General features: G+C 43.1%; 1 protein-coding gene and 2 long non-coding RNA genes across 4 annotated transcripts; 2 read left to right on the top strand and 1 right to left on the bottom strand.

The window, feature by feature from the left end:
• The first annotated feature begins 13,899 nt into the window (after positions 1 to 13,899).
• On the top strand, positions 13,900 to 39,525 carry LOC135976020 (uncharacterized). Of its 2 annotated transcripts, none has more exons than XR_010593262.1 (4): positions 13,900 to 14,135; positions 27,864 to 28,011; positions 28,879 to 29,003; positions 37,485 to 39,525. It is a non-coding gene; the product is annotated as an uncharacterized LOC135976020 (long non-coding RNA). The 2 variants fall into 2 exon arrangements; XR_010593259.1 differs by having other exon boundaries at positions 13,905 to 14,147.
• Positions 21,546 to 56,523, bottom strand: CREBL2 (cAMP responsive element binding protein like 2). Its single transcript, XM_005290088.4, has 4 exons — positions 56,273 to 56,523; positions 32,751 to 32,948; positions 31,382 to 31,529; positions 21,546 to 22,900 (listed from the first exon to the last, which is right to left on the bottom strand). Exons 1-4 carry the CDS (start codon positions 56,285 to 56,287, stop codon positions 22,896 to 22,898), a joined length of 366 nt encoding a protein of 121 aa, XP_005290145.1. The 5' UTR covers positions 56,288 to 56,523; the 3' UTR covers positions 21,546 to 22,895.
• On the top strand, positions 55,782 to 68,243 carry LOC135976021 (uncharacterized). Its single transcript, XR_010593265.1, has 3 exons — positions 55,782 to 55,983; positions 64,306 to 64,445; positions 64,933 to 68,243. It is a non-coding gene; the product is annotated as an uncharacterized LOC135976021 (long non-coding RNA).
• The last annotated feature ends 3,846 nt before the right edge of the window (positions 68,244 to 72,089 follow it).

Here is a 72,089-nt window from a genome sequence, read left to right as displayed (position 1 = left end):
GTACTGCAACCTAAATGTAAACTCCTCACAGCAGGGACGATGGCATTTTTGTTTTGTACAACACTACACACCCCATTAATAATAATAATTCATATGCTATCAACATAGATATGTTATCCTGTAGCAATCATTGGTAAAACTGTTTGAAGCAAAGGCTAGCGGCGCTCCACAAAGACTCTCAGACAGGGTTCGAATCCTTATGAACTATATGCTCTTTCAAAAGCCTAAAGCAAAAGTGGCCAAAGGATTTTGGACTGGGGACTCACATAATGATCGTGAATTGAAATTCTGGATTGCAACTGTCTCAGGGGCTGATTTACAACTCTAGCTTATTGACTCATCTTACTGCACCAGGCTATCGGAGACCTTATTTGTGTGCTTGTTGGAAGGCCTATCCTACACTGCTTCTTGGGCCCTATTTAACTTTTCAGAGGTTTCAGGCAACAAAATAGGCATCCAATCTCCATATGTGATGACAGAGAAAAGCACTACAGACCTTTTGAAAAACTGGGGTTTGTGAAATATCTTAAGAGTCTGTTTTAGAGGCTGTCATCTGGTTTGGCAGACTGGGCAACTTTGGAAGAGCAGCATTCAGACTAATATGGCCCTTTTACAGCGAGATTATCTACAAAACCGCCGGCATCTATCTTCGCTGCATTCCAGGCTTTGGGAATCAGAGTTCAGACTTCCCGCTACCAACCAGCATCACGGTAGCTGTCCAGCAATTCCTCTGTGCACTGGTATGGGGAGCTCAAAGTGCAACGTAGAGAACAATACTGCTCCAACATACACCCCACGGCTTCAGTTAGCTAGGAATTTTGGTTAGCTGGATTTTGGTGAATTGTTTTTTTTTTCAGTGTTATACATTAACCATCAAAAATTCTGTTCAAATAATATTTCAACAAAACCGTGCCACCCAGGACTTCAGGTTTCTCACTATGCTGCATTGCAGGGTCACTCAGATCTTAATAGTAGCAAGAGGATAGAACTCAGATCCTCCTATTCCAAAATCTCAGGCCTCTACCATAAGATTTAAAAAGGACAATCTCTCTTGGATGCAAGCTCTTTGGGTCAAGGACTGTCTTTTTGTTGTGTGTTTGTAACACATCTAGTACAATGGGGTCCTGATCCATGACGGGATTCTAGGCAATATTGCAATACAAATAATAGCTCTTAGCAAGATAAGACCGATGACACACATTTGAGAAGCTCTGCTTCCATCCAGCAGAGAGTGGTGGTAAACATTCATACTAGCCACAGATTACAATATTTAAAGGGATCCCACCATAGTATGGGGGAACACCTCTTTGCAAGTATTTCTGCATGCGTCACATACTTCCTATATTTCTCTTCCTCTTTTTATTGCTTTTTAATTCTATGAAAACAGAATTGTTTTCCTTAGGAACATTTTACATGTTTCATGCACCCCTAGAAATCCTATTGACTTCAGTGTTAAACATTTGTATGTGCAAGTGTAACCCACACACCTTCTGGGTGTGGTGTTCTGTCCCATCTAGTGGCACTGAGACCATCTACAGAGAGAGATTAATGAGTTTGCGCTACAGCCTTAGCTAACAGCTAGTTGGCTTTTAGCTCATACTGTAGAGGCTCATGCACTAAGAAGTCCCCGGTTCAATCCTGCCCGCTGATAACTGGGGTCTGTCAGCGTTACACAAGGAATATTCCTAGGAATTGAGGATCTGATCCTATTTCCATTGACATCAATGGCAAAACTCCCATTGACTTTAATTGCAGCAGGCCTTCAAAATGAGGGAAGATAAATAAAATATACATATTGGCTCATAAAGAGAAGTTGTTCTAAGTAGGTTGTTCCTCCATGAGACATCAACATTTGTTTGTTTTTGTGTGTCAGACGTAGTTACCCCAAAACCTGGAAATTCAGACTTAAGGGTTTCCATGGTGGCTACTCAGGTCTGGTCAATTCCACAGTGTTATTATAACATTGATTTGCTGGCTTAAAATCCCTTGGTTTGTTCTTTCAAACAGTAGTTTGATTAAAGGCATCGGTCTGAATGGAAGCATTATGACTCTTCCATTGAGATCATACCATCTCCATCAATGGAAGGCCATGAGGCAATATTACTCAACTCTCATTGGGTCTCGCTGCAATGAAACTGTTAACAGTTCTTCCATTGAGGTCAAATGAATGGAAGTACATGAGACAGCCCCATTATCTGTGGCACATTGATGAGACAGACTATAACAGTGGCTCTATCTGTTAACGCATACCAAACAAATCCTTAATCTGTGGATTCCCAATGCTGAGACATTCCAGTGTATTGTGTTAATGCACAGAGTGTTGTGGATCTGGGTATGGAGAATAATTCTCAAAGCATTACAAATCTTGAAGGACAATAGTAACTGCACTAACCACAGGCAGGGACTGTTTTTTTTTCCCAACTTGCTCTATTGCTTTGAATGATGGGGGGAATCCACCTCCAAGCACTAAAACCACAGGATGAACTAACCGTCTCCTAGATATAATTTTAAAAATCAAAATGCTTTTCAAGCTACAGAAGCTCACTAATGGGTCTGAAAGGATAACATTCTTCATTTTTAATTGTTTCTGTTATAAACTAAAATACAGTTGGATGTATTCCCCCCCCCACACACACACACACACAAATTGTAAAACTAAACTGAAAAGGCAAGGAAAATATCTATTACCACTATTATTTCACAGTTTGGAATACCACATCACCATTTTGAAACTGAGGGCAGATCTAAACTTAAAACTTCTGCTGCTATAACAATGATGGTTAGGGATTGATTTTTTATTTTAATTTTATTTTATGTTATTTTACAGTACCATGCCACTAAAACCCCTAGCATAGACTCAGTTTATACCAGCATAAAAGTGCTTTGGCTGGTATAGATTATTTCACTCAAGAAATCGGTATAAGCTATAGTTGCAAAAAGTACTTTTTTGCTGGTGACACTAGGAAGGTTTGTCTGTATAGCTATGTGTCTACTGCTATATTGGCAAACCTTTTCTTAAAGTCCTTAAAGGAATAGCTTCAGCTACTTTAGGGCCCAAATTTGGGTTCCATTAAAAAAACTATAAGTAACCCAACAGTCCTTGAGTTCATAGATATCAAGTAAATTCTTCAATCACCCAAGGCCAGACACCTCCCAAAGCCACCTCCCCCATAAATGAAAAGAACAGTTGTGTGCCTTTTATTGTGCCCTGCGTTTTCTTGTACCGTTAGCTTTCTATTCAATAGCTTTTTTTAAATCCTAGATTGCAAGCTCCTTATGTCATGCCTGACTTCAATGGAACTGTTAACAGTTCTTCTATCAAGGTGGTGTGAATATACGTGTAACATGATTTATTTGTATCATCAACTTTAATAGAAAGTACAGTAAAAAACTCCACACTCCCACTGTGAGCTTTACTTTACTGCTCCAACTTACAGGCTAGCTGTAAGAAGCTAGCCTTAGAACTAAAGTATACTGTGTTTGTGCATAGGAGATGCAAGGGCCATTCTGAGCAGGCTTCTCCTACAGTCCCGGGGGGCATTCTGTCTGCCTCAGCACTCTGTAGGCAGAATGCCTCCAGCCACCCCTGGTTTGGTGCTAGCAGTGTAAAAGCCAAAATATAGCCCATAATATTCTTCTGTGATATGCTACAGCAATATTACTAAACCTTTAAGTGTCATGTTTTCTGTAACAGTCACCGTGTATTTTAGAAAGAAGAACAGGAGTACTTGTGGTACCTTAGAGACTAACAAATTTATTTGAGCATAAGCTTTCGTGGGCTACAGCCCACTTCTTCGGATGCATAGAATGGAACATATAGTAAGAAATATATATACATACAGCCAACATGAAAACGTGGAAGTAGCCATACCAACTGTAAGAGGCTAATTAATTAAGATGAGGTATTATCAGCAGGAGGGGGAAAAAACTTTTTTGTAGTGGTAATCAAGATGGCCCGTTTTAGACAGTTGACAAGAAGGTGGGAAGATACTTAACATGGGGAAATAGATTCAATATATGTAATGACACAGCCACTCCCAGTCTCTATTCAAACCCAAGTTAATGGTATCTAGTTTGCATATTAATTCAAGCTCAGCAGTTTCTCGTTGGAGTCTGTTTTTGAAGCTTTTCTGTTGCAAAATTGCCACCTTTAAGTCTGTTACTGAATGACCAGAGAGGTTGAAGTGTTCTCCTACTGGTTTTTGAATGTTATGATTCCTGATGTCAGATTTGTGTCCATTTATTCTTTTGCGTAGAGACTGTCCGGTTTGGCCAATGTACATGGGAGAGAGGCATTGCTGGCACATGATGGCATATATCACATTAATTTGGGTTCGAATAGAGACTGGGAGTGGCTGGGTCATTACACATATTGAATCTATTTCCCCATGTTAAGTATCCTCCCACCTTCTTGTCAACTGTCTAAAACGGGCCATCTTGATTATCACTACAAAAGTTTTTTTCTCCTGCTGATAATACCTCATCTTAATTAATTAGCCTCTTACAGTTGGTATGGCTACTTCCACCTCTTCACGTTCTCTGTATGTATATATATTTCTTACTATGTGTTCCATTCTATGCATCTGAAGAAGTGGGCTGTAGCCCACGAAAGCTTATGCTCAAATAAATTTGTTAGTCTCTAAGGTGCCACAAGTACTCCTGTTCTTTTTGCGGATACCGACTAACACAGCTGCTACTCTGAAACCGTGTATTTAGAGTTTACCTGAAAAGCTTCTAGTGAAAAGGATAAACTCATAACTAGAGACTGACAAAGGTGACTTCACATTACCAGGCAAGTACAATTTTTTCAGTATTTGTGTGTGTTTGTTTGTTTTACTTTTTTCTATCAGTTTAACATTCCTGAAAGATGATGGCTTGACAGCACTGGAGACTATTTCAACTGCAACTCTCACCTTGCCACAGCTCAAACATGGGTTACAAAGTGTGACAAAGACCCGAGAAGAGAGAGACAAACAAATCATTCAGCAGGAAAAAGAAGAACAGGAGTACTTGTGGCACCTTAGAGACTAACAAATTTATTAGAGCATAAGCTTTCGTGGACTACAGCCCACTTCTTCGGATGCATATATATATGTGCATCCGAAGAAGTGGGCTGTAGTCCACGAAAGCTTATGCTCTAATAAATTTGTTAGTCTCTAAGGTGCCACAAGTACTCCTGTTCTTCTTTTTGCGGACACAGACTAACACGGCTGCTACTCTGAAACCTGTCATTCAGCAGGAAGTGTAAAATGCTGCTGGATTCACTCCATTAATGTAAATAGCTCTTTCTGCAACCTCCATTTTTATGATTCTTTATTTTGATGTAAATAATTTTCAGCAATAAATGAGGGGGCATTAAATTCACTTGGGGTGGAAGGAACTTTGGGACTAAAATGAGCAACCTCCCTCAAAACAGGTAACTTTGAGAGGTGTGATTTAGAGCATAAATTGGGTACTACTCAGGTGGCAGCAGTAAACACTGCCTCACAAACATCTCTCAGCTCTGTTGTGAGGGAGCACCTATGGAGGTGAAAGAACAGTTTAGTCTCTGTGGTCCATTCATTCTTTGGTCTTAAATGAAAGGGCAAATTAGGTAGTGCCAATCACAAAGGTGTTTTTCTTTAAGTTGCGGACACCTGTTCACTAAGAACTCCTCCATTACCAATGAGTTTCATATATGTCATTAGGCAGCCAACATATTGGAACAACTTTTTGTCACTATTAGGAGAAGTCGAAAAGATTCCATCAAAACTGTTTTTGAACAGAAAATTGGGTTTTCAATTAAACAACATTGTTTTGGGGAAAGTGTCTGCCTGCAACAGAAAATTTAGATTTTTCATAGAAAAAACAAACACCCAAAACCAGGGAGAGCAGGTGAGCCTGGCCAATACGGAGTGGGAGCCGGAGTTAAGCAAACTACAACTCCAATGGGTACTGCAACAGCATTTCCAAATAGAAATATTTTGGTTTCGATCAAATTTTTTTCATTTTGCAAATTTCTGCTGGGGGAGGGGGAAATATTTTTCAACCAGCTGTAGTCACTATAAATCCAAGGTGGATTGTAACCAGTAACTGGAGCTAAAGGGTTCCATGTCTTCTATTAGCAATATCCTGAGCCTTTCAATCTTCTCTATTTGGCCAACTTAATTTTAGAATAAGTTGGCCTTAATTCAGGAGCTGATTTTTAGAGGCATTGAGCTCCTGCCATTGACTCCCAGCTGAAGTTGTGAATGATTGACTCTTCTGAATATCTTGCCCTTTATCTCTTAAACAATAAAAACCATATTTGTGGTATATAAAATCCAGGTCTATATGTTTAATGGGAGGACTATTATCCTGTCAAGTCATTCTGTGAGTTAACGTCTTTATGAATTAGCTTTTTTCAACCTACCAAAGGCTGTGGAATAGACCATTATAAATTACATCATTGTTATTTGAATTGCCTTGCAGTAAACATAACTCGTCACCTTCTAGTGAGCTGTCTAACTAAGAGTCAAGGACCGAGTTTTCATTAGCTTATAGCTATTGCATATCAAGTTTTGTTTTCAAGTAACCTCGCTCCGTGGGTCAAATTCAAAGATGATGTAAGCTGTTGTAACTCCATTCGTTTCAATGATGTGGCAACTGTTTACACCATCTCTGAATTTGGTCCTGTATTTGCAGCAAAAGAAATTACAACACCACTTAATTTAATTTTCCTTCGTCTTGGACATGGTTGGACACTTGCTTCATTAGTTTGTGAAGCACGCCCATGGGTTTGCTGCATTGCTTCAATGGGGAGAAGGGTCTCGTCAGGGATTTCTCTTTTTTAGTTCTATGTATCTATGGGCAGCAATATACAGCATAGGCCAAATTCAGATCTGGCATATGCAGGTGCAACTACACTAATTTCAAAGGAGCTGCACTTGCTTATATCAGGTTTTAATTATGCTCAATATATTAGCTGTCTGCAGCGCTACATGTACATCGATGAGTCCCCCACCCCACCCCACCCCACCCCACCCAATCAGTCTGACTAGCATGGGAGGATAAAGACTAAATGGTACCTGGATTCAGCAAGATTTCAACTTCTCATCTTCTGCCATGACACTTCCTCCCATGTCACCTCTCTGTGCCTCCGTTTTCCCATCTGTAGCATGGGAATGATGCTATTTACTCTCCTTAGTCAGGTGTTTTAAGATCCATGCATAAAAAGTGCTGTATAATACTTAGCCCTAAGTATTACTTTTATTCCAATTCCCCAACACCTTATATTAAGGGTCCATTTACAAATAGTTTATAAAGGGTTAATAAATGATTAATTGATGTTTTAATAAACGGTTAGTCAATTGTTACAGAGGTCAACAGATCAACAAATGTTTGTATCTATCTATAATACATAACTTTTCATGCCTTTAATATGCTATGATATTCATTAATTATTAATCTTTTATAAACTATTCATAAACGCACCCTTGATACAAAGTGTGAATGACTCAGGATTTCTTACTGACTCACCATAGTATCAGGCACCCCTTCGACATAGGGATTCTGCCTTAATCTGTCCTCTGCCCATCTGCAACAGCTGCTGCCACATTACAGAACTGGCTTTTCATTATCTATTTATGAGGATTTCTTAAATCAAACGCTAACCAAAAAAAGAGATGGGCTGTTATTGATGGGATACTCCTGGTGTGTGTCTTTCAGGCAGGGCCGGTGCAACCATTTAGGCAAACTAGGCGGCCGCCTAGGACGCCTAGTGGTTGGGGGCGCCTAAAAGCCCACTCAGGCGAGGAGGTGGAGTGGAGGTGAGCTGGGGCGGGGGGGCGCAGGGAGGGTCACCCGCATTAACGGGGAGGGGGGGCTGCACAGGGGAACTGCTCCCCACCCCAGATCACCTCCACTCTGCCTCCTCCGCTGAGCACACAGCCCCCGCTCTAAGCCTCCTCCAATTGGCACCGCAAGCCTGCGAAGGGAGGAGACTTAGAGCGGCGCTGGCGTGCTCAGCGGAGGAGGCGGAGCCGAGGTGAGCTGGGGCAGGCTCCCCAGGCAGGGTTAGCTGCCATGGGGGGGAGGTTCCCCAGGCGGGGTTAGCTTCCGTGGGGGGGAGTCTCCCCTGGCGGGGTTAGATGCCTTGGGGGGGGGTCTCCCCGGACGGGGTTAGCTGCCGCAGAGGGGGCGGCTCCCCGGCTGCCTTGGGGGAGGGTGTCTCCCCGGGCGGGGTTAGCTTCCGTGGGGGGGGTCTCCCCAGGCGGGGTTAGTTGCCATGGAGGGGCGGAGTTAGCTGGGGAGGGGGCGCAAGGTTGAAGTTTCGCCTAAGGCACGAAATTTCCTTGCACCGGCCCTGCTTTCAGGCCTGAATCCACAAAGGTACTTGGGCACCTAAATCCTGTTTTTAGGCATCATGGCGATCCACAAAACACTTCCTCAGCTGCCACCTGTCCTGCAACTGGACAATTTTGCTCTTCTATAAGACCTTCTCAGTCCACATGGCCTAAGCCACATCCTCTTCTGTTTTGGACTTACAGGTCTAGTGACCAGCCTCTCCACCAATTTAAGACTGCTTCATGTCATTTTCAATGATGGGAGAGGGATAGTTCAGTAGTTTGTGCATTGCCCTGCTAAACCCAGGGTTGTGAGTTCAATCCCTGAGGGGGCCATTTAGGGAACGGGGGTAAAAAAAAAACTGTGTGGGGATTTGTTCTGCTTTGAGTAGCGGGTTGGACTAGATGATCTCCTGAGGTCCCTTCCACCCTTGATATTCTATGATTGGCAGGTGGATGGATCTAGACAAGTTTTTCCATCTCTAAGTTCTACAGTTTCACCTATCTTGTGCTTACTTTATCTCTTACCTATAAAACTTACTTACATCCTCATTAACCTGTGATGAATCTTTAGTCAAGTTTAAATCGAAGCTTAAAACTCATCTTTCTTTGCTCTATCATCTAGGATATCAGGGCTGTATAGGAAGAGGGCAGAAGATAGTCGTAACAGACACATAAGCCAGTACATTACAGGGTTACCTCTACATTATCTCAATACCAGTAAGAGATGACGAGTGGGGAGGTGAGGTCTTTTCTATATCTGTGTGATAAATGACTTTTAACTCTGGTATAAGAAAAAAGAGCACAGCTTGGTGCAGTTTTAGCCCAATGGTAAGTTGATAACCACAAGAAGGGCTAGTGGTGGATCTATGGAGAGAACCTCCACCCTGCTATTGTAATCAACATCACAATGGTACGGCTGTGAGTGTTGTAGTAAACTAGTCCCAACACTCCAAGCACCAGGCTCTTGGGTTCCTGTGAAACACTCACATGCTTTGAATAAGCAACATGACTTTTTTGTTTAAACAAGGCTGGTAGATTTTTTTTAAAGTGTGTAATTGTAGCCCACTGGTGTGTTACAGGGCCCACTCTGTGCCTGAGCTGCAGTATATAGGATTTGTTACAGCCCCTAACTATGGTGCTTTAGCAGCTCATGTTTTAGGCTCTGGAGGGCCCTAGTTCAAACCCCAGTGTGTCAGACAAGATAGCAGCCATCACATAAACACCAAAGATACAAGACAAACAGATTAAGAGTAGTTCCAAAATCAACCAGAGGGGCTGTCGAGCAGAGTGTGTACCAAGCTAACCGTGCCCCCTGGGTTTTTCAGGCCCAGTACTTGAGGTAACCTTTCTAGTCCATCCTTATCTCATGTGACTTTTTCAGCTTTTGCTGTCAGTGGCTACAGCTGGGGCAGGAGAAAAGGGCTGTGCCCTTACCCATTGTGGTGGGGCTCGGGCTGTCAGTCCCTGCCTCCGTTATTTTTAGTAAGAGTTGCAGATGGGTCATAGGCGCCAGTAAATTTTTGTTTGTTGTTCACGACCTGTCCGTGACTTTTACTAAAAATAACCATGACAAAATCTTAACCTTAATAATTATTTATCTGCAGTGGAACAGCTTCAACAGGAAAGACTGAGGGAGCCACACAACAGAATTTCCCATAGCTCAGTAGTTAGAGCACTCTGCTGGGAGCTGGCAACCCCTGTTCACAATCCTTTCTTTCCCTAAGGCAAAGGGGGGAATTGAACTGGGGTATTCTACATCCTGAGCAGGTGTTCTAACCACTGGGTTAAAAGTTACAAGGCGGGCACTGCAGCCGCCTGAGGCCATTTTGTATGGCGTGAGGCAGGCACCTAACTCAGCTTCACAAGAAAGGACTTAGACACCTAAGCCGCCTGGCTCTGGTCACAAGCAGAGATAGGCACCTCTCATTGGCTAACTTAGGCAAGGAGCCAACCAGCATGCTGGGTTCGTGGATCACACTGTAAGGCACCCTATCGCTCCCCTTTCATTGTCTAGGGAGCTTAGGGGCCTAACTCAGGATTTGTGGACCCCAGAGTTTTTGCAGTGATTTTCCATTGCAGTTAGACATTGTAGTGCTTTAGTCCCTTTGTGGATTCTGGTGTCTTTGGGAAGGGGCAGGAGGAGCAGGCCCTTGGAGTCCTCTGATCCGCAAAACTCCAGAGAAATGGGAAGACCTGGCCAGCAGCAGCATTTAACAAAAATCCATGCTACATCAGCCTCCACTGGCACAGCCAAACATTGAGTATTGTTTCCCATAGTTCATTGTAATGGATTTTCTTTCTTCGCAGCACTATATAATAGGAATTGATTAGCACTGTAATACCAGGATTGTTCACAACACAGGGTAATCATCTCTTCTTAAATAAGAAATATTTCCCTTTAGCTGAGAGGCTTATATAACTACAAAGATTCATGTAGCGTAACAATTAAAACGAAAGGTTTATGAGCTTAGGCCCATATTTTTAAAGGTATTTAGGCATTGCTCCACTCAGTTTCATTTTCAAAAGAAAGTTAGGCATATAGGTAGAAGTGGATTATTGTTTTGTGGGGCCCTGGACCAGAGTAAGTGTGGACCCCTCCCCACCCCTTCTGCCTGCAGTTGTCCCACACCCAGCGCTCCTGCTGGGGAGCAGGGCAAGTCCCTGCACCCCAACCCCACTCCCTGGCAGAAGTGCTGGGTGGGTGGAGCAGGTCAGGGGTGCAGGGGCACCCATTTTTCCAGGGCCCCCCAATTGGCCAGGGCCCCTGGGCACAGGCCCCATTGGCCCAGTGGCTAAACTGCCACTGCATATAGGAGCCAAAATCCCATTGGGATTTAAGGTCCTACGTGCCTATCCCTTTTGAAAATGAAATTTAGGCTCCTAAATCAGTTAGGCATTGCAATGCTAAGCACAGAAATGCCTAAATATCTTTAAAACTCTGGGCTATTTTCATTAGGCATTAATCAATGCCCTCAAACAGCAAAATGCCCATTATACCACAATAAGATTCTTACACCATAAGCCATGAACCAATCTAATTTCTTGCTTTGATAGGGTTATTGGCCAAGGGGGAAAGTAGTGGATGTGATATATTTTGATTTTAGTAAGGCCTTTACTGTCCCACATGAAATTCTCATATGCAAACTAGGGAAATGCAGACTAGATGAAATTACAATAAAGTAGGTGCACAGCTGGTTGAATTGGTCTGAAATCAACACGATAAAATTCCATAAAGACTAGTGCAAAGTACTACAGTTCGGAAGGAAAAATCAAATGCACAACCAGAAAATGGGGAATAACTGGCTGGGGAATAGTACAGCAGAAAAATATCTGGGGGTTATAGTGGATTACAAATTGAATATGAGCCAACAATGTGATGCAGTTCCAAAAAAGGATAAGGTCATTCTGAGGTGTATTAACAGAAACGTATATAAGATACAAGAGGTAATGTTCTGCTCTACTCAGCACTGATGAGGCCTCAGCTGGAGTAATGTGTCCAGTTTCAGACACCACACTAACAAACATGGACAAATTGGGAAGAGTGCAAAGGCAAACAACAAAAATTATAAAAAGATTTAGAAAACATGACTTCTGAGGAAAGATTAAAAAATCGTGGCATGTTTAATCTTGAGAAAAGATTGAGGGGGGGAGGGACCTGATAACAGTCTTCAAATATGTTAAGGGCTGTCATTAAAGAGGACTGTGATGAATTGTTCTCCATGTCTACTGAAGGTAGGACAATCAGCTTAATCCACAACAAGGGAGATTTAGGTTAGATATTAGGAAAACCTTTCTAACTATAATGCTAGTTAAGCACTGGAACAGGTTACCAAGGGAGGTTGTGGAGTTCCCATCATTGGAGGTTTTTAAGAACAGGTTGGACAAACATCTGTCAGGGATGGTCTAGCTCAGGGTTTCTCAACCCATGATTCATTGCCAGAATGTTTCAAAGGGTCGCGTGGCAGCTCCTATGGCTCCTGTCCCATGGGGCTGGCTGGGTTCACCTCTCTGCTCCAAGCACTGCAACCTCTGGGATCCCAGCACCACACAGGTTTGACCCAATCTTCATGACAGGAGTCCAAAATAAGCCAAATTTGAGTGAGTGGCACTGGAACCCCATGAGCTAGGTCACAACTCCACTCACGCAAATTTGGTCCAGTCATGGGGGAGGGGCCAAATCTGAGCAGTGCTGCAACCCCAGAGGGTGCAACGCCCCGAGCAGAGAGCCAAGCCCAGCCAGCTCCACAGCATAGGAGCTGCAGGAGCCACCACTGTGGGTGAGTGCCAAAGGGGCAGGATCCAACTGAAACCACCCCAGGGCAGGACCTGGTAGGGCAAGCAGGGCAGCCGCCCAGGGCACAAAGCCGCAGGGGTAGCTCGGGCCAGCCCCACATGGCAGGGCTTAGGGAGGGAACACCATCCCCACCACCTGACTCACCTCAACGGGCCACCCAGCCAGGCAACCAAAATATCTAGGCGGGCATGTGACCCCATGTGCTTTTCTCCCTCATGTGTCACCTCTGGTAGGGGGTGCACATATGCTTACTCGTCCCAGGTGCTAAAAAGTCGAGTTACAGCTCTGCCCCAGGGCCTCCACCCCCAGATTATTTACTGGGTCGCGACAGGCCATAAACATTTACAAATGGGTCCTGAGCCCCAAAAGATAGAAAACCACTGCTCTAGGTATACTTGGTTCTACTTCAGCGCAGGGGGCTGGACTAGATGACCTTTCGAGGTCCCTTCCCTTTCTATGGTTCTATAATAAATTTAAGTACCTGAGAGGATGTACGTTTTTGAAATAAAGCAGACTATCACAGCTTATCCATAACTCTCGAGTGTAGTGAGCACACTGCAAGGGATTTATTATCACTTGTCAAGTCCTAAAGTTACCTCCAATTCCACACAAATTTGATGTCTCCTCACTTTTATTGTTGAAAATTGTTTAAATCACAAATAATCATGTTGGTGAGGTGACAGAAGATTCATTTACACCAAAGGAATAGTTCCCACAGCATTTGACAGTGTCCTGCATGATTCATTTCTTTGTGGCCCTCCTATTTGGTCTTTGTCACATGTTCTGCCCCACACTTGGGCCTTGGTAGGTAGTGGCTGATTATCCAATGGGCCAACGGGGCCCGTGCCCAGGGGCCCTGGCCAATTGGGGGGCCCCAGCAGAAATCCACCACAGAGCAGCGAAAGCCCGGAACCCTGGCAGAACCAACGGGGCGGACAGGGCAGCCCCAATGCTCTGACCCGGGACCCTGGTAGAAGTGCTGGGCAGGGTGGGATGGGAGAAGCCCCAGTGCCCGACCCCAGCAGAAGTGCCGAGCGAAATAGGGCAGGTGGGCAAAGCCCCCGCGCCCCAATCCCAGTCCCCAGCAGAAGCACCTGGCGGGAGAAGCCCCAGCACCCCGACCCTGGTCCCCCACAGAAGCGTAGCGCAGCAGGGGAATCCCCAGCACCCGGACTCCGCTGCGGCCCTAGGACTGGAAGAGCTCTTATTCCCTGCCGTGGCCTCAGGGCTGGAGGGGCTCTCACTTCCCGCTATGGCCCTGGGACTGTGGCAGGGCTTCTCCAGTCTCGGGGTCACAGGAGGGGGCAGAAAAGAGCAAATGGGGTGTGGGCCGCAGTTGGGGGGATGGAATGGGGCAGGACCATGGATGGAACATGGGCGGGGCCACGGGGGAAGGATCAGAATGAGGTGGGGCTGTGGACAGGGCTGCAGGCAGAAGGGGAGGAACAGAAGCAGGACCGCAGGCAGAAGGGGTGGAGAGGGGCCCCCACTTGCTCTGACCCAGGGCCCCAGGAAACCTTAATCCACCTCTGTTGGTAGGTTGAGAGGTAAGGTTTTGTCTACAGTGTAAAATAAAACAGTCACTCAATGGTGGTTAGCAATGGTTTCAGCTGAAGTTGATGAATGCAGCACATACAGCACAGGATAGACCTTCAGCCGCATTTCATTTAATGCTGTTAAATCCTGCTCCAACAAGATAAATGAATGACATCAGTTGGTAGTAAATGATTATCTAGTGGTTCATTTCCTGTTTATGACCTGAACATTTTTTATAAATGAGGTTTTTCCTTTTCAAGATAATGGATGTTTTTTACTCTGAGGAAGACGCACAAGTTTTATCTTTCCGATGTTAAAAATGTATTCAATTAATCTAGCAGTATTTAGTATTTAATAACATATGTTGGGAGAATTAGAAGGTTTTCTTTTGTGAGACCCTTGAAAGACAGCAAGGAATATAGTTTCTTGATCACAGATATCCCTTTCACTGATCCAGTGAAATCCATTTTGATTTGGCTGAGTTGCAAGGGCTTAAAAGATGTACTTTGTGTACTGGCTTTTGTGGTATGACGTACAGTAGAAACTCAGAGTTATGAACACCACAGTTACAAACTGACTGGTCAACCACACACCTTATTTGGAACCAGAAGAATACAATCAGGCTGCAGAGATGAGAAAAAAATAAAAAATAAAAATAAATTTAAAAAAGGTAAATACTGTACAGCACAGTACTGTGATAAACGTAAATTACGAAAAAAATAAAGTTTAAAAAAAATTAACAAGATAAGAAAACTTTCTCTGCTTGTCTCATTTAAATTAAGATATTAAAAGCAGCAGTTTTCTTCTGCTGTAAAGTTTCAAAGCTATATTTAGTCAATGTTCAGTTGTAAACTTTTGAACAAACAACCAGAACGTTTTTTTCAAAACTACAAACATTTCGGAGTTCCTAACAGCCCCCATTCCCGAGGTGTTTGTAACTCTGAGGTTCTACTGTACTAATGATCCCACACCGTTCCATTTGGCTTCAAATGGCTGGGTAAGAAAGCTGAGTGATCTCCTAGCTGGCAAACAAAGCAACAGTGATGTAAACAAAGCAAGGTCACATAAGATCAAACACACCTATTATGACACAACAGTTCATCTACCGAAAGCACTAACTTAGGGCTTGTCTTCACTACCCGCCCGGATCGGCAGGTAGAAATCGATCTCTCGGGGATCGATATATCGCGTCTCGTCAGGACGCGATAATCGATCCCCGAATTGACGCGCGTACTCCACCAGCGCAGGTAGGAGTAAGCGCCGTTGATGGGGGAGCCACGGCGGTCTATTTGCCGCCGTCCTCACAGCGGGGTAAGTCAGATCAGATATGTTGAATTCAGCTACGCTATTCCCATAGCTGAATTTGCGTATCTGAAATCGATCTCCTCTCCCCCACCCCCTGTAGTGTAGACATAGCCTTAGAGGCGAAAGCTTCTATATCCTATTATGAAGCCTCCAATCCATCTCATCCCCCAGGTCTGGTTTTATATAATTTCCAGAACGGGTAACTTTTTGTTACCATGGCACATTCACTGGATTTTCTCCAAGTTCCCCATGACAAACAGAAAGCCCTCTATATTTTTCATGGATATCTTAAATTAAACACAGGGGGTATAACATGTCATATGGAAAGGGGCAATAAAGAAAGAAACAAGAAAAAAAATTGAAAGTCAGTTTGAAGTAACATGTAATCATCAAAAGAACTATGACACCATTTAACTTGGGAAATCCTAACAACCAGTCGCAGGCAGTCACAGAGGGCCCTCAGTATCTTGCAGGATAGCCCTCCAAACATATGCAGGGTCCCAATTCTGCAAACACATGCATATACAAGCCTTCACATTTTGCAGCATCAGAGCCCGTGTGAGGAGATTTTATGAACACGAGTCACACTTGCGATTTTAGCTTATACACCATGCAGGACCAGATCCTCATCTGGTGTAAATCGGCATGCCAATATACACCAGCTGAGAATGGTTCAAACCATCGGGGGAAAAGAACTGTGTATGATATGAATGGAAGAGATTGCAACAATTAAGCCAAAACCTTCTATATTTATATCCCAGTTCAACCAAAAAATGCAACTAGCTACAGCATGAATGTAAGGTTTCAGAGTAGCAGCCGTGTTAGTCTGTATCCGCAAAAAGAAGAACAGGAGTACTTGTGGCACCTTAGAGACTAACAAATTTATTAGAGCATAAGCTTTCGTGGACTACAGCCCACTTCTTCTATGCATCCGAAGAAGTGGGCTGTAGTCCACGAAAGCTTATGCTCTAATAAATTTGTTAGTCTCTAAGGTGCCACAAGTCCTCCTGTTCTTCTTTTTAGCATGAATGTAAGGGTTCTAAGGTGAATTGGTTAGAACTGTACATGAGAATCCAAACACTAACCCAACTCAAATACTGGGCATTAACTATTACTATTTTAAGAAACAGCTTCTTCTGTAAAGATATGTAAGGTATTTCTTTAAAGTGCAATTTTAAGAAATAAAAAGATCTTTCCTTTTGCTCAGCATTTTATTTTATAATAAATATACAGTGCTCTACCGGGGCGGGAGGTCTGGGGGGTGGGAATCACCCCATACACCAGCATTATATTTCTGTAATTGAAAGAAAAATCCACTGTGGTTTCCTATTTTAAAATAGCAGAAGCTCTAATGCAACTCACCTGTTAATTTCACATTCACAGAAGATGAATATTCATACTCGATCATGAGTATGGTTGTCTTCCATTATCTATAAATCTTTGATTTGATTTTAAGAGGACACTGCAAGGTCAAACTGGATCCAAAATGTAGATTTTGTAACAAATCTTTTACAAAGTCTGAGGCCAAAAAAAGAGTTTAATGGAATTTTTTTATTTTTTAAAATTCAGATGATAGTTCAAATTCCTTAAAATTCAATGCCAACAATGCAAACTACGCAGCATTGTGTCAGCGAACAGGAACATGAAATGAAATTGAATAGAAAAAGCATGAAACTAAAAAGGATGTTTTCATTGTTCAAGCTAAGAGAAAAAAAATAAAAAAGGAAACTAACAAAAGTGAATAGTAAATTAGAATTTTAATTTTTTTCTGCACATAAATTAGATGAATAAAACTACCAGAGTGATCGTTTTAATCTATAGTGTTGATTAACACAGGTAAGGATATTTTTATGATTATTTTTTAAAATAGGAGGCTAGATCACTCTCTCCCAAAAAGAATCTCTCTGGGTAGGCAGGGTGATAGTGGGGGAGGAGCAGGCAGGCAGAGAGACTGAAAACTCAGAGGTTAACGTTGCAGTAACATCTCAAGCTTTTGGAGGGGATGTGGGAGGGGAGAAGAGGAAGAGTGGAGGTGGGGAGATGCAGAGTAAGACTGCAGGGAATAAGACTTCTAAACTCCAGGCTCTTTCAGACAGAACTATGGTCCCTAGCCTGTACTCTAGCCTGTCACCTTCTCTGCCAGCCTGATTTCTGCCCAAGCCATGCTGTTCTTGGCTGGGTCCTCCTGTGGTTGAAAGGTAGCAACCATAAAAGTAATTGATGGATCTTGGGACTGTATTAACTACCTACTGGCATGGGTGGCAGGTATAGTAGGCCAGGTGAGGCGAAGCCTCCCCAAAGAGCCAGGTCATGGGTCCACCCTGAGCCCCCCTTCCCTCCCCACTTCCCACTCTTCCCCTGTGGCCCCGCCCACACTGCTCCTCTTCCCACCCTCCCTCAGCCTCTCCCCCGAAGCTGGCGGCGCCTAGAGCGGGTAGGCTGAGGTGGCTGGGGCTGGAGGGCCAGGACTCAGGGCGGCTGGTGCTTGGGCCAGCCAGTGGGCCAGGGTTTCTCTGGCCATGGTGGGGGGCTTGGGACTCTGGCAGGAAAGGGGTGTGGAATGGGAGGGGCCTCAGGCAGAAGGGGTGGGGCCAGGGGCTAGCCTCCCCAAACGGGGGAGTTCACACGCCGCCCATGCCTACTGGATCTCCATAACTGACCGAGCACAACAGGCCTGATCCCCAGCTCTGTCCCCAGCATTTCAGTGGGGAGCCTCAGAAAGGGTCATCCACGGAGTCCGAGGGAAAGATAGCCTGTGTGGAAGTAAAGGCATAGGGCAGGAGCACCCTCCATGCTTTCATTGGCTACAGAAATTCCAGAGGGAATAATCCTGTGTATAATTTGCAACCTGTCAGAACCCCTTTATAATAAGAGACAAAGATGTTTGAAGTAAAGTATATGCCACATAATATGAGGGAGGGGGAGAGAAAAATCCGGTCTTACAATGAATATTTTCTATATATTGGTTAGTGGTGTTGTTTCAGGTTGCAGTTTGTGACAGCAAGGCTCTGCCTCTCTGACAATGGCAAAGATATTAATAATTAGCTCTTTACATTTTGATTTGTACAACTTATTTCATGCAACCAGCATGATGCAGAGAAAAACTGGGATGAATTCACCACTCACTAGAGTCCATTCATCACTCTGCGTACAAACTTTTTTCATTAATGTGTTTACAAAACTGTCAGTGTTCATTCAGTAAGAGGAGTGAATGTCAGAGGGATTAAACAAACCACTTATCTCCTACTCCCGCTACCACTCAGCTCTTTGTTATTTGTCCAGGTGGGTAGGAAACTTCAGATCTATTACAATACCACTCCTGTAGTGGCTAAGGGAATGATTGTGTTGGTTTTAATCAATGACAACATTAACTGGCATACTTTAAACAAACACAAAACAATGGAAGTCCAAAAACCTTCAGTTTATTCACTACTATTAAAAGGCTAATTACTATTTTATTCAAGAGATGACAGATCAGACCGAAAGAACAAGCTGTGTGAAATGGAGGAAGTGATAAAGATATTACAGTGCAAAGATGTATTTTGGAAAGCACAAGCGACTCTCTAAAACCTCACAATTTGAGAGGAAAATACTCGTTTTAGGAGTATAGCTTGTCCCAGATGTGTACCATCCATTTCCACCCCTTTTCTGTTTTAAAGTATCTGGAAACGATTCTGATCTCAAACCAAATTAATATTGTAATTGTTTACACTTGGGTGAAGTTACTCTTGTTTACACTGAGGCACAGTTTAGACTAGCAGATAGAGCACTAGACCCTCCTGGAATATAACATTTTGGCAGTTATCACCAGATGGTGCTGTTACACAGAATCTTACAAGATCATCTTCCAGTGTGAGAGTAAATGTTCAGTCTTGGGAAGATGTGTGTGATGTTAGTTTTGTTATGCAAGGTTCTGGCTAGAGGGAGCTGTGAGAGCAGCCTGAGCATTTTCCCTCTCCCTTGGGCTCTGCTTGAAGTCAATATTTGAAGCAAAGTTGCTTCCTGGAAACTGGGCCATGGTTTTGGCTGAAATTCCTGAAAAAGGGGACTGCTCTCCATGCTGTTTGTGACCATCACTGCTCCAGGACTGGAGTATATATGTATATAAAACATGTTACACTTAAGGCTTATCTACACAGACACACTCAAGAGACCTGAATTCTGTTCCTGGCTCTTCCACAAGCCTGCTGGGTGACATTGGGCAAGTTACTTTCCTCACTGTGCTTCACTTTCCTCTCTCTGTAAAATGGGTTGATACTGCCCTCCTTTGTAAAGTGTTTTGAGCTGTATAGATGTAAAGCACTATGTAAGAGCTAAGTATTATTTATATTACTGCTGACAAGACAGGTGAATTAGGCCCTTTCGACCAAATACTTCTCACACAAGTGCATTTTCCTTTGGCTTCAACAGGAGTTTTACCGATATAGATCAGACCATTTAGCATTCTGTCTTAGTGCACGTCTTCACTAGCAATGTTAAAGCACTGCCGCGGCAGCGCTCCCAGCGCTGGGGCACTGTCTATACTGGCGCGTTACAGCACTGAAACTTGCTGCACTCAGGGGGGTGTTTTTACACACCCCAGGAGCGAGAAAGTTGCAGCGCTGTAAAGTGCCAGTGAAGACAAGGCCTTAGTACCACTTTTCACTACTGACAAAGCTTGAAGTGGGTAGTGAACACAGGAGTTTAAGGAACACGTAAACCAGCATAATCCAAATCCTAGAATGCTAAAAAAAGACCCACAAATTTGCAGGAGACAGAAATGTTTAAAGTGTGCCCAGAAGATTTCAAACACCTAATAAGGCTTTTAACTTCTGTACAGTTATTATAGGCTAGTGGTGTTTTACCTTCCTCAAAGTGTAATCAGTAAGCCAAGTGTTTTCAAGTAATGCCAGAGAACTGACATTCAGAGAGACATGACGCTTCTGATGGGAGTTAAGATCAGGCCTACTCAATCAAAGGAGCAAGGAGTGTCATAGCCAGGGGAAGAAGTGTTACAGAAGGGCTTGGGGGGGGGCGTCCTTACTCATATGCAACGTACGCAGCTGTGTGCTGCTCCAGCTCCTGCTCTGCCTCTTCCCCATGGCCCCCGCCTCTGCTCGGCCCCAGCCCTGCCCCCACTCCACCCCTTCCCCTGAGGACTGCAGTAGGGGTCGGGTCTGCACACACGGGGCGGCGGTAAGTGGAGCGACCTGGCCCCAACCTGCTCTGCGCTGCTGGCTCCCAGCCGCGCTGCCGGTGAGTGCTGGGGGGCGGTTCCCCCCAACCCCCCAAGCCCCAAGGCTGGGAGCCAGGGGAGCAGAGCAGAGCGGGCTGGGGCACTCCACTTCCTGCTGCCCCATGAGTGCGGGGCCGAGCCCGCCTGCAATCAACGGGTGGCAGGAAGTGAAGCGACCCAGCCCCAACCCACTCCGCTCCGCTGGCTTGTGCTGGGGGGGTGGTTCCCCCCTGCCCTCCAACCCTGCTCCTGCCCCTCTGCAGAGGCCTGGGGCCAGCCCCTCCTCCCCCCATGGACGCCTGAGGCCACACACACACACACACCCCTGCGGGGGGGCGGAGGGGGCTGCGTAGGGCACCAAAATGGCTAGAGACAGCCCTGGGGGCAGAGATAAGGAACATGGGGAAATTCCAAGTACTGCCCAACAAACAAACAAAAACTGAAAACCAATCCAGCAGCCTAGACATAGACAGGAGGATTTATATGTGGAGAAAAGGGTCAGAGAGAAGCGTTCTCACAACAGCAGGTATTAGGAACATTCCATAGCTTTTCCCATCAATCTAGATGGCAAAGCTATAGGACACCAATGGTAAACCATTGCTTTGGCCAGCTCCACGTATTTTTAAATCAAACTATTTGCCAGTTTCCAGGGAAGAAGGATTGAATGGAGAAACCATCATCCATACCAAGATGATCTTTGTATTTACTTCAAACATGCTGGTTCATTGAAACATACATTTTGCAATCCACTTATAGCCTCTTGTCCCAGAATGGAATCTTACTTTATCACCAGAGCGCCACTTAGCTCCACTGTTGCTAACGGTTGGTCAGCATTTTCCACCCTCACTTTATATCCCCCACCCAAAGACAACATGGCATATACGTAAGCTTGGAAGGATTTGATTTTTATTGGTCAATGTCTGTAAATGTCAATTTTACCATACACAAACATATGAAAAAAATATTTCCATTGATAACTGAAATTTACAGATAAGCAAAGTAAGTTCTCAAGAAGCATTTTTCTTATCAGGGTTTGATTTAAGGATATTTATTTTGTATATTTCAACATATGTTGTTGACAATTGATTTTAATGGCTATGAAGCTTTAATTTTTGGATTCTATTTGTCTACTCTTGATTATGGTCTCCCCTCACCCCCATTTCCTGACCCACCCCCATAATTTCCTGCAATTGTCAATATTTAAATCTATAGAAATCAAAAAATGCTTAAAACCCATAATTTTGTGCACCTGTAAAAAATATCACTAAAGTAGGAAAAAACACTTACAAATAAACATCAATATTATATAAAAAAAAAATCAAATTCTGCCAAGCCTATGTATGCAAGAATTATGGCTTGAAGCCATAGTTAACATTGTCAGTGTAATTACTTAAAGCTAGTCTTGAGTTAAAGGGGAACATAAGACCAAGTGGGTTTACTCCTTCATTCTACCCAGGAAAAGCTTCCATTGACTAGGGATCAGGCCCACTGTAAGTTCAATGACTTCAAAAGTAACTGAAAACCAGTGTTTCTTTTAAAAAAAATGAGGTTGCTGCAATTCATTAGTAAAGAAATAAGGCTCTTAATATTTTCTAGTCACAATTTAAAGGAGACAAGACAGAGAACAGCAATGCAAATGACAGTATCACTAATACATATTAACAACTTCTGCAGGAATGGTTAAAGGGAGATGTTACAATGTATGCCACATATGCATACGACAAACACAAATTCAACTTGATCTTGGTCTGCTGATGCAATATCAGGAGCATGAGGCCTCATATCTTCCTGCAGATTAAAAGCACCCCCCCCCCCGCCCCCCAAGTAACCACCACAAAAAGTAATAAACAAATTAAATTATACAAAAAGCCAAAACCAAGAGAACATTACATAGTATTAACAAGACGGAAATTTAGTGTTAAGGCTGAAATTTTCTCTTCCCCCTCCCTACAGAAGGGGTATCGATATCAGATGATCTTACATGTCACATATGCTACAATACTTAAGCATGCATTGGTTAAAATCGAATTTCAGCCTTACCTCTGAATTTCTATACATTTGTGGGCTAGTGTCAACCTCTTTATGGTGATATTAACACTGATTTTTGTGGTGTAACAATTTAAAAGATCACACAGAACAGACAGCAAACAGAACTCTGAAGCAAAATTTTCTCCATTCTTTCACGGGATGCCAAGCAGGATTGGATTCACCGCTGACTTCCATATCAGCTGAACAACTTTCACCCTGAAAAAGAAAATCAATCATAATCACAAGGACTCTTCTACACAAAGTCATGGTTTCAGCTGTCAAGAAAAAGAAAAGCCTTTTGAAATCTAATACATTTTAATAACTACGTGTAGGTTATAAAATTCTTTTGAAAAGCACTTCATGAAATCCAGATTCCTCGGTGAATACTTCTTATTATCCAGTTATGAAAGCAAACCATGACTGATGGGTCTTAAAAAATATATAATTAGCCAAAACGTTCTCTGTGAAGTGGCAGAGATACCAAATCCATCCCCTCACATTTTTCATGATTTCATACATCAAATAAATATCTGGAATGAAAAAGGGAAAGATTTACAGTGGGGTTTTTTCTTACAATTATCTCAGAACTCCATGGACCTGATTCACCACCACTTTACTCCAACAGAACACCTGTATAATTTCATTAGAATCACCTGAGTTCATTAGCATAATACTGGTGGAATATAACAGGGAATCAGGTCCTTCCTATCTACTTCATGCACATACAAAACAGGGCAGAACAGCAGTGCACGGAAATTAAGTGCTGGGTTTTGTTACAAATCCAAGGAGTGCTAGGGTTCACCTAACAAGATTTTGGGAAGTCTTTGGAATAATTTCTATCCCCATACCCACACTCCCCCCAATGGGCCTAAAGTCCTAACTGACTTTTAGATTTCTTTTGTGATAGGTGGGGATATGAGATGCTCTCCCCTTCTCCTTCAATCTCTCCAGGAGATAGCCAGCTGCCTGCATGGCTATAGCTACAATGGTAGAAAGGGAAGAGGGACAGGGAGAGAGGGTCAAACACCTCTTTCACTGACAGGAATTATGGAGGAGAGTCACTTTATTATCTAGTGTACTGGATGGCATCCCGACTTGAAGGACCAGATTTGTTCTTTATTGGGGAGCAGTTCTGGGAGCTGTTTTGTGTACAGACAAGATCCACAGGCACAGGGTACCGTGTGTGCAAGAATAAGATTAGTTTTAAAACACCAGTTTCCAAGTGGAGCTGATGAATTTAATGAGCCCCAAAATGAAGGGCTCATGAAGATTAACAGATTTTAAGGTGAGAGAAACATTTATAATCTAGTTTGACTTCCTGCATAACACAGGCCATAGAATTTCATACAGTGATTCCTGAATCAAGTTCAATGGTTTGTTATTGAACTACAGCATCTGAGGCAAGCCAGGAGGATACCAAATAGACTGCTGTTTGGACCATCTTTACTAACTGTCTAGCTATGCCAGCATACAGCTGTCTGATACATACAGCAGCACCTGTGTGCCTACACGTTTTTTGGTTTGCAGCATAGACAACTCTATTACAGATCATGGTCATGACATAGGCTATAACATATTTCCTTTACCTAATTCTATAACCATTTTATCCCACCCAAAACAACAGTATGAGAACACAAATACACTATATGTGCCAGATGACTGTGGACCGGCATCCTAGACAACAGGTTCCTAGAAGATCAATGGCTGGCTAATCCAGAAAGCCACATCCATTAATGAGGTGAAGGGCAGCAAATGCGGAAGCCGATGCTCACCTTGATGGGAAATTTAAGGTGGGGGTGTGTCAGGGTTTCCCCCCCACACACACACTTTGAACTCTGGGGTGCAGATGTGGGGACCTGCATGAAAGACCCCCTAAATTTATATTCTACCAGCTTAGGTTAAAACTTCCCCAAGGCACAAATTCCTTTCCTTGTCCTTGGATGGTATTGCTGCCACCACCAAGTGGTTACACAAAAATTCAGGGAAGGGTCACTTGGAATCCTTATTTCCCCAAAATATCCCCCCAAATCCTTTCACCCCCTTTCCTGGGGAGGCTTGAGAATAATATACCAACCAATTGCCTTAGCAATGTGAACACAGACCAGGCCCTTTGTCTTCAGGACACTGAAATCAATCAGGTTCTTAAAAGAACTTAAAAGAACTTTATTATAAAGAAAAAAGTAGAAGAATCACACCTGCAACATCAGGATGGAAGGTAACTTTACAGGGTAATAAAAAGATTTAAAACACAGAGGATTCCCCTCTGGGCTCAGCTTCACAGTTACAAAAACAGGAATAAAACTGCCTTTGTAGCATAGGAAAATTCACAAGCCCAAAACAAAAGATAACCTAACGCATTTTCCTTGCCCTACTTACAATTTCTGTGGTTTTAGATGGATTATTCCAGGTATATTTTCAGGAGATATTGTACCTGCGTGGCTACTCCCTCCGTCCGGAGAGGGAATAACAAAAGAGAACAACAAACAAATCCTTTCCCCCCAGATTTGAAAGTATCTTCTTTCCTCATTGGTCCTTCTGGTCAGGTGCCAACTAAGTTATTTGAACTGCTTAACCCCTTACAGGTAAGGCGATTCAGTACAGCTGCCAAGGAGGGATTTTATGCTACTCTTCCCTCTATATTTAGGACAGGGTGGCAATTCCAACTCCTATTTCCCCCCAATAAAACAAATTTATTGTGCAAGAAACCTTCAAATGAGCTATCATAATGAAATAATTAAAAATGGATGGAGGGAGAGAAGGAGGTGTAATGAAATATTTTTTTAAAAAACCCAAAAATTAAATCGACTCTGTCAGCTAGGTCAACACGAGAAACTTAAAATATTGGCTTCTGCAGATAACTCAGTCGTCTTTCACCTTCATTTTCCTGTTTGTTCATAATCTGGAAAAGAAAAACAAGCTTTCCTGCTTTTTCAGGTCCCAAACGATTTCTCAATTTGGAATGAATTAGTTCAAAGGAAGAAAATATTCTTTCTACACTGGCAGAAGAAGCTACTGCTGTTAAAAGTGAGATTATCACTTCGACAGTCTCTGAATCCAAGTGTTTTAGTGACTTCCACCAGTTCACTGGTGTGACTTTCTTTAAAATATCAGCAGCAAACATATAGTTCTTGAATGGTTCTTATTCCGAAACTGGGTCTCTTTTATGGCCTGCTGCCATTATAGGTTTTCCCTTTTAGTGAGAGAATGGTATGGCAGATCTCAAATCAATGAAGGCTACACTCAGAAAGACCTCAAGGCTTCTGGAATATGCTGCTCAAACAGTTTCATTTTTGTTTCTAATGCTTGTCCCTCCCTTCTCACATTTATCTCCAGAGGTCTTCTGCTTGTCCAGATCTATTCCGTCCCCAACAATCTTCTATTCATTGAACTTTCTGAAACTTTTCACTTTTAGAGAGAGGTAAAGGATTGACTCTGTGTACACAAATTTGCAGAGGGACAAGAGGGTTGAGGTCTGTTATTTCTCACCTTTATATATTATTTATTTATTTTAAAACATTTTTGCTGTTAACAACCATGTTATCTCTGGAGACACAAATCCACAGTTTGAGAACTGCAAAACTAAGCATCTCTGTTGGTATCTTCTAGACTGAGCACTGAGTCCCATTAGGTAGATGGGAAGATTAATCTAAATAATCTATACAGAAGCCCATGGAACTCCATAAGATTAGGTCCCTAATCCATGAACTACTGGAACTCATTTATAAAACTTTTCTTAACCGTTACATGAATATATTGTCTGATACTATAGAATTAGATTTTATAATCCCTATTCCATGATATCTTTGAGCTATAATGTATCTTAGTTAAAACTATCTTTAGATAAAATACTTTTTGAGGAAAAAACCTATCAAAAAATCCGATTTAAATAAAATAGATTTTTATTTTTTTTTTAAGAATCATTGATTTTTATCCACCCTGAGCAGTGTCTATTCAGCTATCCATACAACCTCACACTGGACAACGAGGATATATAGGGCTGAACAGGCAAACCACCTTCAGCAGTTCCTTCTCTATCCGAACATCAAACAAAGAACTGTCCAAATCAGAGGAGAAGGAGGGCAGGTAGTGGAAGAACTACAATTACTGTACAGAGTGAGTCACCTCTTCTTCTTCTTAAAGTAGTGTCTCTGTGGATGCTTCACTTCAGGTGACTCCCAAGTAGTATTCCCAGAGGAAGGAGGAAGCGAGCTTCAGAATGGAGTCCACGACTGAAGACAGTACCGCATTACAAGCGCCACATCCAATCTGGCAGCATGGATCAAGGCATAATACTTAGAAAAAGCATGCACTGAGGCCCACATAGCAGCTCTACATATCTCAGACATTGGAATGATTTTGAATAAAGCTGTGGGTGTTGCTTCTGATCTCGTAGAGTGTGCTATTATCCCCAGGGTGGACAGAGCACCCGCTGTGTCATAGCAAGTTACAATACACCCAGAGATCCATCTTGAAAGTCTCTGGGTGGAGATTGAGAATCCCTTGGATCTCTCAGCAATGGAGACAAACAGTCTAGGTGATTTCCAAAATTGCTAGCTCCTACCTAGATAGAAGGCTAATGCCCATCTAACCTCTAAGGTATGAAAGCAGGTCTCCAGCTGAGACTTATGTGGTTTTGGGAAAAACACCAGTAGATGAATGGACTGGGTAAGATGAAAATCCAATAGCACTTTAGGTAAATGGGAGTGGAGGGCTGCCATCAAGGCCCCAATTTCCCCAACCCTACAGGCCAACATGATAGCTACTAGAAAAGACCTTCTTCATAGATAAATGAAGTAAGGAGTAGGTTACCACAGGTTCAAATGGAGGTCTTATGAGATATTTGAGTACCAGGTTGAGAACGCAAGTTGGAGTGGGATCTTTAATCCGGAGGTAGAAGCTCCTCAAAATCTTGAGGGCACAAGGTGGGTAAATATGGAAAGTCCTTCTAGTGAAGAATGAAATGCTGATATTGCAGCCAGGTGAACCTTAATCGAGCTAATTGATAACCCTGATTTCTTTAGGTCCGCAGGTAATCCAGTATGGCTGTGAACAAGTCTTGTGTAGGCACAAGTCGGGATGGTGACACCACTGGTTGGATCTTTTCCATTTCTGAAGATAAGTTATTCGAGTTGACGCCATTCTGCTGTTTAGTAATACTTGTGGTATCTCTGTTGAGCAGGTGGACTCCAATCCTATAAATCACATAAAAGCCATGCTCAGAGGCGGAGGACTCCTAGGTTGGGGTGAAGCACATGACTTGCATTCTGGGAGAGGAGATGAGGAGTGGTTGGAAGCTTGAACACCAGATGGACACACAGGTGAAGCAGGTAAGGATACCAAGCTTGGCTCAGCCATGTCAGTACTATAAAAATAAGCTTAGTCTTGTTCTGTCTGATCTTGTTCATCACTCTTAATATTAGCAGTATTGGAGCGAATGCATGGAAGTCCAACTCCCATTCATAGTCTCGGGAGAAGCTCTTCTGAGCACATGGGCTATGACATTCTGGACTCCAGGAGAGTAAACGGCTGAGATCTGAATCTGATGGACTATATACCAGTTCCATAAATTTATAGCATCAGCGCACAGGGTGGGGGATCTTGCTCCTCCCTGTTTGCTGATATAAAACATGCAAGCCACATTGTCTGTCATGATCCTGATAGATTTGCCCCAATGAGGGGTAGGAACTGAAGGCAGGCATCCCTGACTGCCCTGAATTCCAACAGGTTGATATGGAGACTGGTTTCTCAGGCCATTCAGGTATGCTCCCCAACCCAATAGTGATGCATCCATTCACAATTATTGTTGGACCATGGCAATGAAAGGGATGTCTGCACAGACAGTGAGTTGATTTTTGCACCAATCTAAGGAGTTCTTCAACTGGAGGGGAACCGTGACCTGTTTGTCCAGGCTGTGTCAGGTTGATGAATAGGTCCTTCTGAGCCAGCCCTGGAAGCAGCGGAGGCGTAATCTTGCATGCTCAGTCACAAAGGTGCAATCAGCCATATGATCTAGGAGCTGTAAACAGTTCCTTATTGTACAGGGGCTTCCTTGAACGGTCCCGACCAACCAGATCAGACACAGTTATGAATCTGTCTGTGGGAAGGTAAGCCCTGGCTGCCAACTAATCCAAGTACGCCCCTAAGAATTGTATTCTCTGTACAGGTGCTAATATGGATTTTTTTTTAATATTTAGCTGAAGACCCAATTCCTGGAAAAGAGAGAGGGCCATCAGGATACAAGTCAGTACCGCTTCATAAGGTCAGCCCTGAGTAGCCAATTGTTCAAATATAGGAAGACTAAAATCGTTTCCCACCAAAGGTAAGCAGCTAGAATCATTGAGAACAAGGATGTACTCAGGATTGAAAATTATCCTGGCCCATGGTAAAACGCAGGTAATTTCCTGTGGGGAGGGTGGTGTATCACTATACAGCAATAGGTGACCTGTAGGTCGAGGGCCAAAAACCAATCTCCAGCCCCTAGATAAGGAATTATAGCTGCCAGAGTCACTATCCTGAACTTCTGAGACTTTACGAATTTGTTCAGTAGTCTTAGATCCAAGATCCATCACCACCCTATGTCCTTCTATGGCACGAGGAAATACTTTGAGTAAAAACCCTTTCCCCATGTGAGGAGATGGACTGGCTTTATTGCTCCTAAATGAAGACGATAGTGCACTTCTTGTCTCAGTACAGTCTTGTGAGAGGGGTGCCTGAAACGGGTTGAAACTATACTAAAGAACAATATTGTCAGACATATAGATGAACACAATTTGTTGAGAAAGAGTCAACATGGTTTTAGTAAAGGGAAATCATGCCTCACCAATCTACTAGAACTCTTTGAGGGGGTCAACAAGCCTGTGAACCCAGGAGATCCAGTGGATACAGTGCACTTAGATTTTCAGAAAGCCTTTGACAAGGTCCCTCACCAAAGGCATTAACGCAAAGTAAGCTGCCACTGGATAAGAGGGAAGGTGCTCTCATGGATTGGTAACTGGTTAAAAGATAGGAAACAAAGCGTAGGTATAAATGGTCAGTTTTCAGAATGGAGAGAGGTAAATAGTGGTGTCCCCCAGACGTCTGTTCTGGGACCAGTCCTATTCAACATATTCATAAATGATCTGGAAAAAGGGGTAAACGGTGAGGTGGCAAAATTTGCAGATGATACAAAATTACTAAAGATAGTTAAGACCCAGGCAGACTATGAAGAGCTACAAAAGGATCTCTCAAAACAGGGCAACAAAATGGCAGATGTTGATAAATGCAAAGTAACGCACATTGGAAAGCATAATCCCAACTATAGATATAAAATGATGGGGTCTACATTAGCTGTTACCACTCAAGAAAGAGATCTTGGAGTCATTGTGGATAGTTCTCTGAAAACATCCACTCAATGTGCAGCAGCAGTCAAAAAAGCGAACAGAATGCTGGGAATAATTAAGAAAGGGATAGATAATAGGACAGAAAATATCATGTTGACTCTATATAAATCCATGGTTCGCCCACATCTTGAATACTGGGTGCAGATGTGGTCACCCCATCTCAAAAAAGATATATTGGAATTGGAAAAGTTTCAGAAAAGGGCAACAAAAATTATTAGGGGTATGGAATTGTTTCCGTATGAGGAGAGATGAATAAGACTGGGACTTTTCAGCTTGGAAAAGAGACGGCTAAGGGGAGATATGATTGAGGTCTATAAAATCATGACTGGTGTAGAGAAAGTAGATAAGGAAGTGTTGTTTACTACTTCTCATAACACAAGAACTAGGGGGTCACCAAATGAAATTAATAGGCAACAGGTTTAAAACAAATAAAAGGCAGTATTTCTTCCCACAACGCACAGTCAGCTTGTGGAACTCCTTGCCAGAGGATGTTGTGAAGGCCAAGACTATAACAGGGTTCAAAAAAGAACTAGATAAATTAATGGAGGATATGTCTTATCAATGGCTATTAGCCAGGATGGGCAGGAATGGTGTCCCTAGCCTCTGTTTGCCAGAAGCTGGGAATGAGTGACAGGGGATGGATCACTTGATGATTATCTGTTCTGTTCATTCCCTCTGGGGCACCTCGCATTGGCCACTGTCGGAAGATGGACCTTTGGTCTGACCCAGTAGAGCCATTCTTATGTTCTTATGTCTTTATAACCTCAGTACACAAAAAGCATGCTGATAACAGCCCTTTTACTTAGATAGCCTAAAATGCTTCATTAGAAAGAATTCTCACTACCTTTTCTTTGGGAAGTTCTCACAACTCCATTATTTGCAGCAGGCCTTTGATATTCAGCAGGGGAAAAGCCTTCACTCTTATAAAGTGCCTTTTCTTTGGCCCATGAAATTCCATTTAACTTTTGCTAAGATAGAATTTGTTAAAAGTTGCTGTTTCCCTTCTCTTGCTTGCATTCTACAGAACAGGTCAAATGTTTAATATTTCATCATAGGAAAAACATCTTCTGCTCTGAAACATGTCAATTTCTCTTGAAAATTATCACCCAGCTTTGCAGCTACTACAACAGCAGGTGTTGTACTTGTTTATGTAAATATCACATAAAGTCTTTATACATCCCACTAAACCCTTTGTCTCAATGCTACAATTGATCATTTATGTATGAGAACATATCCATATGCATCTGTCTACCACCATGGCACTCCTACACGAAGAAAGACTCAGTTCCTATTTTGTTATTACAGGCATGATACTCACAGGGATTGTTACTGTGTGTTTCTGTCTTCCCAGCCTTGGCAAGTTTGGTTGAGTTCTGCTGTGCTTTGCTTTGCTCCTCTCCAGTTAGCAAGGCTTTTATTTCAGAGGGGATTTTCCCTTGGTCCATTGCCATGCACCACTGCTTGTACTGAAATATGCAAACACATTAAGCACTAACAAACTGGCAAGATCACATTAGCAGACAAAACAAAGCTGTAATCTTTACCTTCTGGTATCTTCATTTAAGGTCTACATTTACTAGGCTGGAGCCTTTACATGATTGCTGATGAGTCAAGCATGTGTCCGTGATTGCATACCTGGCCTGAGTAAATCTTGCTTCAGTTAATAAAACTACTACTGGTGGCAGTGCTACATACTACAATACAGTAATTATTTAACTGTAAGGAACACGGTGTGCATTTACTGGCATGTCAATAGGCAGAATACTCTTCCAGCTCAGCACCTTTTAAAACAATGATTTCACATCAATCTAATGCTGCTGGATACTCAAGAGTTCTTTTCTGGTACTCTGCAAGCCAGAATTATGGGACGCTTCCCTTCCTTTCAGCCACATCATAACTGATTAAAACTTCCTCATTAATGGGCTACAAAACATACAAACTGTTTTGGTTTTGAGGGACAGAGGGATGGGAAAATAGAGGTTACCAACCTCACCTCTACTGGTTAAACTATAAATAAAAGCTACCAATCAAAGAAGAGAAAGTAAAGGATTGTTGTTTAACTATCAACTGATTCTTAAACAAAGTTGATTATTTTGGGTAGTTCAGAACACAGCCTAACAAAGACTAAATTTCCAACCAATGCCTCAATTTTTCAAGCTCACTTTTGCCCACCAACTTACTGTGCCTGCAAAAGTGTACATACACCCATTTTGTGCACACAATGAGAACTGGACAGCTGAGCTACCAACTACACAATCTACACATACAAATACTATTTTGTGCATGGAGAGTCAGCTACATGCACAAAAGCAAAGGCTGGCTGAACATGTCTACAAACTACAGATGACTCTACAGATCAATATTTCAGTATGCCCCTTCCCAGCCTTTGAAATCAGACACTTTCCCAGATATAAGAAATAAGACTTTAAGATGACAAACTCATGCACAGCAGTCACCTTGCTTACCTATATCTAGTACAAATATGACTAATCTTGTAAACCTCTTCTTATACCAGGATCATATTCAACATGCAAACCAAGCAAGCACTTAACATATTTGTTCTTGTGATTTTGACACTGTATGACCTAATCGTGCTTTCATTTAAGTCAATAGCAAAACTCTCAATGACTTCAATAAGAGCAGGATCTAGCCCAAACCCAGGTTTAGGTTAGAAGAAAATTCCTTACCATTTCCAGCTCTTCTCTAAGTGCACAGATTGCTCTCTCTCTGCTTGAAACCAGCTCTTCCAGATACTGGTATCTCAGCTTCTTTCTCGCTCTGCATTCTCTCGCACTCTGACGACTTCTCTCAAGTTTTGCCTTCAAATCTATTTTGGCTGGTTTACGACCTCGTTTGCCTGGTTTCTTTACTTTGCCTCCGAGCACCTATAAGATGACAGTAAATTAAACTTTCATTCCGTGGGGGGGAGGAAATAAGCATGATCCTCCTCCTGTTGTGGGGAGGGGAGCCTACTGCTGGGAAATTTATCATGAAGGTATAAAAGTGGTATATAAAATCAAAGCAGCAATATTCCCTCAAATTATCTGATGCCTCAAGTGTAGAATTTAGCTATTTTAGTTGATACTGGATAACAGAGGAAGAAGAGTTTACTTTTTATTTTGGGGGGCTGATGAAAGAAGTTATAAAACAGCAGCAGCAGAACAAGGACTTCTTAATGTGAAGTCACTTGTCAGGCCGCTATACTGTGAGCTACCCCAATATGACCTGGAGAACCATTTTGCAGAAGCACAAAAAGATCGGTCAACTCATCAGCCAAGTCTGAGAGCCAGTTTGAGCATCAACTGCCATTATGAACCATTACATGCAGTGAGGAATCCTGTCCACTAGGGATGTTACAGAACCCCGAAGTCAGTATGGAGTTTAGCATCTTAAATTGGCATTTATGATTATATAATAATTCTAAAATTATTTCGTTTAATAAAATTACAAGGCTGATTTCCAAATTCACAAAAGAGAAAATTCACAAATTAAAAGTACTAGCCAGAAAAAAACCAAATCATATACAAATCATGGCTGCAGCCAAGCTTTCTAGGGTCTGATGTAGACATAAGTCTAAATAAATAAATAAACATCTATTAATCAATATGAGATAGCGCCACTTCTTGTTTGCAAAATACACTTTACAAAAAGAATCTCAATCTATATACACAGACTTGTGCATCTTTAAGATCAGCTCTGCAAAGTCTGACTCACCCATGACAAATTTTTGTTTTTTCGATAGATGACAAAAGTATTGTCTTCATGGAGATAGGCAGGTACAGTAGATTGTTTGTCTGTGTTGGTAAGTTTTCATGATTTTGCAAGGCTGATCTTAAATGCTTTATTGATACACAAAACAGCAATATTGTAAAAGTTAATAAATTGAGAAATATTTCATGTTACAGTTTCTCTACAATCTTGACTCCTCTCTCTCTCTCCTTAGGCTTTTACCAGTCCATCTAACTGTATATTCGTTTTTTTATTCTATAGATCTTCATTAAAAAGACAATAGTGGTAATGACTATGAGTTACCGAAGGCAACACAAAAGGCTTGCTCCTCAAAATCTAAAATACATTCTAAACTAAAAAGCCTTCTAACCATTGCCTCACTATAACGTTACATATAGCAACTTGAAATAATTGTATAGAGCTACAGCATATTCTTAGTTTACAACTGTATACTGTAGCATCTTCCATCTCAAAGTATATACACTTATGCTCTTTGGAGCAGGCACGGTCTTTTTGTTATGTGTTTCTACAATATCTATTATGGTGAGTTGGGGTTTCTAAATGTTACAGCAATAAAAAAATTAATAAAAAATAGTAATCATGCAGTACCACCAAAGTGCAGCCACCTCGGTGATGCAGATTATGCTACATGACAATGAGAAGTAGTAAACGTTGGCCATGGATACCAGAACAAAGCTCTATTCTTTCAAAGAGTACCACAGAATCGTTGATGTCCTTGCAACACAGGCAAAACACCTCAGATGTTAAAGTTTCATACCTGAAAGCACACACACATGCACGCCCACAGCAAATTATGTGACATTCTATTTATGTGCCACAGAAGAATGACGGGCCAAGTTGACCCTGATGGGATCGAAACCATGGTTCCAGGGAATCTATTCTAACCCGTGTCCATCCCACCCGCATCCTCTTAGATTCCTTTGGAAATGACTCCGAACTATGACAGATTTTAGTTAACTGGTAATTTGGTTACATTTCCATTCTCAATGTCCTTCATTTCTATTCCACTCCCTCTCCTGTCCCAGCACTGCCACCTCCACAGGAACTGAATGTGTACTCCATGTAAAATACCCAGCTACCATTACTGAATTAGGAGAATCTACTTTAAAATGTACATTTCAAATACCTCAGTGTGTAGAAAGGAATAATTTTTCTACCATTTACTCCTCAATTCCCCTCCCAACGTATTTTGCTTCTAATGCAAAAGGCGGCACCTAGATTTCTTTCAAACCCGGTACTGGTGCTATTACATGGAGTTGCCCTGCAAATGTTTTGCTAGGCATACAGTCCACGCTACCAACCAAAGAGAAACTCTCACTGTAGGGTGATTAGAATCCTTCAGTTTCATGAGCAGAGCACTGGGACTTGCCTCTATACCAGGGGTCGGCAACCTTTCAGAAGTGCTGTGCCAAGTCTTCATTTATTCACTCTGATTTAAGGTTTTGCATGCCAGTAATACATTTTAACGTTTTTAGAAGCTCTCTTTCTATAAGTCTATAATATATAACTAAACTATTGTTGTATGTAAAGTAAATAAGTTTTTTAAAAAGGTGTTTAAAAAAGGTTTAAGGTGTTTAAGAAGCTTCATTTAAAATTAAATTAAAATGCAGAGCCCCCCGGACCGGTGGCCAGGACCCAGGCAGTGTGAGTGCCACTGAAAATCAGCTCGCATGCCGCCTTTGGCACGCGTGCCATAGGTTGCCTACCCCTGCTCTACAACCAATACCTTCATGGATCACTGGTTTGATTTTCCCAGATTTGAAAAACCTGTGATGAATACACCAGTTAGTACTGCACCTTTAGCTTGTGATTCAGACATAGCAACTTACGCACGCACTGTATTTTTCCTATAGGCAAGTGTTCAAATGTTACAGCACGTTTTTATTGCACAACACAAACATTGTAGAACAAGTGATATCTGTGATTATCAAAGCAAGTTTGTTTTGCAGCATCACGCAGTAAAAACAATTTATCACTAAGTGAACTCATGTTCTATAAAGAAAAGTTGATTAGACAATAGAACTCATTCTTTATGTAGTGAAATGATTCAGCGATCACTTGGCAGCCTAATCCTATCCCCTCATATACTGCCTTTTCTAATTTGTTCAGAAGTGGCTGCCTGCCCTGAGCAAACAGGGGAACACTGCGTACTTCATGAACTTCTATTGATTTTGAAACAAATATAATGCAGTCATAAGATCAGAAGAAAATTCAAACCCTTTGTCAAGTTTGAGCTGCAGAATGTTATTTTAATTGTAAATTCCCTGCACCCTTCCTAGGACAGAAGACTCCAAAGCACATTATTTAAGATTTCCTATTTTAAATTCAAACAAAAAATTCCAATGGAACAAAATTCATTCTCACATTCCAACATCGATCTCACTAGGCTATACCTGTGATCAATTTGGCCCAAGGCATATAAAGTTCTGCAAGCACCTTGTCAGACACATTTATGATAATTGGCTGGTTTCCATGCAAACTAAATGTTTTGCTTTACTGCAATAACTAAGGCTTGGTTGCATATTCCAATATGGGTTACCTGTATAATGCTTTATATGTTTAAAGTGCTACAGGAGTTATATATTATATTAAATAAATAAATAAGAAGGGCCCCAGGCACTCAGAGTACATTATCTTTTTTATCCATCATCCGAAACACGATCATGGGACTGGTACATTAATCTTCCCAAAGGAGGTTCCACAGTTTCTGGATATTACATTATCCCAGAGATCACATCTTAATGATCTAAGCATCAGGTTTGAAACACTTAAGACTCTATAGAACCATGCATTTAGATCACTGCAAAGTTGAGAGAGAGAGAGCGAGAGAGAGAGAGAGAGAGAGAGAGAGAGAGAGTCTGTCTCTCTTAAATCCAAGGTCCTGTCTGCTCTGAATGAACATTAAGGATCCCCTGATTCTTTCCATAAGAAGAGAGATTTGCCTTTGTGTTCTTAAGCAAAAGCTCACCTCTTACACTGTTGTGCAATGTGCTATCTGGCTGCTGCCATCTTTCCCAGGAGTAGCTGCATTCAATTTCAGTGACACTGTACATCAGGGGTAGGCAACCTTATTGGCACGCGTGCCGAAGGCGGCACGCGAGCTGATTTTCAGTGGCACTCACACTGCCCGGGTCCTGGCCACTGGTCTGGGGGGCTCTGCATTTTAATTTAATTTTAAATGACGCTTCTTAAACATTTTAAAAACCTTATTTACTTTACATACAACAATAGTTTAGTTATATATTATAGACTTCTAGAAAGAGACCTTCTAAAAATGTTAAAATGTATTACTGGCATGCGAAACCTTAAATTAGAGTGAATAAATGAAGACTCGGCACACCACTTCTGAAAGGTTGCCGACCCCTGCTGTACATTTACACTTTATGAAGCAGTTAGCTTATCCTTTCACCTTGACGGACCTCTACTCGCGCTACACAACACTTTTTATATTTTGGTACACTATTTGCCCTCCCTTCCAAGTTCTCTGATCGCTTGAGCCACCCTATACACAGGGCTCTATCCACAGATGGGAGGGCAGCAGACTAAGTCTTTAAGGTCACTACTCCCCTATGAGTTAACCGCCACGACTGTGGTAATTTAAATGTGAAGCATCCTCCACTCTGATTTGAGATTGATATCAACAATTTCACAATATTCTAATCTCCACACAGCCCAAGAAGAGTCTCAAGGTTTCAACCACAGATTCTCACATGATTCTGCTCCACTTTGCACATAACCAGGTGCTTTAATACAGTCCTGCTACCACAACAGGTATTTTTCTTGGGAACATGGGACTTTTGCTCCTTACTGTACATTTGAGCAACATGGCTAGAAAAAAATCTTGGTTAAATCCTTTGTATTACTGTCTCTTCCTTGACTTCCAGTCATGTTTGCTTAGTTGGTTGCTATGTTGATATGAGAGCAGAGAAAGACATAAGGCAGTACTGCAAGCTGAATCCAGGCATGGATGAGAGAAAAAAATAACTCCTAAACTCCCTATTTGCACTGCAATTATTAGCATTCAGCAACTGTCTTTTTAAACAGTCATATGTGATCAAGAGCCAAAAGAGAAAGATCATCATTAGTAATGATAATAATGACATCTGTTTGTCATATGCAGTGTTGTTGTAGCCGTGTTGGTCACAGGATAATAGAGAGACATAAGGTGGTGAGGTAATATCTTTTATTAGATTAACTTCTGTTGGTGATAGACAAACTTCCGAGCTTGCACAGAGCTGGAGAAGAGCTCTGTGCAACTCTCTCACCAACAGAAGTTGGCCCGATAAAAGATATTACCTCACCCACCTTATCTGTTTGTCAGAAATCCAAAAGAGTTTATATTTCAATTAATTTTTTTTGCAGATTTCAGAAACCAAGGAAAAATGTCTTCTCCCCTTTCTAATACCATACCGAGATCTTCATATCGCGCTTGCTCATGCAAGGTATCTGAGTTCAGGGCATAGCTACTTGGCTTGGGAGGGATATGAAGACAGCAATCAGCTTTCTGACAGGAGGAAAAAGGGCAAAAGAGCAATGGGAAGAGACCTGGCAGAAACCCGGAGCAACTATGCTAGACTCCAGAGGGAACCATGTACAGAATCAGATTCCTCATTTGAAAGACGGATCAACACGACATGGAGAATATGAGCACTGGTGGGGAAACTAAGGGCTGAAGGCAGGGTGAATAAAAATCAATGATTTTTTAAAAAAAAAATCAAAATAATCTGATTTTTTTTTATTTAAATCGGATTTTTTGATAAAATGTTTTTTGAGGAAAAAACCTATCTAAAGGTAATTTTAATCAAGATACATTATAGCTCAAAGATACCTCATCATGGAATAGGGATTATAAATTGTAATTCTATAGTATGAGACAATATATTCATGTAATGTTTAAGAAAAGTTTTGTAAATGAGTTCCAATAGTTCATGGATTAGGGATCCAATTTTATGGGGTTCCACAGGCTTCTGTATAGATTATTTAGGTTAATCTTTCTATCTACCCAATGGGGCTCAGTCTAGAAGACACCATCAGAGATGCTTGGTTTGCTGTTCTCAAACTGTGGATTTGTCTCTCCACAAGTAACATGCTTGTTAACAGCAAAATGTTTTAAATAAATAAATAAAATAAATAAATAGATGTGAAGAATAACAAACCTCAACTCTATTGTCCCTCTGCAAATTTGTGTACACAGAGGCAATCCCTTACCTCTCTTTAAAAGTGCAAAGTTTCAAAAAGTTCAATGAATAGAAGATTGTTAGGGGCGGAATAGATCTGGACAAGGAGAAGAAGTCTGGAGATAAATGTGAGAAGTGAGGGACATATGCTTGTTTTGTTAAAATATTATATGTTTGCTGTTGAAGAAAAAAATCCAGAGTACTTAACATTGTTGTTTTAGTGAAATAAAACAATTTAAATGTCTGTCTGGTGATGTTCTCCTCCTAATACAGCATGGCAAGAAAATCCTCCAAATATTAACGATTAACCTGTTGAATTGGAGATAGTTCACCTCCCAATGACTTCATAAATATCTGCTTCAATTACCTTTGGTAAATGAAATAACCAAACAATCATTCATTTTCTGATATAGCTGTAAAACTAATCTGAAAAGTTTTCAAAATAAATCACTGTTTAAAAATATATAGTGTGTGCCTTCTAAAAATGAAACCTACATCTATCTCTGAGTTGTGAAGAATATGTACTAAGGTTATAACAACGAACAAAAATGCACTTTTATGTAGAAAACCATGATTAAATCGAGTCTTCCTGACTAGTGATTTAAATCAATTTGATTAAAATCAAATCCACCCTGGCCGAAGCACACTGATCGGGTAATGTGGGAAAGTTAGCACTGCTGCTGCATCAGCATGTATTTCCCAGGGTGATGTTTTGGGGATCTCCCAAACTAGTAAGAGGTTCTGTTGCCACCTGCTCTGTAATCTTGGATGCCTTCATGCTATGCTGCAATGAATCAGAGCCCTGACACCAGTAACCACCCAAGTATAAAAGTCTCACCCTAGCTTCCACCAGCCTAGTTACTCCTTCCAGGTTGACACCAACAACCTTTCCAGTCCCGAGTCTCCTCAAATCTGTCCACCTCGAGTTCTTAACTACCAAGCACTTAGACTTTTCCCTTCTGGCGCATCACCCCGACGTCGTAAAACCAGCCCCGACACTAGCTTTGCTTTGGCACACCACAGACCTGCTTGGGTTAAAAATAAACAAAAGGTTTATTTAATAGAAAAAAGGTCACAGATTCAAAGACAAAATAGGAAAAGCAAAGATATAAGAGTTGCACAGAAAATAAACAAAGATGCAACCTCAGGCTTTACACTTTCAAATTAGATCAACTCCCTTTTCTAATACAAGTTGCCTATTGCCTCTGAACAGTTTCCCAGTGTATCATGGACAGCACCTGTCAAGTGACTGTCCCTCAATTTCTGGATGCTGTTCAGTTCAAACCCCTTCCATTTTTAAAGGTTTGCAGTTTTGTTCACTATAGATATTCAAAGTGGGGGGAAACTCCCCCCATTCTTAGTTTTCCAAGACTGGGGTTTTCTTTTCCGTTTCAAATTGTTTCAATGTTTTCCCATTAACTTTAATGGTCCATCATTTGTCTTTTCCTGTATTGTACAATCCTAAATGTTCAAAGCTACTCTCCTCTGATTGGGGAGGCGGCCCCTCCCTGCCTGGTTGCTCACCATCCCACTGTGAGGTGGAGCTGAATGCTACACCACAAATTATGAGCACAATTTTATACATACACAAAAACAAATTCATAACCATAGTCTGTACACATCTCATAATGATCATGATCATTACCAACGTTCATAAAAGACCTTACTTTACATTTTATAGCACAATAACATCGTATTACTCCTGAGGGCATTCTGCACCAAAAAAATAAAAATTCTGCACACAATATTTTAAAAATCTGCAAGATTTATTTGTCAATAAATAAATGCAGAGACCCAAGCATGGAGGTGGGGAGCACAGGCCACTGGCTGCTTGAAGGTGGGAGATCACCCTGCAGCCCTCCCACCCTCCACCCCCGGGACACGGATTCAGCAGTGAGGCTGCACCCGACCCTGACGCAGCACAAGGCCTGGGCCCGCCCCAGATACACCCTAGGGCCGTGCCCCTCTGCACCAGGTGTGGGGCAGGCAGGCTCAACCACACAGGATCCAAGTATGGAGGGGCTCAGTGTGGGGGGATCCAGGTGTGAGGTGAGAGGATTCTGTGTGGGACAATCTGTGCAGGCAGCTCAGTGTGGGGTCTAGGTGTGGGGGGATCTGGATGCACAGAGGCTCATTGGGGGGGGGGGGGTGTTCCCAGGTTCTGGAGCAATGGGACTCTGCAGGGGCTTCCAGGTGAAGGTGGTTGGGGCTCAGTGGAAGGGTGTGGGGGTCTCAGCAGGGGGGTCTGGGTGCAGAGGGAGTGGGGCTTAGTGGGGTGAAGGTCTGGGTGCAGCTAGTTGGTGATTAGTGACATGAGGGTCTGGATGTGGGGGTTCATCAGGGTGGGGGCTTGAGTGCAGGGAGCTCAGTGGGGGGTGGTCTGGATGCAGGGATGGGAGTCTGGAGGCAGGGGGGTCTGGGTGCAGGGGGTAATGTTCAGGTATGGAGGGCTAGGGGTGTGATGGGTGTATGGGGTGAGGCTTGGCAGGGATGTCTGGGTATGGGAGGTCCGGATGCATGGGGAGCAGCTCCCCGTACAGTAACCCCTCCTCCCACAGTTGAGGAGCGATGGGGGCAGGAAGCAGGGGAGGATGACGAGCTTCCTGCAGCTGGGGAAGGTTTCTGGGAGGTGGGTCTGACACAGCCCAGCCACTCCTTGCAGGGGAAGAGGAAGTCACGTCCTCTTCTACCTCCAGCCCAGCCAGGACTAGTAGCTGATCCCGGCTCAGGGTAGGAGCCACTAGCTGGGGTGTCCCCAGCCCTGCAGTGATTTACCTCTCCGCCGGCTGCTCTGGGTGCCTGAAACAATGTACCTGCACAGCTAGGGGAGTGGTGCATGACTGCTCTTGCAGCTTCCCTTTGCTTTCCTGTCAGAACATCATATTTCTGCGGGGACGCAAAGAAATCTGCAGGGGACATGAATTCTGCACACGTGCAGTGGCACAGAATTCCCCCAGGAGTAAAACTGTATACTCAACTGCTTATTCTATGGGATTCACACACCCCATTCACACCACAGGGTGTCTGGACCCTGACTCTCACAACCAGCTCTATGGATTAATACAGGATTGCCGCATAGCCATCAATATCTCTCAGCAGCTCCTAATTCACTTGAAAAGAAGTTATTAGTTACTGAACTGTGCAAACACCATTTCAGCCAGCAGCACTTGAGGTTAAACTAACAGAAAGGTTTCTTGTCTGTTCAAGATCTCTGCATACACAAAAATTATATTCTCTAGAATGGGGGCAGTGTGTCACACAAATACCAGAGTCTACATGAAAATTAGAAATTGCATACATACAAGCAAAAAGAACAGGAGAACTTGTGGCACCTTAGAGACTAACAAATTTATTAGAGCATAAGCTTTCGTGGGCTACTGCCCACTTCTTCGGATGCATATAGAGTGGAACATACATTGAGGGGATATATATACACACATACAGAGAGCATGTGTGTATATATATCCCCTCAATATATGTTCCACTCTATATGCATCCGAAGAAGTGGGCAGTAGCCCACAAAAGCGGAGTGGGGGCGTTGGGGGACGAGAGCTGAGGAAGCGTTGTTCTAGGTCAGCCATGGGGATGTTGGCATACTGTGGGGCCATGGGTACCCATAGCAGTGCCGCTGACTTGAAGGTGTAGATTGTCCCCAAGTGTGGAGTGGTTTTGGGTGGGGACGGGGTCACAGGGTTCAGCCGCCAGGTTTGCAGTGACATTGTTCGGGATGCTGTTCCTGACGGCTTGTAGTCCATCTTTGTGTGGTATGTTAGGCTTGAATAAAGACTGGGAGTAGATGGGTCATTACACAAAATAAAAACCATTTCCCCATGCTGATTTTTTCCCCCTACAGTTACTCACACCTTCTTGTCAACTGCTTGAAATGGGCCATCCCGATTATCACTACAAAAGGTTTTTTTTCTTCTGCTGCTCACCTTAATTGATTAGTTAGTCTCGTTAGAGTTAGTATGGCACCCCCATTTTTTTCATGTTCTCTGTGTATATATATATATATCTTCCTGCTGTATTTTCCACTGCATTCATCTGATGAAGTGGGCTTTAGCCCACGAAAGCTTATGCTCTAATAAATTTGTTAGTCTCTAAGGTGCCACAAGTACTCCTGTTCTTTTTGCGGATACAGACTAACACGGCTGCTATCTGAAACCATACATACAAGCAGAATGTTGTAGCTTATATGAAAGGTTTCATATAAACCTCCTGTTCTTCTTTTTGTAGCTTATATGGTGATTCAGGTACTTGTTCTTATAAAGTATAATGGCTGAAGGTATACAGACATGTCAACTCTCGCAATCAATTCTTAGGCCTTGGCTACACTGGCGCTGTACAGCGCTGCAACTTGCTGCGCTCAGGGGTGTGAAAACGCCCTCCCCGCCTCCCCGAGCACAGCGAATGCAGCGTTGTAAAGCGCCAGTGTAATCAGCGCCTGCAGCGCTGCGAGCGAACTACTCCCCTCGGCAGCGCTGTGAACTGCCAAGTGTAGCCAAGGCCTTAGTAAAATTAAGCCTCACTCATGATCTCGCAATAAAACTCTCAATGTCAGGATTTTTTTTCCCCAACGAGGCACATTCTAATGTGTTTCCAGTCAAACAAGAGTTACCCAACCCTAAAAAAAGGAATGCAGCCTCCCCACCTGGCAGTTAATTCCAAAGTACTTTGAAAGACAATGAGAAATCATTTACATATCAGATAAACAAAACTATCCAGCTAACAGGTGGCTACACTCCAGCAGGGAAACTTCAAATAAGCAATTGAATCAACTGGGGGAAAAAACTCCTGACATTTGAGAGTTCTAAATGTGAGGCTTAATTTTACTTAGAAATCCTGTCAGCCCCAGGGGCTGCTCCCCTGCCAGCCTGGGAAGTGGGAGAGGGGACCCCACTGCAGCCCCACCAGGCCTTGGGAGGGTGCAGAACTCTAAGGAGCAGAGGTGAGGCTGGCGGCAGCAGGGGAGCTGAAGTGAGGAGGGTGGAGGCTGTTCGGGTAGGGGACTGTATTGATGGTGAGTTCTAAGCAGATCGGTTGAGTGCCGGGAGGGTGAACTGAGGGCGGTGAGGATCAATGGAGTAGGGGAGTTGAACTGATGGGGTGAGACTGAACTGAAGCGGGGCTCAACTGAGGTAAGTTGGGTGGGGAGAGAACTGATGGGAGACTGGGGGACAGGATTAATTGCTGGGCAAAAGACGGGCAGATGTGCTGGATAAGCTGATTTTGGCCCCTGCTGCACACTCCCACATGTGGGCAACACTAATTGTCACATGTACACACCCTGGGGATGGACAGGGGGAGTTCAAATATCAAGAGACCTAAAAAAAACACAATATAATCTTTTATTAAAATGTCATGATTTGGGGGCCAATCTCATGATTTTAGGGGTCCGACTCATGATTTTTAATTTCTTGAAGTTGGCAATTCTGGGTATAGGTCTGCAGTTTCCTGGGTAATTAGTCTTTCCCTAATCTCAGTCATCTACATTGGCCCACTCTTATATGTTAAAAGTTAGGGCTTAAATGGATGCCATAGACATATATGTTAAGCAAAACTTCAGTCATGAGACATAAAGAATTCATTTAAATACCTTAGGTAGGGATATTAGTGAAAATTATATGGACCCAGTGCAGTTCTATCTGCAAATGACAAATGTCCCTAAAACACCTGGGCTAAATTATGGCTGCCCTTGCACAGATGTATGAGAGTATGAGAAGACCCTGTACACTTTCTCCTCCACCCTATCACTCCCATAATTTGTCTAAGGACTCTGGACCATAAGGGGTGAGGGCACGGCGATGACCTTATACCTCCCCACCCCCAAATCATCATCAGCATTTTAGTGTAGGAGCATGTATTACACCTTTTCTATTAGTTCACTGGGGGCCCCATCATGCTTTAAATGGGCACTACCATTAGGTATGCGAGTGAAACTGAGATGTACCTCCTTATCCTCCCTTTTGCAGATCTATCTAAAGAGGTATAATTTGGCCCACTGTGAGACAATGTATTGGAGAGAACATAACTTTGGTTTCATGATCCTTGCCACACTTTACCACATTAACAGCAGTAACATATAGTAAGGCACTGATTATTCATCTACAGATTGCCATATATAATTGTTCATAAGCTGAATTTTTTTAGTAAAAAAGGGAAGCACCAGAGACGGGGGTCGGCTTATGAACGGGTACAGAGAGGGAGAGGTGGGACACAGCCCCTCCCCCCAACAGAGGGAGCAAGGAGCAGCACAGCCAGCAGAGCCAGAAGGAAAGAGGCGGGGCCAGAGTTTCTCCCCTTCTGGCCACACTGCTCTCCCCCCAGCCTCCGAAGCAGCTGCAGCTCCAGGGCTGGCAGGCTGCAGCCCCGGGACTGGCAGGCTGCAGCCGTGCTACTCAATCCCGCCCCTCAGAGCACGCTGCGGCCGCGCCAGAGCACGCTACGGCCGCGCTGCCCAGCCGCGCTGCCCAGCCACGCCGCCCGGCCGCAGCCCGCTGCAACATGCTGCGGCTGTGCCTCCCGGTCTGGCCCGCCGGAGTATGCTGCGGCCGCGCTGCCCAGCCTGCCAGAGCAGCTCCAGCCAGGTCAGAGACATCCTCCCCTGGCCCTCCCCAGATAAGGTGGGAAGGGATGGGATGGGGGAGAGTGTGGGGGTCCTGTGCTAGGGGTAGGGTCATGTGGGGAGTGGTCACAGGAGTTACTCCCCTGACCCCCAGCTTCTCCCCCCCCAAAAAATTTGGCCACCAGTTGCTGTCCCAGCCCGTCAGGGTAAGCAGCTGGCAGGCTGGGACACTTTGTTTACTTAGGTTTACCTCCGTGCCTGCGGACGCTGGAGGTAAACAAACCATCTCGGCCCACCAGTGGCTTATACTGATGGCCCGGGAGCCAAAGTCTGCTGACCCCTGAATTATAGAGTCGGCTTATGAACGGGTTATAAAAATTTTCCATTTTTACTTATGCATCTTAGGGGGGTCGGCTTATAAACGAACCGGCTTATGATCGAGTATATACGGTATATTTTATATCTATAAACGCTAAACACACCACACTTGTAATGGTAGGAAAAAAATTCTATCCATATTCGCAAGCTCTCTCTCTGCAATGGTAATCAAAAACGTAATAAGCCACAAGCCCTAAAATAAAAATGATGATACCTACCAAATTGCAGTATATCACTTACATTAATACAATATAACCCAACTGCACACAATGCAGGAGATTCTGATATTATGGTACATTTCATGTTTCACATTGATTAACTGACTTCCATCTAATTCTTGGACCTGAGCCATCAGTGCTTGAATTCCTGTCTTCACTAGTAGGCCCAGTTTCCCAAATCACAAAAAGAAAGCTATCCAGACTGAAACTGATAGCTATTCAAAAATATAAATGTTCAATTAGTGAACATACTTTTATTGAATCTTAAATAGCATAATACCTAGTACCAATAATTCCCTACAAAGTTTAAGGATTTTTATAATGTAAAAACCTTTATAGTATATTTTTACACAGAACCCCCAATTCTACCCAGCATGCTTTCAGAGACACCTATTATTTAAAAAAATAAAAGGATTTATATTAAAATAAATACAAAGGATATTTAAAAAGTTAAAAATGTGGGCCAAGCACTACAGTGTTACGCTTTGTCTGCTCTGATAAGTGAAGGACAAAACTTTCATCGTTCAGAGGTGTTAAAAAAAAGCCCCCTCCCCCCGCAAAGACAAAAGGTTTTGTTTGTTTTTTTAAGAGAAAAGGCGCCAGTGTGAACAGTGCTTTGTTGACAGGAGCACTCTCCTGCAGACAAAGCTACCGCTGTTCGTTGGGGGTGGAAGTTTTTTGTTAGTGGGAGAGCTCTCTCCTGCCGACAAACAACAGCTACACTGCACACCTTCTAGTGGCACAGCCGTGTCGCTAAAAGCTGCATAGTGTAGTCACAAAGCCTTTGTGTTCTGTACTGCCCATCAGGAAATGAAGTAGGTTCAATTTCAGTACCACTATCTAAACTGTCTAGCATTACCCTGAGTGCTTCCTATTGCTCAAAAGTCAGCAGCCGCCTTCTGACCACTAAGGAACTCAGGCCTGACATCAACATATGTTACACTACAGAGAGTACATACTGATTTAATTGCATATCTATTCTAAACAAGCCCAGGCATTTTCTTAAAACCGCAAGTCAAAGCTACTTGATATTTGCTTTGAGATTAAAACCTAAATGTAAACAAGAAGAATATTTTAATGTTGCTATAGGTTCCTTTCATCCCGAACAGCAAAAGGGACTTTACAATTTACTATGACCCCAAACCTTAAGCCACATACCATGAAAAAGCTCCAACTGGTAGAGAACACAGCAGCCCATCTCCTTAACACAGGTCACTATTAATACATATCCCAATGCTTCATTCCCCACACTGACTGCTCAATGAACAAGAGTCCAGTTTGAATGTCACACAACAGGTACCTCTAAGTACTTCATAGGACTGGCCTTAATTGCCTGGGAGATCACCTCTCTCTCAGTGACCACAGCCTCCCACAACAGCGAGGTACCACAGCAACAGAGAAATTGTTAGAGGGAGTCTCATGAGTGACCAAGACCAAATTTTCATAGGAGCTTGAACTAGACTATGTAACCCACTTCCACTAGAGATATGGATGACTCATTATTTAGAGACGAGCACAAAATTAATTTCACCAATTTTGCTTTCCCTCAAATTCCTCACATCTGTTCATACCCAAGCATAAAGAAAAAAATCCTATAAAGTAATCAAGCTATTTCACCGAGAGGGGAAAATGTTATTGTAATTCCTATTTGTAAATACTTAGAAGGCACATAGATTCTACAGTGATGGGGACTACATAAGTAAGCACTACTAAGATCCTTCTTCCTGTACAGACTCCCACTGAACTCAGCTTTGTCATCAATTATATTATACAGTGTGCTACGCAGATTAAAAAAAACAAGTAAGGTCACAAAAATTAATGGGATTCTGCACAGGTCCACGCCTATGTTCCCTTTTGCAGGATAGGGGCCTACAGGATTTACATACAAAAACACAGCCAACTCTGGGGTACAGGGCAGCAATCAAGCAGTACTGCACTTGAATATAGGAACAAAACCCAATTTAATAGAAGCATCACAGGAACTAATGTCTATGCAAAGTAAACAAGATTTTGGTTTTTAAGGTTCCACTGGTAAAAACTATGCATCACTGTTCTTCAGTTGGCAGCTTGCAGGCCAGCTCCAGCAATGAGGGCCTTCAGGAGGCAATAGGCATCAGCTCTTCCTTCATGGCTCCTGGGAATCAGCAGCCAACCAGAGCTGCTCAGGAAGCAGCAGAAAGTTCTCTGCCCTGCCCCTCAGGAGCCTAGCCTATTCTCACAAGAAGAGGGGGTAGGGGAGAGAAGGAGCTGTCCCTGATCACAGGAGGGGAGAGAGGAGGAGGAGGGAGCAGAAAGAACTCTGCAGCTCAGGGCTCCTCCATTCCTTCCCCCCCTCCCTTCTGTGCACAGGGATACCTCCTCTGCTCCCCGCTCCCTGTCACACCCAGCTGGGGAAGGAGGGTGAAGAACCCCTGGAGCACCCCCCGGCCCCCGCAGCCTGGAAGGGGAAGGGGTCCTTCATTGCAGGCCCCTTCCCCCCCCCCCGCTCTCCAGCCTGGGAGAGGGGGGTGTAGAACTCCATCCGCTACAGAAATGAGGCCGAGGGCCACAGCGGATGGGGGGCGAGTTGATGGGGACTGGACAGAGACCAGGTTGGATAAAAATCAATGATTTTTTTTAAATAAAAAAAAATCGATTTTTTGGATAAAATGCTTTTTGAAGAGAAAACCTATCTAAAGATAGTATTAATTAAGATACATTATAGCTGAAAGATATCTCATCATGGAATGGGGATTATAAATTCTAATGCTATAGTATGAGACAATATAGTCATGTAATGTTTAAGAAAAGTTTTGTAAATGAGTTCCAATAGTTCATGGATTAGGGACCCAATCTTATGGGGTTCCACAGGCTTCTGTATAGATTATTTAGGTTAATCTTTTTATCTACACAATGGGACTCAGTCTAGAAGATACCATCAGAGATCCTTAGTTTTGCAGTTCTCAAACTGTGGATTTGTCTCCCCACAGGTAACTTGCTTGTTAACAGAAAAAATGTTTTTAAATAAATGAACAATATATAGAGAAATAACAGACCTCAGCTCTATTGTCCCTCTGCAAATTTGTGTACACAGAGTCAACCCCTTACCTCTCTTTAAAAGTGCAAAAAGTTTCAAAAAGTTCAATGAATAGAAGATTGTTGGGGATGGAATAGATCTGGACAAGGAGAAGAAGTCTGGAGATAAATGTGAGAAGTGAGGGACATATGCTTGTTTTGTTAAAATATTACATGTTTGCTGTTGAAGAAAAAAATCCAGAATACTTAACATTGTTGTTTTAGTGAAATAAAACAAATTTAAATGTCTGTCTGGTGATGTTCTCCTCCTAATACAGCATGGCAAGAAAATCCTCCAAATATTAATGATTAACCTGTTGAATTGGAGATATTTCTGAAGTCATTGGGAGGTGAACTATCTGCTTCAATTACCTTTGGTAAATGAAATAACCAAACAATCATTCATTTTCTGATATAGCTGTAAAACTAATCTGAAAAGTTTTCAAAATAAATCACTGTTTAAAAATATATAGTGTGTACCTTCTAAAAATGAAACCTACATCTATCTCTGAATTGTGAAGAATATGTATTAAGTTTATAACAATGAACAAGAATGCACTTTTATGTAGAAAACCATGATTAAATCGAGTCTTCCTGACTAGTGATTTAAATCATGATTTAAATCAAATCCACCCTGACAGAGACACTTCAGTTTAGTTTCCCTCTATTTACTGACATGCCATGTATTTAATTTAGAAATTTTTCATTTGCATTTAAATACGCTGGAGCTAGAATGTGTTGATACACTTCAACTTACTGTGGTACACATTTAATTAGACTCTTATGCAACATAAACCAATCAGTAATTGACATGCTTTCATTAGTTATCTTGATTGCATGCTGCACAGTACTTTTCTGGGGAGTGAAGGGTGAGGTGAAGAGATCTAATGTCGAAAGTTCAGGCAATAAAAAGGAATATTAGATGTCCATTTCTCATGAGTTTAACTTCTAATTTTAATTTAATAGTTTTAATATAATTAATACTAATAGCATGCTGTTATACAGGCATTACAGTGTATTAGTATAATTATTTGTTTACAGGATTTCAATGGAATATTTTGAGATTATTAAATACAATCTGGCACACCACTCTTGAAAGGTTGCAACCTCTTCGGAGGAAGGATCACTAGACAGCAAACACCCGAAGAGCCCTTTGGTCCACCAACATTTGGATACTGCCTTATCCGCGCTCCAGAAAATGTAATTGAATACCATTGTTATACACTGAACAGCCTCTGAACAGGAGATGCCATGGAGCATACATTTTCCAGAATTGATATTTAGACCACCATGCCTCTTCCTTTCATTACTTCCAGAGTTTCCTATTTTAAATCATATACATTGTCAAACATAGAAGCATAAAATACATCTTAAGGTATTATTGCTTTTAATCTTTTATAATTTATAAATACAACTGTAAACTAAGGGAGTATTTTGCTTAACTCCAGAATTTGAGCCTATATACATACATTCTATTATATATATACACATACACACACACACATTAGAGATATAAATATGGGTTAAAAGTTATTTAACTGGTTAACCGTTAAGTGAGGTCCCTCTAGACGGCCAGCGTGGCTGGGGCTGGGATGCCGCCGACCCACCTGGCACAGCAAGGCCGGGACTAGGGTCCCCCTGGCTGACTAGCTGGGATCCCTCTGGCCAGCCGGCACAGCGTGGCGAGGGCTACTCTGGCCGGCATCCCTCCAGGGTTAACGGTTATGGCCACTTAACCTTTTACATCCCTAATACACACAGAGTAGGGGCACAGAAAACAAAATTTATCAAACAGAATGACTGAACTCTGGTGGATGCAGCTATAACATGACTACTCCCATGCTTAATGCAACTTTATCATCTCAGCTTTTATAAGGAAATTCCTTCCCCAGGCATAGTTGTTCAAACCACAGATAAGGCTGGAAGCGAACCTAAGATCACCTACTTCAGCCCCTGCAAGAAGTAGGAAAACATGAGTCAGTGGAACTTTTAGCAGATTACAGAGATCAAACTATGCTGGCCTTGAACCACATCAAACTGCACACCTAATATGATCAGGTACTATTACAGTGCTTGTCCCACACTGACATAGCAGTCTCCTGCTGTACAATTCAGTGAGAACCCTCCCAAACACAAAATGGGATCCACTGAATTTAGCCACCAATGGTTCTGGCTAACCTGCAGTGTGAAAAGTTGTTGCTAAGGGCGTCAGAGCCCTTTAAGATCATTATTAACAATAAAACCTTTCTAAGTAGGGTGCACAAATTCAGAAATACCTAGTAATACCAGTAATGCCTGAAAATACTAGTTTAGTGTCTGTTCCCATTCAATTCTTAGCCTTTTCAGATGAAGTTGTTGTTGCTTGACACCTCCCAGGATTACATCCTAGAGATAATCTCTTATGGACAGCACTTCCCCTTCCATTTAAAATTGTGAAACATCCCCACTGCAAGTATTTACATATTTACATAGAAAAGTAATACCAGGAAAGTGTATTTTAATCTGAAGGTAGGAGTGGTAGGAAAGCCACCATATATTTGCTTTCCTCCTCCACAAGTAGAAATTCCTTCCAGGAAAATTCTGGATACATTTAACTTCAGCTAAGACCTTCTTACTTATGGAGTGCTAAAACTCAGTTTATTTAGTGAATATGGGCAGTATCCCTTTCAAAGAAAACAGATTAATGTGTATGTTGTTTATCATGTGACAATCTTGACACCTCACAAAATACACTTAAAGCTAAAAATTTTAAATATACCACAAATCTGAAAGATCTTCAAGGCTTTGAGAGTTAATTCTGTGGCAGGACAGAAGAAAAGATTTTCCAAGAAAAAAAAAATAATAATAATTCAGGCAACACCATTTTGCCTTAAATGCCTCAAGGACCAAAACCCCCATGACCCTTGTGACCCTTCATAACTACAGACCTGATCCCACAAGCAGCTTCACACAGGCAGACCCTTGCACCCACACAGAACCCTGCTGATTTCAATGACAGTGCACCCATGCGGAGTAGCTTGCAAAATCAAGGTCTAACAGGGCAAAATAGTATACATGATCTTAGCTCATAGAGAGCCGAGAAGCGATTACTAATATTAAAAGCTTAACATGAAACCCTTACTGAAACAACATATTTATCAACTTCTACAATAACTTAGCTGTAATTGTGACCCTAAGAGTCCCTGAATGCCCACTGGCACAGGGCCTACCATACTGTAACTCTCAAGGCCTGACACACTCATTTCCCCTAACACGCTGTTGTTATATGAACCTAAAAGGTATCTTGTAAGGAATTCATATGTAAACCGGTGACACGCTGGTTCCGAAAACCATCGCTTGATATATGTGCTGGTTATGTATAAAAATAGGGCTGTCAAGTGATTAAAAAAATTAATCGTGCTTAATCGTGTGACTGTTACACAATACCATTTAAATATTTTTGATGTTTTCTACATTTTCAAATATATTGATTTTAATTACAACACAGAATACAAAATGTACAGTGCTCACTTTATTTTTTATTACAAATATTTGCACTGTAAAAAAACAAAAGAAATAGTATTTTTCCAATCCCCCCATTACCAGTACTGTAGTGCAATCTCTTTAACATGAAAGTTGAACTTCCAAAAACTGCAATAAAAAGTAAAACAATGTAAAACGTTAGAGTCTACAAGTCCACTCAGTCCTATTTCTTATTCAGCCAATCACTCAGACAAACAAGTTTGTTTATATTTGCAGGAAATAATGCTGTCTGCTTCTTGTTTATATCACCTGAAAGTGAAAACAGGTATTCACATGGCACTGTCATAGCTGGCGTTGCACAATATTTACATGCCAGATACACTAAAGATGCATATGTCCCTTCATTCTTCAATCACCATTCCAGAGGACATGCATCCATGCTGATGACGGATTCTGCTCGATAACGATTCAAAACAGTGCGGACCAATGCATGTTGATTTTCATCATCTGAGTCAGATGCCACCAGCAGAAGATGGATTTCCTTTTTTGGTGGTTCGAGTTCTGTAGTTTCTGCTTCAGAGTGTTGCTCTTTTAAGACATCTGAAAGAATGCTCCATACCTCGTCCCTCTCAGATTTTGGAAGGCACTTCAGATTCTTAAACCTGGGGTTGACTGCTGTATCTATCCTTAGAAATCTCACATGGTACCTTCTTTGTGTTTTGTCAAATCTGCAGTGAAAGTGTTCTTAAAATGGAACAACATGTTTTGGGTCATCACCTGACATTGCTATACCACGAAATATATGGAGAAGAATGCGGGTAAAACAGAGCAGGAGGCATACGATTCTCCCCCAAGGAGTTCATTCGCAAATTTAATTGACGCATCATTTTTTTAACGAGCATTATTTGCATGGAAGCAAGTCTTCTGGAATGGTGGCTGAAGCATGAAGGGGCATATGAATGTTTAGCATATCTGGCACATAAATACCTTGCAATGCCAGCTACAAACGTGCCATATACATTTTCAGGTGACATTGTACACGAGAAGTGGGCAGCATTAGCTCCCGTAAATGTAAACAAACTTGTTTGTCTTAGCGATTGGCTGAACAAGAAGTAGGACTGAGTGGACTTGTAGGCTATAAGGTTTTACATTGTTTTGTTTTTGAGTGCAGTTATGCAACAAACAAAAATCTACATTTGTAAGTTGCACTTTCACAATAAAGAGACACTACAGTACTTGTATGAGGTTAATTGAAAAACATCTCTTGTTTATCATTTTTTATTACAAATATTTGCACTGTAAAATAATAATATAAAGTGAGCACTGTACACTTTCTATTCTGTGTTGTAACTGAAGTCAATATATTTGAAAATGTAGAAAAATATCCAAAAACATTCAATAAATTTCAACTGGGATTCTACTGTTTAACAGTGCAATTAAAACTGCGATAAATCACGAATAATTTTATTAATCATGATTACTTTTTTTAGTTAATCGCATGAGTTAACTGCGATTAATCGACAGCTCTAATAAAAAATGACGTGTGTGTGCTGGGAATATGTTCTTAAAATGCGGGCTGGAGGCAGTACATAAATCCATTCTGTCCTAGGCAAAGGAATGTGGATTCATCTGTGTAACCAGCTTCATTACAGGCAGGGGACAGTGAAAGTACATTCACCTACAAAGTAAACAAAGCATTCAAGTTGACAAGCAGCAGCTTAGCAAGTTCAAGGGGGGCCCAGAATTTGCACCCAGGAATTGTCCCTGGCACTTGAGGCAGAGACAATGGTCTTTGGGTACTATAAGAGGAGCAAAAAGACATTTTAGTTATCCATCACTCAGGGGACATTGGGTACAGCAACCTCAGAACCTGTGAAACTTGGACCCCCCTGCCTGTAGGGCTAGAGATGCTGGTGACTTGATGTAAGAAAGAAAATTGCTGAAGCAAAGATCGTAACTTGCTACAATTAAATGTTAGTCATGAGACAGCATTTTGTTTTGTTTGTAACTATACTTGTCTCTTTTTCTTGTGCTTAATATCACTTAAATCTCTGCTCTTTGTTAATACATTTATTCTTGTTTTGTTATAAACCGCTCCCATGCTGGCTATTAAAGTGACGTGTGACTCCACAGCTAGCTCTGTCTCTCTGGGGGCAGCAAATTTAAGTAATTTTTGTATGTTCAATGAGAGGGACTAGACACTCCAGAGATACGTCTCTGGGGGAATTTGGGTTCACTGTATGTTATCTGCAAGGCAAGGTTTAGACTGGCAGGAGTTTGGTGGTGAAGCAGACAGAATGGTGTGGCAGCGAACACACAGTCTAATCCCCAGCAAAGCTCTCACCTGGTAACGCAGTGGCTTACAGTTCTGGCTGTCCTGATCAGAACATCACAGTTGTATCTTATAATATAAATATGTGTTTTTAAAAGAAGTGATGCTATGGTGTTTTCTTATGCAATTAAAACAGATTAGCACAGGTAGAAATAAAAGAAAAGAACGAGAACTGGATGGTCTCAGAATTCGTAATGGGATATGTGCCTTTCATTTCTCCATTACTGGTTTTAACCCAACCCAGGTCAGAGTTTAGCAAGTGCCTGACAGCATTTTGGTAGCCTAACAGCAACTGTGTTGCTGATCTCAGTCCAGTTCCTAGAGAACAAGTGTCCATGGCTCAAAACCATTACAGCCAGCACATAAATGAATCAAAATACCAACATTCTGCTGGCCATCTCAGGTGACAAGCTAAGGATTGAATGGGAACAGAGACTAAACTAGTCTCTCATCCCAGCAATGGCTCTTTAGCTCAGGTCTGAGGCACAGTGGTACTAGCAAGTGAAGGACAAATTTGTGCCACTGTTTCTGTGATATTTGCTGTGCGTGACTGAAGGATCTCACTCTCCAGAGTCGTCATCATGTTTTTATGCGTGTGCCACACAGAAAGGGAAGGGAATAACAGTTCTCCCTACTTTTTGACACCTCTATCTTCTTTAATTTGCTACTACAGTACCTTGCCTTTATTATCATTTATTTACACTGACAAGACAGATCATCACAGGAACACAGGATTAACCATACCACATCAGGCCATTGGTCTGGAACCAGTGGCCCATATCCGAAGCTTTACAGGTAGATTAGAAACCAAGAATTGTGCAATGCAGCACATGGTGGGTGGGGCGGAGAAAGGGGGAGCCCTTCCTCACACCTACAGAGAGGGTGGGCACGCCAAGCAGGAGAGATCAGCCCCCTTTTCCCAATAGTCACAGCTACTAATGCCCACTGGAAATGGCTAGAGACGACTGTAAAACAGCAAACCAGGTTAATCCCACCCGCAATTCCCGCGTGATGCTGCGTCACACCCCCACAGCTTGTTCCCCCTCGGGCCCGAAGGGGGGGGCACAGATTCAGGCCCCAGTGGGGAGGGGGGACACTTCGCTGTGACACCCACGTTTGGCCAAACCCACCGAACAGTCACGCGAACCGCGCACGAGGCAGGGCCGCAGCCGGGCCCCAGCGGCCGCCCCAGGCTGGCGGGAGGGGGCGGGCAGAGGGCTTGGGCCGGGGGGGGGGGGGGTCCCAGGCTCACACCGCCACGCGTGCGGCCCACCTTGCTGTCATCCATGGGAGCCGCCAGGCCTGGCCCCGGAACAGCCGCCCGCCCGCGGCCCAGGCAAACGCCGCACGAACAGCCGAGGCCCGCGCCAGCAAAGTCCCCCCGGGCTGGCCGGTCACAGCGGCGCCAGGGCACCCGACACAGCTACTCGCCCCGCCCAGGAACAGGCCCCGAACCGGTCCATAGCGCGCTGCGCGGTTTGTTTACAGCCCCCCCTTCTCCCCTCAGCGGCGGGCGGGGTGAGAGCTGGGCGGGTGCATCCTGGGAATTGGAGTTTTGTTTTCCGTCGGTAGCCTCCACAGTCTGTGCAGGCCTCTAGGCGAGAGAACTACAGCTCCCATGGAGCCAGGTGCGGCGCGGGACGCTGCGTGGCGCGGTGCACCCTGGTAGTGGTAGTTTTGTACCATTGGGGAGATGATAGGTTATGAGGAATCATAGAATCATAGAATATCAGAGTTGGAAGGGACCTCAAGAGGTCATCTAGTCCAACCCCCTGCTCAAAGCAGGACCAATTCCCAGCTAAATCATCCCAGCCAGGGCTTTGTCAAGCTGGGCCTTAAAAACCTCCAAGGAAGGAGACTCCACCACCTCCCTAGGTAACGCATTCCAGTGTTTCACCACCCTCCTAGTGAAATAGTTTTTCCTGATATCCAACCTGGACCTCCCCCCACTGCAACTTGAGACCATTGCTCCTTATTCTGTCGTCTGCCACCACTGAGAACAGCCGAGCTCCATCCTCTTTGGAAACCCCCTTCAGGTAGTTGAAGGCTGCTATCAAATCCCCCCTCATTCTTCTCTTCTGCAGACTAAACAATCCCAGTTCCCTCAGCCTCTCCTCATAAGTCATGTGCTCCAGACCCCTAATCATTTTTGTTGCCCTCCGCTGGACTCTTTCCAATTTTTCCACATCCTTCTTGTAGTGTGGGGCCCAAAACTGGACACAGTATTCCAGATGAGGCCTCACCAATGTCGAATAAAGGGGAACGATCACGTCCCTCGATCTGCTGGCAATGCCCCTACTTATACAGCCCAAAATGCCGTTAGCCTTCTTGGCAACAAGAGCACACTGTTGACTCATATCCAGCTTCTCGTCCACTGTGACCCCTAGGTCCTTTTCTGCAGAACTGCTACCTAGCCATTCGGTCCCTAGTCTGTAGCAGTGCATGGGATTCTTCCGTCCTAAGTGCAGGACTCTGCATTTGTCCTTGTTGAACCTCATCAGGTTTTTTTCGGCCCAATCTTCTAATTTGTCTAGGTCCCTCTGTATCCGATCCCTACCCTCTAGTGTATCTACCACGCCTCCTAGTTTAGTGTCATCTGCAAACTTGCTGAGAGTGCAGTCCACACCATCCTCCAGATCATTAATAAAGATATTAAACAAAACCGGCCCCAGGACCGACCCTTGGGGCACTCCGCTTGAAACCGGCTGCCAACTAGACATGGAGCCATTGATCACTACCCGTTGAGCCCGACGATCTAGCCAGCTTTCTATCCACCTTACAGTCCATTCATCCAGCCCATACTTCTTTAACTTGGCGGCAAGAATACTGTGGGAGACCGTATCAAAAGCTTTGCTAAAGTCAAGGAATAACACATCCACTGCTTTCCCCTCATCCACAGAGCCAGTTATCTCATCATAGAAGGCAATTAGGTTAGTCAGGCACGACTTCCCCTTCGTGAATCCATGCTGACTGTTCCTGATCACTTTCCTCTCCTCTAAATGTTTCATAATTGATTCCTTGAGGACCTGCTCCATGATTTTTCCAGGGACTGAGGTGAGGCTGACTGGCCTGTAGTTCCCCGGATCCTCCTCCTTCCCTTTTTTAAAGATGGGCACTACATTAGCCTTTTTCCAGTCATCTGGGACCTCCCCCGATCGCCATGAGTTTTCAAAAATAATGGCTAATGGCTCTGCAATCTCACCCGCCAACTCCTTTAGCACCCTCGGATGCAGCGCATCTGGCCCCATGGACTTGTGCACGTCCAGTTTTTCTAAATAGTCCCGAACCACTTCTTTCTCCACAGAGGGTTGGTCACCTTCTCCCCATGCTGTACTGCCCAGTGCAGCAGTCTGGGAGCTGACCTTGTTCGTGAAGACAGAGGCAAAAAAATCATTGAGTACATTAGCTTTTTCCACATCCTCGGTCACTAGGTTGCCTCCCTCATTCAGTAAGGGGCCCACACTTTCCTTGATTTTCTTCTTGTTGCTAACATACCTGAAGAAACCCTTCTTGTTACTCTTAACATCTCTTGCTAACTGCAACTCCAAGTGTGATTTGGCCTTCCTCATTTCACTCCTGCACGCCTGAGCAATATTTTTATACTCCTCCCTGGTCATTTGTCCAATCTTCCACTTCTTGTAAGCTTCTTTTTTGCGTTTAAGATCAGCAAGGATTTCACTGTTTAGCCAAGCTGGTCGCCTGCCATATTTACTATTCTTTCTACACATCGGGATGGTTTGTTCCTGCAACCTCAATAAGGATTCTTTAAAATACAGCCAGCTCTCCTGGACCCCTTTGCCCTTCATGTTATTCTCCCAGGGGATCCTGCCCATCTGTTCCCTGAGGGAGTCAAAGTCTGCTTTTCTGAAGTCCAGGGTCCGTATTCTGCTGCTCTCCTTTCTTCCTTGTGTCAGGATCCTGAACTCGACCATCTCATGGTCACTGCCTCCCAGGTTCCCATCCACTTTTGCTTCCCCTACTAGTTCTTCTCTGTTTGTGAGTAGCAGGTCAAGAAAAGCTTTGCCCCTAGTTGGTTCCTCCAGCACTTGCACCAGGAAATTGTCCCCTACACTATCCAAAAATTTCCTGGATTGCCTCAGAGGGGTAGCCGTGTTAGTCTGAATCTGTAAAAAGCAACAGAGGGTCCTGTGGCACCTTTGAGACTAACAGAAGTACTGGGAGCATAAGCTTTCGTGGGTAAGAACCTCACTTCTTCAGATGCAAGTTGCAAGTGAGGTTCTTACCCACGAAAGCTTATGCTCCCAGTACTTCTGTTAGTCTCAAAGGTGCCACAGGACCCTCTGTTGCTTTTTACTGGATTGCCTGTGCACTGCTGTATTGCTCTCCCAGCAGATATCAGGATGATTAAAGTCTCCCATGAGAACCAGGGCCTGTGATCTAGCAACTTCTGCTAGTTGCCAGAAGAAAGCCTCGTCCACCTCATCCCCCTGGTCTGGTGGTCTATAGCAGACTCCAACCACGACATCACCCTTGTTGCTCACACTTCATTTGGGAGGAAGAACCGCTCAAATGAAAACTACGTTTCCCAGGAGGCAGTGAAAGGGACCGGCCTGTACACGGCTTTCGGGTCTGAATCGGGCAGATACCAGATAGCTGTATGTCTGCAGCACTATCCTGGTTCATGGCTGGTGAAGGCGGGGGGGGGGCGCTACAGCAGGAATGGCTGCAGAGCACCCCTGGGATGAGCTAATGGGTGGCATCTCCTGGCGCCACCTCCACCAAGGCAGTAAAAAGAACAGGAGTACTTGTGGCACCTTAGAGACTAACAAATTTATTAGAGCATAAGCTTTCGTGGACTACAGCCCACTTCTTCGGATGCATACAGAGTGGAATAAATAGAAGTGGGCTGTAGTCCACGAAAGCTTATGCTCTAATAAATTTGTTAGTCTCTAAGATGCCACAAGTACTCCTGTTCTTTTTGCGGATACAGACTAACACGGCTGCTACTCTGAAACCTGTCAAGGCAGTAAACACTCCTTGCACCACAAAGCACCTGGGAATCAAACATTAAATCCAAGTGAAGCTATGACACTGCAAACCACATCCCTTCCTCTCCAGCAATCTCTCTCTCTCTCTCTCTCTCTCTCTCTCTCTGACACTAACCTCCTGGCCAGGGCAGAGCAAACATCCCCACAGAAAACTAAAAATCACTTGCGATGCTAGAGCAACACTGGCAGTCACACCGAGCTTTGACTCCTTGGGAAGAACAAAACAACGGTCAACTAGACTGCTATAGTGCCATACACAGAGCTATTACGCTAGGAGACTGGCTCGTGGCGGTGCAATGAAATGTAAATGTAATAAAACAGTAATAATAATGAGAGATCTAAATAATTTAAACTAATCACAGTTCACATCAGTATAAAGTTTAGAGAAATATTTCTTTCTATTCTCACTGAATGTATGGATTATGTATTAGTATGTAAACTAAATTATGACCTATAACTGGTATCCTAGACACTGGATAAATCTCATGACTGGAGTATTGGTCTAGAGGAGTATAGCTTATTAACAAGGACAGGCAGGGGGGAAAAGGGTTTCCTTATATATATTCTTGATGTATATTTGTTCTGGGGTCCAGAAGCTGGTAAGAGGCAGACCAGTTGAAAGTCTCCGGGTAAAGATAAAAGAAGAAAAATTAGGAGTGATGTCATGGTAGAGGTCTATGATAGACCAACAAATCAGGAAGAGGAGGTGGATGAGGCATTTCTAAAACAAATAACAAAAGTACCCAAAAAAACAAGACCTGGTAGTAATGGGGAACTTTCATTCCCCAGACATCCATTGGAAAAGTAATATAGCACACAACATTTCCAATAAGTTCTTGAAAGGTATTAGGGACAATCTTGTTTCAGAAGGTGCAGGAAGTAACCAGAGGCATAGCCATTTAGACTTTATTCTGACCAGCTGGGAGGAATTGACTGTAACTCTGAAGGTGGACAGCAATTTGGGTGAAATTTCATGATTCTAGGGAAAGGAAGAAGTGAGAGCAGAAGAATAAGTACAATGGACTTCAAAAAAGCAGACTTAACAAATTCAGAAAACTGATAGGTAAGGTCCTATGGGAAGAAAATCTAAGAGATAAAGGATTACAGGAGGGTTTATAAAATTGGCGGATGACACCAACCTGGGAGGGGTTGCAAGCACTTTGGAAGACAGGATTAGAATTCAAAATAACCTTGACAAATTAGAGCATTGAAAACAACCAGATGAAATTCAATAAAGCCAAGTGCAAAGTACTACACAAGTACAAAATGGGAACTACAAAATGGGAAATGACATCTGAAAAGGATCTGGAATTTATAGTGGATCACAAATTGAACATGAGCCAATAGTGTAATGCAGTTGCAAAAAGAGCTAATATCATTCATGTGGTGTGTTAACAGGAGTGTTATATGTAAAACAGAGGAGGTGATTGTCCTGCTCTACTTGGCAATTGTGAGGCCTCAGCTGATGCACCACACTTCATTAGAGATATGAATCATAGAATATCAGGGTTGGAAGGGACATCAGGAGGTCATCTAGTCCAATCCCCCAGCTCAAACCAGGACCAATCTGTAGAGAGATTTTTACCCCAGTTCCTTAAATGGCCCCCTCAAGGATTAAACTTACAACCCTAGGTTTAACAGGCCAATGCTCAAACCACTGAGCTATCCCTCCCCACCCTGAACAAATTGGAGAGAGTCCAGAGGAGAGTGACAAAAAGTTTAGAAAACCTGAGCTAAGCCGCAAGGTTAAAAAAAAACTGGGCATGTTTAGTCTTGAGAAGAGAACACTGGGGGCTCGTATACACTGAAAACTTACATCAGCATAGGTCTCACAGGGGTGTGAAAAATCCACCCCCCTGAGAAACGTAGCTATGCTGACCTAACTCCCAGTGTAGGCAGTGCTAGATCAATGGAATAACTTTTCTGTCGACCTAGCTACCACCTCTTGGGGAGGTGGATTAACTACAGCAAGAACAGCAAGAGCCTACACTGAAGCACTACAGTGGTGCAGCTGCACTGCTATCGCATTTTAAGTGTGGATATACCTTAACTGGGGACCTGATAACAGTCTTCAAATATGTTAAGGGCTGTTATAAAGAGGATAGTGACCAGTCATAATGGGCTTAATTTGCAGCAAGGGAGATTAGGTTAGATATTGGGGAAAACTGGAGATAGCCAGTCAGCAATGCTCAGGTTAGGTTTCTGTCCCTTTCTTTGGGGCTATGTTTATTGCCTTCACAACCAAAGAAAGAAAAGAGTGCAAAAAGCAACGCAAACAACAGTCTGGTTAGGAGTTCAGACTGGAGCCATCTGACCTCCATTAGTTACCAGATAAGGGCATCTCTGACCCAAGTGCAGGTGGGACAGCCCTGGTTACCAGGATGGAGAATCTAGCTGAGTCTTCCCTCCACCTTTTTGTGAAGCTGAGATCTTTGTTATATTGTCCAACTGAGATTCTGAGCCAGTCCGTGAGGTCCTGATCAGCTATCACTGTCAGCTGATTCCCAGTACCTGTCTGCTGGGCTTCACTAGGTTGGCTGCTCCCTATTCCCCCCACTGGACTATTAAAGGGGCAGATTGCCATGTTACACACCTCCACCCCAAGCATGGCATCAGGTATACCGAATCTTTTCCCCTCCGCCCCATCCTGTGAAAAAAAGTCCACATTCCCATGAGTGGTTCCAGGCTGGTGGTGAACTGTAAACATATTTAGCTGCAGGGCTAGGTACCATTGTATCAGCCTGTGATTCATTTCCCACATGGCATGCAGTCACTGCAGTGGGGCATGGTCGGTGATGAGGATGAAGGGTGCTCCAAGTAAATAATACTTCAGGGCCTCATTGGCCTACACTATTGCCAGGAACTCCTTTTCAATCACCACATAGTTTTGTTCATGGGTTAGAAATTTTCGGCTCACATATAATATGGGGTGCTCCCCATCCTCAGACACCTGAGAGTCAACAGCTCCCTACCCTCCATTCAGGGGCATACAACCTATAGGATGAAGTCACTAGAAAAGTCTGGTCCTATGTAAAAACAGTGTGCTGCAAAGGATTCACTTTATTTCTCCAAATGCATCTCCACACATGGGAGTCCAATATACCTTCTGAGGCATCTTGTTGAGCAGAAGATGCATTATAAGGAGCTATGATTGTTGACAACTGGGGTATAAACTACTAATAGTATTCAGCCAGCCCCCAAAAGGATTTCACTTGTCACTTAGTGGTGGGGACTAGAGATTCTGCAATGGCCTTTACCTTGTCTAGCATCAGTTTGATTCTCCCATTCCCCAGGGTGTATCCCAGGTATTTTGTTTATGCTCAGCCAATCGGCCATTTAGTGGGCTTTGTGGTGAGGCCTGCTGCCCTGAGGGATTGGAGTACTGCTCTGACTCATTGGAGATGCTCTGCCCAGGTATTTGTATACCACTATATTACCCAGATAGGCTCCAGCATAAGCTTGGTAGGATAGCAGTATCTTTATCCATTAGCCTGTGAACTCAGCACTGATAAGGCCTCAACTGGAACCAGTTCTGGGCACCACACTTTGGGAAAGGTGAACAAATTGGAGAAAGTCCAGAGGAGAGCAACAAAAATGATAAACGGTCTAGAAAACATGACCTATGAGGAAAGACTGTGGGGGGGAAATGGGTTTGGTTAGTCTGGAGAAGAGAAGATTGAGGGGGACATAGTTGTAGTCTTCACATACGTAAAAAGTTGTTATAAAGAAGAGGGTAATAAATTGTTCTCCTTAACCACCAAAGACCAGACAAGAAGTAATAGGCTTAAATTGCAGCAAGGGAGATTTAGGTTAGACATTAGGAAAAACTTCCTAACTGTCAGGGTAGTTAAGCCCTGGAACAAATTAGCTAGGGAGGTTGTGGAATCTCCATCATTGGAGGTTTTCAAGAACAACTTGAAACTAATACCTGTCAGGGACAGTCGAGATAATACTTAGTCTTGCTTCAATACAGGGGACTGGGCTAGACCACCTATCGAGGTCCCTTCCAGTCCTACATTTCTATGATTCTATGTTGCTGGGACCCCATGGAGACTAACCGGAAGGATTTGAAATTGGGAGAAGACATAAGGTGTGGCAATTGCAATTGATTCCTTGGATTCTGGGGCTAATGGAATTTGACAATATACTTTAGTATTGGGCTCCCTCAATCCATCCAACATCAATCCGAGGCATAGGATATGTGTCATTTACATTTGTTTTACATTTACATTTACATTTACATTTACATTCATTTTACTGAAGTCAATACAAGACTGAATACTGTAATCTGTTTTAGGACCAGCACAACTGGACTACACCATTCACTACGGGATTCTTCAGTTACCCCCAGATGGAGCATACTCTGCAGTTCCCTTTTTACAGTATCCCTTAAGCACCCTGGCATCTGGAAGTGGCTGTTCTGGACTGAGCTCCCAGGTTTAAGATGAATATGATATTCAATCAAATGGGTTCTCCCGGGCCTGATAGAAAAAACACCAGCAAAGCCCCTAATCAGCTCTCTGGCTTCCTACTGTTGTGCCAGAGAGAGATTTTCCCTAAGGGGTACGTTGGTGTGTGGCTCTGGGACCACCATTTGGGATCCTAAGTCCAGTTCTTTTGTGAGGGGGTGAACAAAATAAGCCTTTCGATCTTTCCATGGTTTTAACAGATTAACATGGTACATTGGTACCCCAGTGCTCCAGTTTTCCCCAGCTCTTGTATCTGTCCTCCCCACTCCTATGCTCCTATTCCTCCTCTTCCCTGAGTCCTATCCCTGCTCCCTTCTTCTGGTCCTATCCATTCCCATCCCCCTCCCCAGTTCTTGGCCCTGACCCCTGCCCATACTCACCCTGAGCTCCTTTCCTTGTCACCCCATTGCTCCTTACCCCTCTGCATTATATTCAGTTTCTTCCTTATCCTCCAGGCTGCCTATGCATCAGCAGAGAATCTTCCTGCTCCCAGTTCTGATGCCTGGCATCACAGCAGCCTGCAGCAAGTGTGAGGAGCAATTACAGAGGAAGTCCTGTTCATTCCTTGCATTCCCAGGATGGAGCATGCTCAGTCATTATGTATGGCTGGAACATGCACAATCTGGTCAGCATGTAGGAGCTGTGAGGAGTTGGAGCATGCCCAGTGAAGACAGAAATCTTTGGAGAATTTAGCTGCCAGACTCCAAGCATGTATGAAATGAGATTTTCAAAGACTCAGAACTTGATCAAATTCGGGTGAATTTCCCCTGCCAACTTTCAAGTCCTTGCTCCAAAACATGGAGCCATTAGAGCTTCTCAACAAAATGACTATAAAAAAAATTTAACATGGGCAAAACAACATATTTTCCTCTCCTCTCATTCTTGGAAATGACTGAATCTTTTTAGCCAAATCTTTAAAAAAAAAAAAAAATCAGCTGGAGGCAGATTCCTGCCATGGAAAATTTCAGCGCAAATGGTTAAAGTTATACAAAGTTATAATAAACTGAAAACGTGCCTAGATTCAGACTTCCTAACGTCCTCCCAAAATGTGGCCGCTCTAGCCCTTTGTCGTGCAATGTGGGAAAACTTGACTGTCCAGATGACAAAGAAAGTCAGACTGTGGGATTGTGGAATAGTTTTGGCAGATTCCCAGAGCACAAGTCCAGTGGGGCTGTGTCTGCATTGTCAAGCAATAGGGCTTGAATTCTGGATCCCAGCTTGACTCAGGCCATATCTACACTACAAAATTAAGTCAACCAAATTTATGTCGGCATACAGCCACCGCAGTAATTACATCTCTTGTGCGTGTCTACACTTTGCTCCTTGTGTTGGTTGTGCATGTCCTCACCAGGAGCACTTGTATGAATTGTACTGTCGGTGTGGGGCATTGTGGGATGGCTCCTGAAAGCCAATAACAGTCGACGTAAGCAATGCAGTGTCTACATTGATACTGCATCAGCCTAACTACATTGTCCTTGACTCTACACTGCTCATGGAGGTGGAGTTATAAAGCCTGCGTAGCGAGGCAGTTACATCGGTGGGAGCTGCCTTGCATCACCTAACTCCGCAGTTTAGACCAGACCTCAAGCTCAGCCCCTCCAACTCCTTGGGTCCTGAGAGCTTGGGTCGGAGCCCTAGGTTAGTATGTTTTGTGTGTGGATAGAAGGGAGGTTAGGCATGAACCTCAGTTCGAACCCTGGACTTACACTGCAGTGTAGACATACCCTATATGTACTTAAGAATGGGATCCCTATAAGCCAGCAACTGGGCAGGGAGCAGCCTGAGCTAGCCAATGGGAGATACTGATGAGAGGGGTGTATTCTAAGTTTCCCCTCCCCTGCCCCCCGAGACTTAGCTTCAGGTGCCTAAATCCACACTGGAGGGAGGCACCTGTCTCTGCTTGAAATCCACAGGTGGGAACCCCTCTTCTGGAGTCCAGGAGGTTAGGCACCTAAGCCATTTCTTGGGTGTATTTGTAAAACACTTAGCACACTGGAGCCCAAATCCTGAGTATGAGGAGTCTGGTGGCACCTTAAAGACTAACAGATTAATCTGTTGTCTTTAATGTGCCACCGGACTTCTCGTTGTTTTTGTGGATACAGACTAACATGGCTACCCCTCTGATACTCAAATCCTGAGTGGGGCCTTTGTGAACTGTAGTTGAAGTAGCGGTGGTAGTAATAATAATAATTTGAAAATATTGAGTTTCATCTCCTCTCAGGTACAAACATCACAAGAAGGTGAATTTTGTGTGATTTAGATCCAAAACCATACATTGGCCCAGACTCACAGAAACTAGGCCTCTGCCTGCTTGAAAGGTGCACATGTTTTGGCCGACACATTCCACAAACGTAGCCTGTGTTTCAAGTTGGCAATGAAACAGATTGTAGGCGTGTTGCATTTAGCTGAATGGCTTTTTATTTGTGAACTTTTCACACAACTCTATTCACAATAACATCCCATAATTTAATTCTTCATGTCACTTTGTTAGGACTTAAGAACAGGGGATTTTCCCCTGAATTGCAGTCCTATTTCATGAAGGGGAGGCATATATACTTTTTTTCCGATGTGAGAGGCCAAGTGCTTTGTACAACGCTCAATGTTTGCCTCTCCAGAAATTCTGCTTACGCCATCCCAACTTTAAGGAAATTCAAAGGGAACAGATGGTCAATGTGACAAACAAAAAGAGTATCAGCTGAGGGGGCACCAGGTCAAGCACTTGACCATACTTGGAGAAAGTAGTTGGACTATACGTTTGCTGATTCTCTGTGATTGTGTGTACATATAGTAAGCCAGATCCTTGGCCCTGTTCTGGCCATTTTACCCCACTCTATAAGCGCCATGAACGCGGGTGTAACAAGCCAGATGGGGATTCTCCTAATGGGGGGGAATTCCTGGGTGGCAGAGAGCCAACATACCCAGCTCTAGTCCACCCTACATCTGCACTGCACACTTCTTTCGGTGTGCAGGATAGACACAGCCTCTGTTGAAGCACGGCCAGGGAAAGGACCATAGATTGAGTGCTGATGCATAAATGCCACTAGGTTTAAATTAAAGCAGCCTCGGTTCAGTTGCCTTCAACAGGCTCCCCCATGCTCCTTACACTGTTCCCTGCCAATGAACCGCCCCCTTCAGAACTCAGAAGCACGGCCCCCAGCCTTAGGCCAGGCTAAGCAGAGACGCCCTGAGTGACTAAACTTCAAATGATTAAACTTTTCAGCGTTGAAAAGGTAAGGATGTTTTTTCAATGTGATTTTTACAGACCTGGATGTGTGTAGCGTGGTTGTGGATGTGCATGTATATTAAAATTGAAAAGGAGTTTGTCGTGGAGCTGAGAAGTTTGCAGGTGGGTTTGGATATTATGATGTTTAGGTACTATGGAATGTGAATTGAGGTTGGGGTGTGTTGGGATGTAATTTTGCCTTAACTCATGCCATTTTGATCAGTGCACCAGGGACTCAATAGGGACTGTAGCGCTAAAAGCACAAGTTTCTACAGCTTGAGCTAAACAGCCAGACTCACATAGTGTGTGGATTGGATACATAAAACCCACTGATCAATAGGTTACAATTGCACTGATAAGAATTTATTTTGAGCAACGTTAGCTCCAAGTTAACAAAGATTTTTATGTATGAATTATTACTCTTATATATGGATTGCACATGGTGGTTATAAGCTAGCCGGAGTGATTCATACCAAACAAACATTGCTTTGCATTAATCCCAATGACACAAATGTCATAAGCAATAATTATTGTCAAGCTACTGCAGCTCCCTGTTCCAGTAAATTACATTTCCTGAGCTCAGAGTTCTGCTTTTCACTTAGGACTGCAACTCTAAAGAGACTTTGAGGTATATAATTGAGTTGGGTTCAGCAGTGGTACAACTGTTTAAAATCATTACCTGTGTCAGCATGACTGAAATGAAATATAACTCATTGGGAGCTTTGCCACTGTGTGCTTGCATTGCCCTGACACTATAGAGACATTTTTCATCTTTTTTTATGATTACTACTATTCACTCAATCTTTTTTTTTTTTAATTTGAGCAAATGGAAGGCCACATGTCCCTCACCTCAGAAACTGAAATAAGCATAATTCTTTTAACCTATTCATGTTAACATCCTGAACTTGATGGAAATCGCTTGTTCATGATACCCCATTGTTGAGCAGAAACAGATTTTGAGGCCTTCACAAAAAGTACATAGATCCTAATTCCTTGAACAGAGGTAACAAACTATACACAGGCAGTCCTTGCAGCCTTTCTCTTTCTTTTCCTTGAAAGGTAATGGAAAATCAAGGCCATTGTTTTTCAGGGGACTGAGAAGAGAAGTTGAAATTTTGTATATCTTTAAATCTGATACCCTATGCTGGTTTCATTTTTGAACATAAAAAAATTCTACCTTTTTCACTTTTCAGAATCTATTGACACTGAGAAGATGGAGGAATCTTTGCATTTACTGTGATTTCTGTGGTTTAGAAGGTTCAAAGTTCATATTGCTAGTCACTCGGGAGTGGCACAAAAATATTCTCACACACTTTTTTTTATTCATACAAGTAGGCTAAAAGGGTACCAGGCTCTTTAGCAACAGTAAGAAGACAAGATACCTGGCCCAATGAGCTAACAGTCTAAATAAACACATGTATAGTCCATACTGAAGGGAGCAGTGTGGGCGGGGGAAGAGTGTGATGTGATTGGGCACCAAGTCGGAACTGTCAATAAGGGTTTCTACTTAGAAAGTAAGCAATTAGAGACCAGGGCCATCTTATGTGTTTGTAAAGCACCTACTTCATGACTGAGGCTCCTAGGTGCTACTATAATAAAATAAATAATAAACATTATTAATAATTAATAAACCCCAAGGCCTAGAAATATTAGTTTGGTGCCCAGAGGAGTATACCCTGCCAACCCAACTCAATGTGGAAAATACAGGCAAATCAATAATTATTATGAACGGCATAAAGGGGTCCTCAAAAGAGTTTAGTTGCACTGCAGGCTTCTCACCTGGCAGGGTGTGTTGTGTTGAGGTGGATCAGTAGCATGCAACTGTCCAACCAACCCAAGAAGATCATTTTGACAAAGAGTGAAATCAACTCAGCGTGCAAATCAAGAAATGACCCCGTATTGGGTTTTGGCAAAATCAAAAGAGAGAGGCTGGAGGAAACTAATGCTCCAACACTGGAATGAGAGAAACAACAACACAGGCTTGGTCTACACTAAACCCCCAAATCGAACTAAGGTACGCAACTTCAGCTACGTGAATAACGTAGCTGAAGTCGACGTACCTTAGTTCGAACTTACCGCCATCCAGACCCGGCAGGCAGGCTCCCCCGTCGACTCCGCGTACTCCTCGCGGCGAGCAGGATTACCGGAGTCGACGGGGAGCACTTCTGAGTTCGATTTATCGCGTCCAGACAAGACGCGATAAATCGAACCCAGAAGTTCGATTGCCTGCCGCCGAACCAGCGCGGTAAGTATAGACAAGCCCACAGAGAAAGAAATGATTGAGCATAGACTCACTGGACAACAGAGAGCTTTATTCCAAAGAAGAGAATTTACGCAAATGGAAATTGAAAGTTTGAAAAGGGAGATTAGTGGTGTTGAAACACATGTGAACATTTTGGTAGAAGCAGGATAAGCAAAGTAGCCACAAATGAAAGAAATATCAAGGACAAATTTGAGTGAAACAGCACCTGAAGAAAGTACAGGAAATATAAATGATTTGTTGATTGAAATCATGCAGAATGTAAGAGACATTGAGAACCAACCAGAGCTACCATGTATTAAATTTGTAGATGAGCAAAGACTGGATGATACAGTGCAAGCATTGAATGAAGTGCTTAAGGAAGCTTAATGAATATTAGCCAGATTAATTATATAATTTATGCTACAGCAACAGTTACCCAGGGGTGCTGGAACTATATGTGCTTGGGGTGCAGTACAACCTTCTTGCTTGAGGTGGTTCCCATCATATATAGGGTTTAATTCTGTTCAATGGCTTTCAGCACCCCCACTACAAAAATTGTTCCAACACCCCTGCAGTTACAGCTCATCAGCTTAACATCAAGACAGCTGAAGAAGTGACCCATCGGAAAATTCCCTGTATTCAAAGAACCTCCATGGAAACAAAGGTTAAATCAGAAGATTAGGCTTTTACTTGGAGATATTAGCCTAGTGGATGAATTTGAGAAAAATCATTTGAAGAGAGACAGAAGCAAACAACCCTGGAGATAAAATATCCACTGAATGAATGGGATGTGAGAGTTGTAAAGCAACAATGTAAACAGAAACTGATCAGACAGACTCAGAGGACTGAAAGATATTCAGCAGAAAGCTGTAAGTATCAAGAGAACAGACTCTTTGTGAGCGATCCAAAGAGATTCTTTGATCAGATCAACAGTAAAGGCAGAATAAAAAAAAAATTAGAGAGCCAATAAATAATGTGGAAGAGTTCCAGTGCTACTGGAAGGAAATCTGGTTGGAGGATGTACAACATAAACAGACAGTGGACTGGACTAACAATGTGAGAGAAAAATGTAAAAACCACACAGTAAGGGTATACGTAGGAATATCAAAGAAAGAAATAGATGATGTACTGAGAAGGATGAAAAATTGTCTAACCTCTTGGGGTTTAGAAAGCACAGCCCCTTTAAAACCTCATCCGGAGGCAGAGGAAATGCTGGTTGTTCCTGGAAAAGGGAAGTCAAGAGAGAGAGACAGTGACAGGGGCATGTGTGTGTCTATAGCTTCAGACAAGAGGCCCTTATGTAGTGAAGCCCCGGAGAACCAGCTAGAAGCCTGGGAGGGACAGAGCGACCCACGGGAGACACCCTAGAATGGGAGCCAGAAGGAGCACTGTGCCAGGAAAGAATCACCTGAGAAGGACAAACCGGAACTAGACCCAATGTCACCACCACACAAAACTGTGGGGCCGTGAGTACTGGGGCTTGTGACTCTGCATTGGAAATAAGGAGAGAGGCTGTAGCTAGCTCAGTGGGAGGTTGTCGCTCTGTGTGGGTTTGCAGAATGCAGCAAAAAAGGGCACTGGAGGGGTTTGCTGGGGAAAGTTTACTGGTGCTAAAGATGACCAGGAGCACCCAAGACTCACTATCGGATTGGAACTCTGCCTCCTGAACTCTGAATCTAGATGCAGTGCTCGGTGTCTATCCTTTTATATTGTGGAATCACTGGGCCCGGGGGTCCTTGTGTTGTATGTAACCTGGTTTTACCACTTCCCCATCTGTTCTCTCCTGTTGTTTTTCTCCATTCATCTGTCTGTAAATACAAATTTCTCTTTTCTATATTATTTGTAGTATTCTGGGATGTTTGTGTGTTTATTCTGGGGGGGTTGAAACAGATGCCCCTGGGGTCGAGGGGATTTTCCCTGCTGCGTTCCTGAGTGTGCCTTTTCTTGTCCAGAGATGCCCCACAGAGCAGACTCCATCTTGCCCACAAGGGCACTAGAGTTACAACTGGAAAGCACACAGACCAAATGGGATGCAGGGATTCTGGCTGAAATGCCTAACAACTTCCCACAATTGTTTACTTGAATAACTTAATAAATGTTTAAAGAACAGATGTCCAAGATGGATGGTGACAGGGACAACGGTCCTC

This window comes from Chrysemys picta, chromosome 1 (genome assembly GCF_011386835.1).
Source record: "Chrysemys picta bellii isolate R12L10 chromosome 1, ASM1138683v2, whole genome shotgun sequence".
In the NCBI taxonomy this organism is placed as follows: Eukaryota; Metazoa; Chordata; order Testudines; family Emydidae; genus Chrysemys; species Chrysemys picta.
The sequence above is the reverse complement of the archived record's forward strand: the minus strand, read 5'-3'. Positions and strand labels throughout refer to the sequence as shown.

Excerpts from the sequence above, each read along its gene's own strand:
- CREBL2 (XM_005290088.4), bottom strand. Across the intron at positions 31,530-32,750 it reads TTAGAGAAGAGCTGGAAATG|TACAAGCAGTGGTGCATGGC; the intron begins GTAAGGAATTTT and ends TGCATATTTCAG.